At 35.3% G+C, this 72,089-nt stretch overlaps 3 protein-coding genes across 4 annotated transcripts; 2 read left to right on the top strand and 1 right to left on the bottom strand.

Moving 5' to 3' along the window:
• Positions 1-35,183: 35,183 nt before the first annotated feature.
• On the top strand, positions 35,184-36,551 carry LOC145068576 (Ubiquitin-like superfamily protein). 2 transcript variants are annotated; one of them, XM_079015557.1, is made up of 5 exons: positions 35,184-35,319; positions 35,547-35,790; positions 35,878-35,983; positions 36,060-36,159; positions 36,336-36,551. In XM_079015557.1, exons 2-5 carry the CDS (start codon positions 35,559-35,561, stop codon positions 36,429-36,431), a joined length of 534 nt encoding a protein of 177 aa, XP_078871683.1. In that variant the 5' UTR covers positions 35,184-35,319; positions 35,547-35,558; the 3' UTR covers positions 36,432-36,551. The 2 variants fall into 2 exon arrangements, with proteins under 2 accessions (XP_078871683.1, XP_078871684.1); XM_079015558.1 differs by having other exon boundaries at positions 35,235-35,352.
• Positions 36,552-38,181: 1,630 nt separating this feature from the next.
• On the bottom strand, positions 38,182-39,514 carry LOC145071335 (uncharacterized). The gene is made up of 3 exons (XM_079018231.1): positions 39,295-39,514; positions 38,921-39,162; positions 38,182-38,690 (listed from the first exon to the last, which is right to left on the bottom strand). The coding sequence occupies exons 1-3, from the start codon at positions 39,431-39,433 to the stop codon at positions 38,682-38,684; spliced, it is 390 nt and encodes a 129-aa protein (XP_078874357.1). The 5' UTR covers positions 39,434-39,514; the 3' UTR covers positions 38,182-38,681.
• A 25,265-nt stretch (positions 39,515-64,779) lies between these two features.
• On the top strand, positions 64,780-65,139 carry LOC145066812 (uncharacterized). Its single transcript, XM_079014078.1, has one exon. The coding sequence runs from the start codon at positions 64,780-64,782 to the stop codon at positions 65,137-65,139; it is 360 nt and encodes a 119-aa protein (XP_078870204.1).
• The last annotated feature ends 6,950 nt before the right edge of the window (positions 65,140-72,089 follow it).

A 72,089-nucleotide genomic window follows, 5' to 3' on the forward strand; every position in this document is an offset into this window, starting at 1 on the left:
CATCGAAGTGCTGTCCGAGTACTGAGTCACCACCTTTCAGGTGAGTGCATAGTTACTTTCATCTTACACATAGATTTGAAGTATTTTATATGAATTACTTGTTATGTGTGCATATTATCTGAATACTTGCTGTCTATGCTGGATGAATGATTTTATACATATTTTAAATGATTTAAACTATATATTTATTTTATATCTACAAATACTTTAGGATAAAATATGGATAGATGAAATAGTTGGTGCGTGATGAAATAAAATGATGAGAGATACGTGATGATAGGAAGGTGATGATAATTTGGTGACGATAGATAGGTGATGATGAATCGGTGATGTAGGATGAAAGATACTATAACCTTGTCCGGAAATTTGGAGATGTAGTCATCTACCAGAGTATAGATGGCGACCACGGACTATTATAGACAAACTCGTGGAAACACCACCAGGCTCATAACCTGTATGTGATGAATTATGAGTTCAGGCGATGTTGTAACTACGTATTCATGCGATGATACTCTAACCCCTTACTATGAATTACGAGTTCAGGTGATGTTGTAACTACGTATTCATGCGATGATATTCTAACCCCTTACTATGAATTATGAGTTCAGGTGATGTTGTAACTACGTATTCATGCGATGATACCCTAACCCTTGTTGGGCACGTATTGAGGGAGTAATCCCTGAATCAATATTGTCTATGCGATGTAGGCGATGATCCTTAGGGAGAGTCCTTAAGAACAAACATATAAGGAAATGCGATGTAAGGAGATGAGAGGTAAATATGATGTAGGAGACGACCCTTAGGATAAATCCTTAGGGAAGGTACTTAGGAATAAAGAAGATAATGGGGATGGGTAATTGGGTTAATTGTTTGATGATTAAACATTATAATTATATTATTGTGGGTGGAAAACCCTATGTACTCACCAGGTTTCCCAACCTGACCCACTCAGTTTAATTGTATCACAGGTGTCGATATAAAGCTACACTACACTAAGAGATTAAGGAGATGTAAATCACTAGTGATAATGAATGTAAGTTCTGTTTATGCATATGTTTATGTATTGACGATGACATCCCAAATGTTTTAAAATGAATAAAAATATTTTCTTCGGAAATGCTTTGATAGCGTATGTATCATGTTTTACTGGGAACAAATTCCGCAACATTTTTATTAAAAGAGGTACTCTGATTTTTATAAAGCATAAACAAAATCGGTCTTTTCTGGCCGAGAAAATGGGGATGTCACAGTTGGTATCAGAGCATTAGTTTAAGCGAAATAGGAATATGGATTTATTTCTAGACTTAAACTTAGAATGTTAAGCAATGATTGTGAGGAGTGTGTCTTAGGTAATACACTTGAATAGACACAAGCACTAGCTTATTTTAGGAATGTTGCCTAAATTGTTTTTACGTGCTAAATGATTTGTTATGCTTTATGCTATCGTTTGATCGGATCCATGGTCTGTTGCCGACCGGATCTGGAAATTTTATGTGTACAGATTTCTAAATGTTTTATTACGGTATTAGAACTGACATGTAACCTTTCGGAGTAATAAGGAGATTTACACGTTATTCGTAAATAAAATCTTTCCTATCTTAATTCTCGTCATTTCGCACCCAACATTTGATCTGGTGTATAGATCAAAATGGCAAGAACCCGAAGTGGAGTCGGGAACACGAATGGAGATAGGAATCAACAATCCCTAGTGGCTGAACAAATACCTGTTGTAGTAACCGCACCTGAGCCAATCACGATGGTCGGGGTACAAGCGATGATCCAAATGATGTTGGATCGTCAAATGGAGGAAACAAGGCGTTTACTTCAACAAAATCGAGAGCAACTTACATTGCCTATTGAACAGCCCGAGCTGAATGATGGGCAGTCAGAAGGAGGAAACTACAGTGGGACGGTTGACCAAGACAACCCACCGATAGTTAGACAAAACAATCAGGATGGAGGAAATGACGGACGCGGATGCAAGTACAAGGATTTCATGGCATCCAAACCACCGAGTCTATCTGGAAGCCCGACGTCGGTGGAAGTTATGGATTCGATCTCCGAGATGGAGACAATGTTTGAGAGTTGCGAGTGTAGCAACAGACAAAAGACCGCTCTCGCGGTTCCTCTATTGAAATCTGGAGTACTGAGCTGGTGGAAGCTACTAGCTGATTCAATGCCTAAGGGAGAAGCTAGTAAGATGTCTTGGGAGGATTTTCTGGTGCAGTTGATGATGCAATACTGCTCTGAGAGGATCTTCTGGAAATCAACAATGAGTTCCAGAATCTGAAGAAGGGAAGAATGAGCGTTACTGTGACAACCTGGAATTTATTCTGTCACCGTAACCCGTTTTCCGTTAATAAAACTCGTTCTTATTAAACTTTCCGTTAACATTTGGGTTAGGCAAACCAATTTATATTCTATTTTATTTTAGTGTTGTTATGAAATAAATGAAACACAAGTAATACCCTCAATTTTAATTGGGAAAAAATTTAGTTTACAACTAAGTCGGGTTACGACCATTTAATCGGGTAAAAATGTAAACCCCGTTTAACGTCGGTATCGTGTAGATTCCCACCTGGTCACAAAACTCGGACCCTATATAAGGGTGAGTAGACATCATTTGGACCTTTTACCACCTTAGTCACTCTCTCTCTCTTTACTCTCTCTCCTCAAGGCCCGATCCATCTAAAAACCGCAAGTTTCCACTTCCAAACTGTAAGTCTTCTTACCCTAGATTGTTCTAATGCTCATTACATGTCCATATAGCTCAAAAATCATCCAAATAGGGCAAGAACAAGGAGTTTACGGCCCAAGAACTCTCTTAGGCCGTAAACACGTAAAAATGTGCCAAAAATGCCCCAAAACCCTTCCTTAGGCTTAGAGGCTAACTTAGAACTTACCCTTGAAGTGTTTTATGCATTAAACATTATGTTTGGGGGCTTAAAAGAGGGTTTACGGCCCAAGAACATTCTTAGGCCGTAAACTCCCTCAAACTATGCAAATTAAGCCCTATACCCCATATCTAGCCTTGGACCTTCACTTAGAAACTTTTAGGAATGAGCTAAGGACCTCAAAATCGAAGTATGAGGGGTATCCAAGAGTTCACGACCGTAAACCATGGGTTTCACGACCGTAAACTCCCAAGGAGTGATCCTAGGACCGCAAACTCCAAGGGAGTGCCCTCTTTTAACCTTAAACACCCCTCAAGCCTTGGATTAAGCCCTAGAACTATCCCTATTGAATTAAGAAACCTTTAAGCACTCAAACCCACTCCTCCCATGAGTTTACGGACGTAAACTCATGGGGGAAATGGTCCCTCAGCCGTAAACTCACCTAAGGTGAGTATTAGAAGAATAAACTTCATGGTGAGGCCTTATACTCTTTCATTGCAACCTAATAGCCTCCTTGCACTTGACCAAAGAGTTTTTCTTCGCATTAGGATGTTTATATGTGTTTAATTAGTGTCTTAATCACTAATTACTTTTAAACCTATGTCTCCATATGTTACTAGGGTCATAGAGTGTGTTCAAGTCTTTACTTGACACCAAACGCTCATCCGACACTTCCACCCGATCTACTCGCTACAGGTGAGTTCATACCCCTTAATTAACCTTTTTAAATGTTTCTACATGTTTTAGGGGGGATACAAGCTAAATACAACAAGTTTCAGTATCAAATCATATGTGATTTATAACTTGTAACTAAGAAGGAATTTCTATACTTTTAGCTACTTATCAATAAAACTGTTTTAAATAATTATCAAATGCATTTTTTTCTAGGTTAAATTGTTGTTAAACTATTTTCAAACTGTGTTTAAACTACTTTTCTTTTAAACTATATCCACACCAATATATTTATATAAGTAAGACTTGAAGGACTTAGGACCGATAGCTCGCCTTATTTCTTATTCTTGTTTGATTATGGTCTTAGGGTATATTGTTATCCGTCCGACTGTCGTTGATTTCTTAGTTATATATTATATATATTTGTGTTAGATATGAAAGTCTTCATCTTACTCAGTACCTTTGTAAATCAAAGGCATGCAATTCCACACTCTATTAAACTATAATAGGTATAGTTAAGACTACTGCTCGTTACCTCTATCTCTACGATACTCACTACAATTACTACTATTACAAGTTAATGCATGTTAAAGAGAACACTCTATACACTATACTAAAAGTTACTATACTATAATACAAGAGAATACACTAATCCAGAATGTAACACACTATCCCTCTATACGGCACTCTACTGCGCAAATACCATGTAACCAGAGCTTCCCAGAGGGAAAGCAACACTACATGTATAGATCTATACAGGACGGACGCCATTACATCCCCACTGTTAACTACAGTCTGAGCTGACTAGGCCCATGGGTGGCACTACATCGCTACACTACGTATGACCGGGAAGGTCATCAGACCCTCTATTATCATTCAGTTTGGTTACATGAGAGATCACATCCATATCCAAGTTAACACACTAAGACTTGAAGTCTAAGCTAACTTCCCGAAGTAAATAAACATATATTTCTAATTGAAGTTGCAACACTACTACAGCCATCCGGCAATACTTATCCTCATTTACATTACTTGAATGAAATTCATTATCTTATATTTATAACTGAAAGCTTCAATAGAAATACTTTTACACACTCGAAGGATTTAACTTACAGATGCTCAATTCTGGAAAATATAGGATTTTCTAGAGGTTTCTACTATTTTCAAACAGTAATTACGACTTTTACATTACACGATTTTGAACACTTTTATACAAACAACGACACTAAATTCTTATGAACTCACTAGCTTTATGCTAATACTCGTTTTCAAAATGACTTGTATCCTCAGGTCAAAGATAGACAAGTACTGGTGCAGCTTTTGAGAAGATGGAGCGTATACAAGTCTCATCTTTATTTTTGTTTATACTTTTGGTGTCTATTAACTGTGCAGAACACGTTTGTATTTATAATCACTATATTAATGTAATGGTTGTTGTCGCTTGTTTTTACTATTATGCAATTGTTATGATACTGTACATGACGTCCTCCACCCCAGAACGTAGTTCGCCTTTCTCAGGTTTTGGGGTGTGACAGTTACAGAATACGCTGCAAGCTTTACGGAAAAGATGAAGCTGGTCCCTTACCTAGTCCCAACCGAACTCTCCAATTTTAACAAGTTTGCCCATGGATTACCAGCAAACTTTGGTCAAATGGTCAAGCAAGCAACACTTTGAAAGCCGCCATCTGGGCAGCCAAGAATGTTGAGACCCAGATTAGGGAAAGGGGTCTAGAGAGAGCTAAAGTTGGCGAGAAAAGGAAGCATAAAGGATCTTCAAGGTCCAACAAGGAGAGAAAATTCCCGAAGTCTGGAGGAGGAGGAGGTGAAGCAAGATGGTGTGAGAAGTGCAAGAAGATGCACTTCGGAAGATGCGATGGAAAAGTGACGTGCTATAAGTGTGGTAGGACCGGTAACTATTCCAGAGATTGTACATTCGACAACAAGAAGTGCTACGAATGTGGAAATGATGGGCATATTTCGAAGAACTGTCCAAAGAAGAACGAAGCTACAAGGAAAAATGCGCCGCTAAAGCCAAAAGCAAGAGCATTCCAAATGATCCTTGACGAAGTAGATGGCAATGCAAGGAATCAGGAGTGAAGATGGATATTCGAGGATCAAGTTATGAAGAAGTCATGCAGATAGTGCCAGGAGGTGTAGCCTATTAGAGGCATAGTATAGGTTGAACTTGAACACCTATGTAATCGTTTCAAGGAATAATATAAAACCTTCAATTTTTTATTTGATGTGTCAAATTGTTATGTGATTTTTTATGGTTAATTGGAAAACTGCGAGACTATACTTGGGACGAGTATGAGTAGGTGTGAAAGGTAGTAGATGCATATACTACCGGAAGCACATGACTCACGCTTGGATCAGGGAAAGTCACAAGGTTACCAAGAAGCTAGTAATTGATTTCGTTTTATTCAAGTATGTTGTTACCATCATTTCGGTAATGACTAAGAAAATGATTGTTATTCCGACCCTAGTATCATATCTAACTGAGTCCGACTACGATGAGTATGTTACGTGGTTCACAGAACCAAGTTTGATGTAGCATCTGACTTAAGTCGGAAGATTGAAATAAAAGATAATCAAAGCGATCGGTAGAGGTATCGCGATAGTTGCTTGTAGCTAGAAACACTACCTTTTAAGATATGATTAGAACATGAAGAAATGTATAGTCTGTTCTGGAAGACTTTAAGATACATGAGTCTAAGCGTGGGAACATACGATGATAAGTCATTAGCATATGACACATCGATCCATTTTAGTAATAAAATAACTTATCTTAAGTTTGTTAAGAAGAGGAAGCAGTCTCCAGTAAGGATCGAGATTGTCGCTTGAAGGTCATAATTTGGAGTCTAACGTGAGATAGGGAGCAAGTGCAAGATCAAGCACCGTCTGCAATCAGGAAGTCTTAGAGTTAGATATTCATTCGAAGAAACATCAAAGTTATGGTTATTACTTAGGATAAAGATATAACGTATGGAGTCATCATGTGAGCCCTGTTTCGCTGATGATTCTGGGACGTAATCATCCTAAGGGGGGATAATTGTAACATCCGTAGATCCGGGCTAGTCAATTTAGAGATAATGGGGGTCGAAAATGAATTTTCGACAAAAGATTATTTAGAATGAATAATCTTAACCAAGTTGTAGAATATGTCTCAAGGTTTCCGTACATATAAAGAATGTCGAAATCCGAGTTATAACGAATAAGTTATGACTCGTCGAAGCTTCGCGACGGAACCGGCACGACACCGGAAAGCATAAATAGTGAATTTACGATAGAGCGAGTTTTATCCTTAGTGACCTAAATGAAAGTCGTAGAATACGTTAAACCGACAGCGTCCATAAAAAGAACGCTCAAATCTGACTCCATATGAGGAAGTTATGATTTTTCGAAGTTTCGGCTTAGCAGTGTATAGTCCGAAATTCGAATATTAGATCGAGCGGTTTTTAGCCGACACAACCTAAATGAGACTCGAAGATCTCGTTAAAAGTAGCGTAACGATAAAAAGATGGACGAAAACGGGCGTCAGATGAAGGAGTTATGGATTTTTAATGGACCAATCATGTCCCAGCCTGTTAAATAATATAACTTTTAAAATAAAGTCAAAATTAGCCGACGGAGTCTAAATGAAAGTTGTAGAGTACGTTCTCTCCTTTGTGTGGATATAAAAAACGTCAAAAATGGAGCTCGTATGCGAAATATACGAATTTTAAAGTTTAGACTCGAATTTGCGAAACTTGTTCTCGATTGATGACGTGGCATGATCTGGATTGTTGCTTACTGATCACGCCTTGCTTCGGATGGGTGGCACCTGTCCTCGCATTACGCACCACGTACGAAGCTTGTAACGTGCCGCGTATGCCTCGCACTCCTCGGCCCAGCAAGCTCCACGTCGCACAACCCGGAGACTGACAACTCGCATCCTATCCGAAACTACGCCCAGCGTAGCCCTTCCGAACGCGCAGCGTAGTCCGAAGGCCCGCGCCTATAAATAGGCTATGAGGGCTACCAAAGAAATCACACCAAAATTCATTCTCTCTCTAAGATCTTTCTCTCTCTAGAGTTCCAACCCCCCCCCCCCCCTAAACCCTAGGTAAACCCCCTAGCACCTGAGGGAAGTCCCGAGAAAAAGGGTCTTTCGGTTTCGGAAACGCTGCTCCAACCAAAGCCCGGTTTTCTTTAAAATCCGTTGTAAGTCAGCTACGCTTACGCAATTTTTAATATAGCTTTCAAATAATTATAGTAATGTTATTAGGTCCTTAAAATAATTATTTGGGCTATTATTATGAGTTATATAAGTATCGTTTAACGCTTATATAATAGAAATAATAGTCAGACTATTAATTTGTCGCGGTTATTGTTAGACTAAACCCTAGTGGTATTAATACAAGGTTTTATCGAAGGAAAATTGTTTTGAGAGCATCGAAGTGTTGTCTGAGTGCTGAGTCACCACCTTTCAGGTGAGTGCATAGTTACTTTCATCTTACACATAGATATGAAGTATTTTATATGAATTACGTGTTATGTGTGCATATTATCTGAATACTTGTTGTCTATGCTAGATGAATGATTTTATACATGTTTTAAATGATTTAAACTATATATTTATTTTATATCTACAAATATTTTGGGATAAAATATGGATAGATAAAATAGTTGGTGTGTGATGAAATAAAATGATGAGAGATACGTGATGATAGGAAGGTGATGATAATTTGGTGAGGATAGATAGGTGATGATGAATCGGTGATGCAGGATGAAAGATACTATAACCTTGCCCGGCAATTTGGAGATGTAGTCATCTACCAGAGTATAGATGGCGACCACGGACTATTATAGACAACCCCGTGGAAACACCACCAGGCTCATAACTTGTAGGTGATGAATTACGAGTTCAGGAGATGTTGTAACTACATATTCATGTGATGATACTCTAACCCCTTACTATGAATTACGAGTTCAGACAATGTTGTAACTACGTATTCATGCGATAATATTCTAACCCCTTACTATGAATTACGAGTTCAGACGATGTTGTAACTACGTATTCATGCGATGATACCCTAACCCTTTTTGGGCACGTATTGAGGGAGTAATCCTTGAATCAATATTGTCTATGCGATGTAGGCGATGATCCTTAGGGAGAGTCCTTAGGAACAAACATATAAGGAAATACGATGTAAGGAGATGAGAGGTAAATATGATGTAGGAGACGACCCTTAGGATAAATCCTTAGGGAAGGTACTTAGGAATAAAGAAGATAATGGGGATGGGTATTTGGGTTAATTGTTTGATGATTAAACATAATAATTATATTATTGTGGGTTGAAAACCCTATGTACTCACCAGGTTTCCCAACCTGACTCACTCAGTTTAATTGTATCACAGGTGTCGATATAAAGCTACACTACACTGAAAGATTAAGGAGATGTAAATCACTTGTGATAATGAATGTAAGTTCTGTTTATGCATATGTTTATGTATTGACAATGACATCCCAAATGTTTTAAAATGAATAAAACTACTTTTCTTCGGAAATTCTTTGATAGCGTATTTATCATGTTTTACTGGGAACCTTCTTACCCTTGGTGTTTTTATCAATCCATCGACTCTCTTTACAAATGGGACAAATTTGCAATGACTTGTGTTCTTTCCAGAAGAGAAAACAATCGTTTTGCACACATGTATTGACTCATACCCCAAACCTAACTTCTTCAGTTTCTTTTTGGCTAGATAACATGAACGAGTAACCTTGTTGTCTTGTGGAAATGATGAATGCAACAACTCAAGGAGTTGATCAAATGAACTATCAAACCATTTTTTGTTGACCTTGATATGCATCAGCTTTGCTAGAAAATCAAGGAAATAAAACGTACAACCAGGATATAACTTGGTTTCGACTGCCTCTAACAACTGTTCAAAATCATTATCGACACCGCTACCCCTTGTATTCGAGGTTCCTTCATCGATGTTGGTATCTTTTTCTCTTGACTCCCACATAACATCGTCAATAACATCATCCCTCTCGTTACTTGGCGACACGACATCTACAACCGGAGGAATTAAAGGTTCACCATGATATATCCACGTTTCGTATGACCGACTGAAACCATATATACGAACATGACTTCTCATTGCTTTCAGATCCATGAAGTAACAATTATCACATTGCTCACATGGACATCTGGTTTCAACTTTACAATCTAAGTGTAGCATGGATCTCTGGACAAAAGAGTCGAGTCCTAGTTGGAACTCAGGAGATCGACGATGTGGATTAGTAGTCCAACTTTTGTCAATAGACATGATGCAACTGAAACATAGTTTAGTGTTTAAAGATTACTCTACGGGAAGCAAAAATCAATTAGAGTATTCTAAAGTCGATGATTCAAAAAGTATTCCAACACGGGAGTTATTTCTAGTATGATTTTTGTTAGTAGTCCAACTTTTATTAATATTTTCCTTTTATTGATTTTTGTTAATTATAACATCATAATTTTATTTTACAATTAATTTAATATTTTCTTTTTATTGATTTTTTTAAAATTAATTTAACTTTATTTTATAATTAATTTAAAATTACTAAAAGTATGTTGCTATTAATAACCTAATTAAGCTAAAGTTGTAATGACCAACATTAAGTCACTAACAAAATTAAGCACTTTGATTTTAAAATTAACTTAATTTTATTTTATAATTAATTTAATATTTTTTTTGTTACTAGTGTTTTTTTAACATTAATTTAATTTGATTTTATAATTAATTTATTTTATTTTCAAATTAATATTAATTTGATTTTATAATTAATTTAATTTTATTTTTTAATTAATTTAATTTGATTCTACAGGTAAGTTATTTTGATTTTCTAATTAATTTAATATTTTTTGTTATTAGTTTAATTTTTTTAAAATAATTTTATTTTATTTTAATATTAATATTAAATTGATTTTATAACTAATTTAATTTGATTTTACAATTAATTTATTATTATTTTAATGAGTTTTTTAAAATTAATTTGATTTTATTCTATAATTAAATTAAAATTACTAAAAGTATGTTGCTATTAATAACTTAATTAAGCTAAAGTTGTAATGACCAACATTAAGTCACTAACAAAATTAAGCACTTTGATTTTAAAATTAACTTAATTTTAATTTATAATTAATTTAATATTTTCTTTTTGTTATTAGTTTTTTTAACATTAATTTAATTTGATTTTATAATTAATTTATTTTATTTTAATATAATATTAATTTGATTTAAAAATTAATTTAATTTATTTTATAAGTAATTTTATTTGATTCTAAAGGTAACTTATTATGATTTTCTAACTAATTTAATATTTTCTTTTTTGTTATTAGTTTAATTTTTTAAATTTATTTTATTTTATTTTAATATTAATATAAACTTGATTTTAAAACTAATTTAATTTGAGTTTACAATTAATTTATTATTTTTTATTGATTTTTTAAAAATTAATTTAATTTTATTATATAAATAAATTAAAATTAGACAAAACTTCAAAAATGGTCCCTGTGGTTTCCGAAAATGTCAAGTTTAGTCCCTAAGTTCAAAAAACCTCACAGATGGTCCCTGTGGTTTCAAAACTTTTAACAAATGGTCCTTTTCGCTAACTCCGTTAGCTTTTGGCCGTTAAGTAAGGGGTATTTTTGTCCTTTCACTACCTAGGGACCATTTATGAGGTTTGTATTACTTTTCTTAAAATAAATAAATAAATAAAGTAATAAACCCATCGATGTGACTAACAGCTTCTGTAATTTGAGGATCATCAGGGCCAACTAGATAACCTTGAGAATCATGGTCCTCCAAATATAACGCCATGAAAGCAGGAATTTCTTCATTTGGCAAATCGAAATAATGGAGAAAAGTATCGACGCGTTCTTCAAACGGGACTGAAGCGTTATACGGTGGACAGAAATTCACAAGACAATCCCAAGAACCCTTTTTTACATTGGACCCAGGCCAGAAATATGTCGCCGCTTTCAGCCCTTGGTTCGCGATGGTCTCCCATATGGGTTCGCCTAACCACCATTTGGGTTCATAACTTCTCGTTGTGAAGTTATCGCCTGTAGTTGGATCAGTGAATCTGTATAATATGATTCCATGATAAGCAGGGTATAATCCGGTGATGATTGAGTAGTGATTTGGGAAAGTTAAGGTTGGGTAAACTGGAATCAATCCGGTTTCAGCTTCTGTTCCTTGCTATGAACAAACAAAACAAAGATCAAAAACCAAAAAACGAAGATCTGAAACCAAAGCGATGACTGTGTGCGAAACCTGCAACTCCGCTTCTCCTTCATCATTTCTGAAACCTGCAACTCAACCCCTCATCATTTTGGATTTCTGTATATGCGATTTCAAAGTCTCTACCACCGTTTCATCAGGCTTGTTTAGGATTTTTTTTTTTTCTTCGATTTTCGTTATAAATCAAGAACCATAAGTATATATTTGACTTTGGATTTGGTTTCCTTTTGATATGGTGCAATGGTGCAGGTGTTGGTGATTGTGGTTATAGGATCTGATTAGTGCTTCCTTTTCTAATTTGGATTTTGATAGATTTTGTGATTTATGGTAAGGGTAAATAATGAAGGAGATAGTAGGGCTGAAGATCGAGAGAGAGAGAGAGAGAGAGAGAGGGGGGTGGGACCCTTGCATATTAAATTTTATTTATTTATTTGTTTATTATAAAAAAAGTAATACAAAACCTCATAAATGGTCCCAGGGTAGTAAAATGAAAAAATACCCCTTACTTACCGGCCAAAAGCTAATGGAGTTAGCGAAAAGGACCATTTGTTAAAAGTTTTGAAACCACAGGGACCATATGTGAGGTTTTTTGAACTTAGGGATTAAACTTGATATTTTCGGAAACCACACGGACCATTTTTGAAGTTTTGTCTTAAAATTACTAGAAGTATGTTGCTATTAATAACCTAATTAAGCTAAGGGTTAATGTCATAAAAACCATCAAGTTTTCAGAGTTTTGTTGGTTTTGCCCAAAGTTGAAATTTATGTCCGTTTTTACCCAAACATTTTCGAAAAATGTTCGGTTTTACCCTTTTACCGGTGATAACAAGTTTTCCAGGTTACCATTTTACTAAATTCGCAAAAAGCCCTTAAGTTTACCATTTTTGTGCGCTTTTACCCTTAAGTTTATAATTTTTTCTTTTACACTTTTACCCTAAGATTTTTTTTCCTAATATACATAATAATGCAGAAAAATCATTTTTATATACGAAAAAATATTTAATTAAATATTATATTTATATATTTTTTTAATGTTATATATATATATATATATATATATATATATATATATATATATATTTGTGTGTGTGTGTTTTTGCATGGTTATACCATTTAAAAAGATAAATAATATTTTTAGAATTATGAATATGTGTTTTATAGATATAATTTTTAGAAGTATAAATACATACTTACACTTCTAAAAATATATGTATATACATATATAAACATATTAATGAATGAACAAGTTTTTTTTATTGATATGTATATTTTTAAATACATAAAAATACGTATTTGTAGTTCTAAAAACATATTAATTTGTTTTTTTACATCTTAAATCATTTATCCAAAAAAAACCTATACACACACACACACACACATATATATATATATATAAAGAAATAACATTAAAAAATGTAAATACAATATTTAATTAAATTTTTTTCGTATATAAATATGATTTTTTCTGCTTGAATACATATAATGTGAAAAAAAAACATAGGGTAAAAGTGTAATATAATGGTAATCTGTTATCACTGGTAAAAGGGTAAAACCGAACATTTTTTGGAAAATGTTAGGGTAAAAACGGATATAAAATTCAACTTTAGACAAAACCAACAAAACCCTGAAATCTTGAGGGTTTTTATGACATTAGCCCTTAAGCTAAAGTTGTAATGACCAACATTGAGTCACTAACAAAATTAAGCATTTTGAGTTTAAAATTAACTTAATTTTATTTTATAATTAATTTAACATTTTTTGTTTTGTTATTAGTTTTTTTTAACATTAACTTAATTTGATTTTATAATTAATTTAATTTGATTTAAAGGTAACTTATTTTTATTTTCTAATTAATTAAATATTTTCTTTTTTTATTAGTTTAATTTTTGGAACTAATTTTATTTTATTTTGATATTAATATTAACTTGATTTTAAAACTAATTTAATTTGATTTTACAATTAATTTATTATTATTTTATTGATTTTTTTTAAATAAAAACTGTTAATAACCTGATTAAGCTAAAGTTGTAATGACCAACATTAAGTCACTAACAAAAATAACCACTTTGAAACCATATACAATGCATTACTAGAAGTAAGTTGTTATTAATAACCTAATTAAGCCAAACTATTAATCCTAAATATCACATAATCATACATATATACAATATATTCAATTCTAATTTTCATTTCATTTAAACATACAATACAACTTGTATATTCCAATTTCATACAATGAAACATATAATTTCAATACATCCAATTTCAATTTCATACAAATGTATACATCTAAATACAAAATCAAACAAATTTATATATACATCCAATTTCAATTTCATATCAAATTTCATTTTTAAGCCAATGTGGTATAAACATAAATCAGAAAAACATATACAAAATGCATAAACATTTCCCACAAATCTAAAAAAACATATATAATCCCACAAAATGCATAAATACTTCCATATCCATCAATCCAAAGATAATCACACAACAAAATTGAATAATCACACAACGAAACTAAAGAATACTACCAATTTACCACCCAAATTAGCACCAAAAAAGAAAAATAATAGAAAATATGGAGGAATTCAACCTTCAATGTCAAAAATTCGGAATTGGAGCTATATGTCGTCGGTGATTACCTCTAGGTCGCCGGTAATGGAGGTGGTCGGTAGTGTGGCAGTGTTATGGCGGCAGGAGCGGCTGGTGGTCGGCGGTCGCTTGCGTCGTCGTTCATCTAAGTTCGTCGCCAGTTTTCAATGAGAGACCCAAACATAGAACGACACAGAATGAGAAAAGGAAGTTGATGAGGGATTATCTGTAAAGGCCTTTAGCGGCGACGGGCAATAGCGGTGACACCTTGGCATTAGCGGTGATAGAAGAGAATTAGCGACGACACCCTAGAGGGAAAAGACAGCGCGTTTTTTCGTTCCTCTACGACCCTTGAATTGAAAACAAATCGGACGGATGTGGCTCATTTAACGTGGATCGCTATTAGGTTGGCATTAGCGGCGACGCAAGGCATTAGCGACGACATGTAAAGCGTTAATTACATGTCACCGTTAATGTCATGCGTCGCCGCTAATGCCAACATTTCTTATTGTGTATTAATCAATAATCATATATATCAATTCCTATATATTAATTTGTAAGTTGTAAGAATACGTCATTTGTTTAAAATAATGTTTGTTAATTCATTGTGAGTTTTTTTTTTTTTTAAAAAAAATTAGACTTATACTTTATTATATTATTGCCATGTGACACTAACAGTCTCTCTTATCCTTAAATCATGGTTTCGTATTTATGTTATTACAAAAAATAACAAAATGCCTAAAGTTTACATGCTTGAGCTTTTGTAATATGTTGATCAATTACAATTTTTAACCAATCTCATAAGTCATAAAATTTATACGGACTTGAATGTTAGTGGTGTTTTACCTTAAACAATGAACAAATTTATTATATTAACTAAGTGTGAGACCTGTGTAATTACACGAGTTGATTTAAAAAAGGATTAAACATTGTAAATATAAAATATCTTTTAATGTACAATTTTAAAATAAGAAAGGAAGAAACGTATTTATTACAATTTAATATCATATATATGATATTTAATAATTTACATATATAATTATATGACTTTAATTTTAAAAATTGAAACAAACCAAAAATTGGCAAATGAATAATATTTATTTCAAAAATACCATAAAATGACAAGTGTCAAAATTCATAAAATATTAACATGTAACAAAAAAAAACTTTCATTTATTAAGGAGGATATGCTTGAGAAAATATGTTTCTTCTATTAAATATGATTTTACATGGCTTGAATTCATCACCAAATACATCCTATAAGGCAAGAATTTACTTTAGAAACTTCTAGAGATATATAGGATCTATCTAAAAAAATCTCCAAACTCTTGATATAATACATCCTATAAGGCAAGAATTTACTTTAGAAACTTCTAGAGATATATAGGATCTATCTAAAAAAATCTCCAAACTCTTGATATATATGGGCTCCATTAATTCAACGTTAGAAATAAAATATAGACAAAACTTCAAAAATAGTCTGTGTTTTTGAAAATATCAAGTTTAGTCTTTAAGTTCAAAAAACCTCACAAATGGCCCATGTGGTTTCAAAACTTTTAACAAATGATCCTTTTCGTTAACTCTGTTAACATTTATCCGTTAAGTGAAAGGCATTTCTGTCATTTCACAACCACATGGACCATTTATGAAGTTTTGCCTTAATTTTAAAATAAATAAATAAATAAATAAAATTATTTAATATTAAAGGGCTCTCTCTCTCTCTCTCTCTCTCTCTCTCTCTCTCTCTCTCGTGAAATCATCCTTCGTTGCCCCACTATCGCATCATTCCTCACCGTTTGTCACCACCAAATTCTACCACCGGTTCCTCTCGTAAACACTCTGATCCCCATCTCATCCTTCTCTTCCTCCCTCATCATAGCCTGAAGGTGGATCTTTAGTCTTAGACAATCTCCTTCCTTCTTTCGTCAACATGTCAAATCACGATTGAGCATCATAAAAGGGTCTCTCTCTCTGTCTCTCTCTCTCTCTCTCTCCACCACCTAAAAGTTCACCAAGAAATTGAGCCTGAGTAACATGAATGAAATCGATTAGTAACCCAAATGAAACCATTCACAAAATCAAGAAACGGGTTCTCCGTTTTACTTACCGGAGCAGCCAGATTGGTCGGAACCCATGTCAGCGTCACCTTGAAACGTCGTGGAGATGGCGTTTTATGTCCATAGCAACATCATTGGTTTCGTATCAACATCTGGGCCGAATCCAATAATGGTGCATCCTCTACCTTTTCAACCTGGCACTAGTTTTTGAACAACCACACATCCACCTCTACCTTCATCTGTACTTGTAGTAGTCACAGGATCAGCCTCTGGCACTAGTAGTTTTGGTTCTGGTTTACGTCCAAGGAATATTGATATTAGAATACGTACAGGTATATTACACTATTACTATTCTCACATTCTGATTTTAATGGATTTCCATTCCATTAACTTCTTATATGCCCTTTCTTTAGGTTCAGTGATGAGGGAAACAAATAGTGGTGGAGAGCGCTCAGCAACAGTAGCTCCTGCTAATGGTGGAGTTACAAATCACGAAAATGCCCTTAGGCAAAGCAGGGGATCGGAGGTGTTGGTAGTCCCCATTAGGATTTCAGTGCCGCCTTTTGAAGCTTCCTGAAGCAGCTCTATGGGTGTGTTATTGCCAATGGTCACTGAAGAAGGAGCTTTTTTGTGCAGCTCATTTCCGGAGTTAGGTTTGTACTTTTCTGAAAATTTCCACAATTTCTCTTTCCCTTGGTCCAGGAGTTGCAGTGGAATGCAATTTGGGGGAAGGAGATGAAGAGTTGGAAAGGAATGAGGGTCCGTTTTTTGAAGTGAATGGTTCAGAATCTTTGAATCCATCGATTCCATCTCGGTCTTCAGTATTCATGCTCTTGATTCTTGAATACCCTTGTCGATTTGTCTTGAAAAGTCTGGGTTTCTTCTTGAACATCGATTTTGTGTTCAGAAAGTACTACTTTGACATCAAGAAGCTTACCAGAGACGCCATGAGATACGAAATGACACGCCGACAACATTTAGTCGAGTAAAGTGGTTTTTGGGGATGTAAGTTGGTACGTTGTGGTGGTTCTCGATTGGCTTTGCTGGTGCTGGACGGAGAGGGACAAATTCAATTGGTTGTGGCGGTGATCAAATGGGAGGCGGCGACATTTCGCGATATATTCTTATACCTATGAGAGAGAGAGGGAGGGAGAGAGACAGAGAGAGAGAGAGGTGGAGCCCTTTAATATTAAATAATTATATATATATATATATATATATATATATATATATATATATATATATATATATATATATTTTTAAATTAAGGCAAAACTTCATAAATGGTCTCTGTGGTTGTGAAATGATATAAATGTTCTTCACTTAACGGCTAAATGTTAACGGAGTTAGCAAAAAGGATTATTTGTTAAAAGTTTTGAAACCACAGGGACCATCTGTGAGGTTTTTTGAACTTAAGGACTAAACTTGATATTTTCGAAAACCACAGGTACCACTTATGAAGTTTTGTCTAGAATATAATTAGTTTTAGTGTGGACCTGAAAACTCTTAAGTTTGATATATTTTGTTGGTTTTATATTTATAATAATTTTTTATTTGTTAGTGTCTACAATTTAGGAGGTGTTTATTTTATTTTATTTATCTTTTTTTAGTTTTCCCTTGGAGGTCTAGGTTTTCATTAAATAAAATTCGTAAAAAAAAAAAGTTTATAAATCTTTCATGTTTTTATCCTAATTATTTATGTTTTTTTAATATTATACGTATCCATACAGAAAAAATATATTTATACACAAATGTTTTTAAGTAAACATCAATAAATATGTTTTTTTAATATGTAAGGTAAAAACATAAAGTTTTGTAAATAAGAGTTTTTTTTTTTTGCGAACTTTAATTTAATGAAAAATCTGAAAACCTAAGAAAATAAATATGTTTTAAATCAAAAGCATGAGATATTAAAAAACTAATCAAATAAATATGTTTTAGACATTAACGAAATATATTTATGTGTAGAATATGTTTTAGACATTAAATTTAAAAATAAAAAATAAAAGAAATAAATTTTGTAATTTTTTAGCAAAAAAACTAAAAAAAATCATGCTAAATTTTAGACATTAACGAAACTTGTCAAATTTAAGAACTTTTATATCAAAAGCCCTAACTTTTATTATATATTATAGTTATGTGTAGCATAATATTTTTAGTAATAGAGATAGAGTAGTATTGTCATTACTTTTGTATATTTTAGGGTCACGTCCAGGAATGTTAGTATTAACGGTAACAAAAATCGTCGCAAAAGATAGGGAAAGGTGTCGCAATACATTTAAAGGCGACATGTCGCCGCTATTGCTCCATAGCTAATACTAAAAAAGTGCCTCTATTGGTGTCGTCGCTAAAGGCTAGCATCGCTAGTAGTCACTGTCGTCACAATTGCCAACATCGATATTGTTATTTTATTTTCGGTACACTGGTCAAAGTTCTCCGATAACCATTGCCAGAATTCACTGTTTTCGCTAAAATCTCAGGTCGATGTAATGGTGAGGTTAGGGTACAGCATTGACATTTTGGAGACCATGTACAATTTATAAATTATGGACCTTAAAATTTAAAAAACTCAAAATAAAAATGCATTTTATATTTTTATTTAATTTCAGAATAAATAACAAATGTTTTTATTCAAAATAAATTGTCAAAAAACTTATTTCTATTCAATGGTCATCCTTCTAGCTTTAGTATTCGTTGAGAAAGTTTTCCATTATGTCTTTATAAAAAAATTTTAAAAACTTTTTTTATGTGGATGTAGAGCTCACAAGAATAATTAATAAGGGCGTGTTCGGCACGGAACGTTTGAGAGTTTTCAGCTTTTAGTGTTTGACAAAACGTTCCGTTTTAAACAGAAAGTATTGTTTGGCACTACACGCTTCTAGCGTTTAGTTTAAACTAAACGCTTCAAATTCAAAAGTTACTTCATGTAGAGTTTAACAAAACACTACAAGCTACAAGCTATCCGCTAATAGCTAAGTTTGCCGAATACACCCTAATTTCTATAGGTTATGGATGCATTAGGAAAACAATCGTTTTTAAAATTTTCAAAATATTAACAACATACATATTTTGTTTAGGCAAGGAATTTTGGAATAACTTAACATTTGATTATTTCCATAAATATCTAATTGTTTATCTTTTTGAAGTAAAGTTAAGAAAACAACTAGACTTTATACATCCTCTAATGCATGTAATTTGTAAGAAGTAAATAAAAATTCAAACATATTATCATATTATTTATACTGTTCAAACCTCATATAGTAAATGAAATAATTATTTGATCGATAATATATACGAAATAGCTAACTCTAAACAATTCTTATGCACTGTGACATATGAAAGACATATCACTTGGATTTTCGTCGAAATACTTTTTTGTTCTAATTGCACATTTTAGAAGAAATATTAGATCAATGTCACTTATAAGTTATAAACTTTACATACTTGAGTTTTGGTAATATGTTCATGAATTAGGCTGGTGGGTGCGGGTTACATATTATTAGGTGTTATCACATCTAAAAGTTGTCACATCACCATCCTAGTCATTTTTGGTGTTATAACACCAAATGCCCAATAGGCAACACCAAATAACATAGGATAACACCTATCATTTTCTTTTTCTTTTTTTTTTGGATGTTTTTAATTTCTATTTTTCTAATTTGTTTTAATTTTTTTTATTTATGTCATATATCTATAAAAAAAACATATAAATTAATAAAACATAATTTCATTAAATACTAAACTAAACATACCATTAAAATTTAAAAAAAACATTACAAAGCAAAAAAAACATTGACTAAAAAACACACGATAGTCCTAAAAAATTTTAAAACTAAAAACCGAAAAACTATTCGTTGTCCAAATATTTGCTCTCGGTCTTTGTCTTCATTCTTCGAAGCATTTTGGCTCGTCTTGATGATATATTTTTCTCGCTGGTCGTTAGAATTGCCAAATTCTTTGATATACGATCTTACTCGACTTCTCGACGAAGGAAATCAAAATGTTCACGTTGCAGTTCGTATCTTTTATTTGCGATTGCGGTGTGGGCGTCAAATTTTTCTTTCATTTCCGAGTGCTCTCGAAGCCGACTTTCACTTTCCTCCACATGTCGGTGAGCACGCTTCGCTTTGTCACTCCCCACCGGTCGTCGTTGAGGCGGGGGAGATTTCTTCGATGTCATTGAGGTCATCTGGGAGCTCATCGATGTCTGTGTTGAGTTCGATGTTCGTGCGTCCGTCAAAAACGTCAACCGAACCCGAACCACGAGACCACTTTGATTGTTCCGAAAATGTTTTCGTTTTAAGCCATTTTGGGTCGTCCTTAACAATCTCTTAAATCTTTTCGTACTCGAAAACGTGACCCGTCTTGACATGATATTGCTTCTTCGCCGCTCTAAAAATATCAAAATCGTTCGCACCACTTTGTTTGTGCGAGGAAAGTTTGTTGTAGATGGAATTGAATTGGTGCACTTCTTGCTTATTTGAGTCCACTTGCTATTCAACATACCGTGATTGCGATGTGTGTTATCCTTATTCAAAATTTGTGCGGAATTTTTCGATCACAATTTTCCAAAAAGCGACTCATCTCATATTGTTTCCTTTAGTTGGGTGTTTTGATGTCCCGCACCACGACACCGCCAACGCATATTCTTCCTCCACGGTCCACCAAGCTGCAGGTTCTTCTATCGGTTGCTCCGCCGTGACCGCTTTCCTTTTCTTTTTTGCTCTCCTTTTGTTGGTCATTTTTTTGCTGCCCCCCCCTCCCCGCGCTTGCGTCTCGGGAACCGTCTGTTGCGTGGGTGGTGGTTATGTGGTATTTCATTGCATGGTAGTAATGTGTTGAATATTTTTTGTGGAAGGGTTGTACGAATTGTGGTGGGGTGAGGCAGAATTGAAAAAGTTGCCGGAAAATGGAAGTTGCGGAGAGCTTTACGAGTTAAGGATGTTCGCGTCCGCCTCATATTGTTCAAACCCGAGAGGAACGGATGTGTTTGTGTTGGGAGGAGGAGTGTTGGGGTTTTGATTCATATTGTATTTTGTGTATAAAAAATAAAATTTGAGAGAAAGATATGTAAATATGTAGGTAAAAATGAGAGTTAAATTGTGTATTTATATAGTAGAGTTAAAATGTAAAATTTAAATAAATAAATAAAAATAATAAATGAATTCATTTTTATGATCATTTTCTCCCAAATTCAAGCCACAAACGAGCAAATAACCATGTTTCGTCCCGTTGCCATAGTAACGTCGGCTACCATAACGCCTTCAAAAGCGCCCCTGGGATGGTGTTTCCGATGTTATGACGTCATTTTCCGTCGGCCACATCAGCATAACGCCCTAAGGCGTTGCCCACTCCGTATGGTCTTACAAATTTAAACTAATGTCATAACATTCACGATATGCGGACTTGAATGTTAGTGCCTTAGTGGTGACTTTATTTGAAGCATTGAACATATTTATTGTATGTTTATATGGGATGTTTGAGAAAATATGTTACTTGTATTAAATACGAATTCACATGGCTTGAATTCATCATCAAATACATTGTATAAGATGAGACGTATACTTTAGATGCTTCTAGAGAAGATTAATCTAAAAAATCACCAAACTCTTAATATCGTTAAAAGAAAATATGTCATTAAATGTAAATGTGATGTGAAGTCTATCTTAGAAATATAATATATATTTTTATTAGATGCTAGTTATAAGACTCATATATTATATGAGTTAATTTAAAAAAAAGTTATATATAAATATTTAAATATTTGAGAACTTTAAATTTATAAGAAAAAAAGAGAAATAATTAATTATTTAAAAAACATTTTTTATTTTCAAAATTTAAACAAATATTTAAATAAAAAAACTAATGAACTTTAATTTGAAAATTTTGAAATTATAAGGTACGTTCATTAATAAAATTGATATTCATTTATTATTATATTTATTGTAATTATTAACTTGAAATATTGTGTGAAATTTAATAAAATAGGAAAACTCATAAATGACGTGTGAAAAAAACTAATTGAAAATAACCACAAAAATGATATTTGACGAATTGAATAAAATTATAACATATTGCAAAAAAAAATTCATTTATTAAAATAGATTATGGTTATACGTGGAATATTATATTTAGTTATAGAAATTGAGTAGTGTTCTCGTTACTTTTGTATATTTTAGGGTGGACGTTGACACCATATACTTGTGGTATGGTGTGTGGTCTTGGTACAGTTTTGATATTTTGGAAACCAATTATAATTTATAAATTAAGGACTCTAAAAAAATAATAAAAATAAATAAATAAAATAAATAAACCTTCTATGTTTTTATTTGATTTCATAATAAAATAACAAACACTTTTATTCAAAATAAAATATCAAAAAACTTACTTATATTTAAATTTGTAATCATCTTAGCATTCAAAGAGACAAATTTTAAATACCTCTTGATAATATATTTTAAAATTGTTATTTTTTGGATGTAATGGTCACAAAATAGTTAATATATTTATATGAAAAACAATCGATACATTTTAAAATATTCAAATATCATAAGCATACATATTTTCTTTAGACAAGACATTTTAAAGTAAATTTAACTAATTAACATATAATCATTTTCATAAATATCTAATTGATCATCCTTTTTAAGTGAAGTTTTTTTATAAGTGAAGTCTCAAGAAAATGACAACAAAACTTTAAGATTACAGCGTCTAAGCCTCTAAGGAAAACCTCCAAAAAAGTCCTAAAGTTTTGGGTCAATTTATGATTTAATCCTAAATTAAGTTTCATTAATGAAAAAGAACAGGAAACCGACTATTGTAATCACTTTTTTTTAGCTTTTGAGTGACATGCCGCATGGACTGTTTAGCTGAGGTGGCAGCTGATGTGGCATGTCATTTCTTTATAATGTAAAAAAAAACTAATTTTTTAGAGAACAAATAGGAGGGGACTCGAACTCGTGACCTTCCACTCCCGAATCATACACCTTACCTTGTGAGCTAGAAGCATTTATTGCTATTACTTCTTCAAATGTATTTATAAAGTCTTTATAATTTACTCTTAATTACCATCTGAAAATTCACATCTTTCTCCCTCTAACCCTTCTTCTTCCTTATATCTTTCTTCTAACTTCGATTCTCTCATCTCATGTTGTTCTTTTAACAGTCAAAACCTCTCTCAAATGGGGTTTCCAAGAATCCTCATGATTTCACCAGAACAAAACGTACTCATCATTGATGTAGGTGATCAACTCTTTCAAACAACCATACAAATCCTAACCCTAGTTGGGTCCAATACCCTTTTCTCCAACCTTTTTAATTCTTTTGAACAACCGCACAATCCCTTTTATTGATAGAGACTCTGAATTTGTTTTCGATTCTTTTATCTCTATTAAGAACCAGGAGTCTTTCATTAAAAGCCAAAAGCTTTGAGATTCAAGATATTGTTTTTGAAGCGAAGTTTTATGGGGTTGAACATCTTCTTGTTCAAACTCAATCGGTGTCAGTTTGTTTTGGCGTACGTACCAACGAATTCGAGTTTCGACGGGGTTTTGGGGAAGGAAATAGAGGCAAGACTAAAGGTATATCGAATGGTCCTGTTGGGCTGATGTGGGGAGGAAGACGAATGTTATAAAACTTTATAAATAAAGTTAATGAAATAATAACAATAAGACTTTCTAGTTCACATGGTAAGATGTAAGGTTTGGGAGTGGGAGGTCACAGGTTCGAGTTTCCCTTTTTTTTCTCCAAAAAATCAGATTTTTTAAATTATAAAGAAAGGGCATGCCACATAAGCTGCCACCTCAGCCAAACAGTCCATTTTGCACAACACCTCAGCAGTAACTTGCTGCAAAAGGTAAAAAATGTTAAAGTGATTATAATAGTCGGTTTAGTGTTTTTTTTCATTAATGAAATTTAATTTAGAACTAGATCATAAATTGACCTAAAATTTTGGGACTTTTCTGGAGATTTCTCCATCATCCAATGTGTGTAATTTGTAAGTAATAAATAAAAATCCAAAACTGTTATCATATTGTTTAAACATCATCGTAATAAGTGAAATAATTGGTTGATTGTTATAAGAAATAATTAACTCTGAACTATTCGTATACAGATTGTGAAATAATGAAAGGCATATCACTTGAATTTTCTTCAAAATATTTTTTTATTCTAATTTCATGTCTTAACGGAAGCATTTTATCCATGTTCACTTCTAAAGGAATTTCTCATGCAAATTGTAAGACATTTAAAAAACATGTTTCCCTATTCCCCTAAAAACAACCCCTTTATTTGTTTTCCAATATCAACATCAATAAACATATCATCTGATTTTGATTTCAATTATCAGCTAACTAAATTAACAACATATAATACATCAATGATTATTGCCATTAAAAACTCAAAATCACTAACCTCATTTTTGCTAAAGATTTAGGTTCACTTCTTAATTTCACATGACCTCAGACTCTCTCTTTCATCCTCTATCCTTCTGATTTCTCGATTACACACAAAACATGTGTGTGCTTCTCCTATTTTCCCGACCAAGTAAAGTAGTAACCCACTCTTGGGTTTTTATTTATTTATTTATTTCTTTTTAAATATACCACAAATAATATAATCACCCCTTCAACTTTGTCTATTTTCCTCACTTGACCCAATACAATTTAAAAGGTGTAAATTCTTCTATTTTTTGTTTACAACTAATAACTAAATTACAATAGTTGTATTTTCCTTTATATTCTCGTGTTCCATTTAACATAAAATCACATCACCCCCAACTCTTTTATAGAGATTTAGCCTTGTGGGCTAAATCTCTTAAAGCCCAAACTTCTTTACATGAATTTGGAGATTACAAAACCCAAATTTTTTGCTTCCTTTTCTATTCAATATGAACCAATAGAGTTCGACTACCTTAACCTTAACTTGTGTATCTATATTTTTAGGGTCTTACATGGTAAAAAAATAAAAATACATAAATAAATAAAACTGGTTTAAATTTTGTTCAAATTCGGTTTTGAGCGGATTAGTTTCATATTTTAAGTTTAATTTTTTTTTAACCTTTGGACCTGGTTGGTACTATTAAGTTTAGTTTTAAAGATTAAGTTTTTTAGTAAAAGAAAGAAGGGAATTAGGTCTTCTTTGCGGCGGTCTCGACTTCCTCTCGGATCAATATCGGATCGGTCTCTGTCCGCTTTTTATCGGACTGGTCTCGGTCGGTCTTTTATTGGTATTGTGCTTATTTCGACCAATCTTTTTTCAATACATACTTGTTTTAGACCAGTTCGGCAGCGATCTACTTTTTGGACCGGTTCGAGACCCTCTTTTTAGCTCATGTTTACTTGAGTAGTTTGCATGCTTCATAGTCCATAGAGTAAAGTCATTGGACCAAACAAATAAAAGGGATTGAATGATTTGGGGTTAGGGTGAGCAATTCGCCTGTTCAAGCCGCACTCCGCACTGAACCATGATTGGTATAGTCCATAGAGTAAAGTCATTGGACCAAACAAATAAGAGGGATTAAATGATTTGGGGTTAGGTTGAGCAATTGGCTTATTCATACCGCACTGAACCATGATTGGTTTTCATTAAGCGGGCAGATTGTTGGTTCTTAAGATTGTCGTATCATCGGTTTCAGGTTTTTTCCTATCGATGCCACCCGTTCCGGGTAAAAGACTAGGCCCAACTCGAAAGGTGTTTTATGTTCAACATTATGCACAATCGTTTATCTTTTTAAAATTTCCCTAACTCCTTGTTTGAAGTCCATTTGACATGATTTATCTTCAAGATGTAGTTTATCTTTTAAACGTCATTTTATATTATATAAACACCTTTTTTTGGTTACATATTAACTATGTTACATGCCCCGTAACAAAAGGTATCAAAACAAAATTTATGTTGTTTTAAGATTGAGTTCCTGTTTTTACGTTATTCTAGATTATATTAACACCTTATTTTTTTTATGTATGAGGTTATTTTTTGTTGATTGATTTGATATTTGTTTTAACCATTTGGGTTCAAAGCACTAAATAGTTATATAAAACATGTACCTGTTCTAATTGAGTACGAAAAAATGGCATTGAAACCACTACAGTTTAATCGATCCGGTTAACGGTTCTTATTATTGGTCGAAACCAGGTCCAATTCCAAACAGGTCCGGACCAATTGCTCACCCAGGGAACGATTATGTCATTTTAAAATTAAAAATTCATGTAGAGAGGTCTCGGAGGACGATTTGTCATTTTAAATTTATGATTTTTCCGAAAATGACTATTGAGGGTAACTAACTGTTGTGTTTGTTCTCATTTGGTCCATTTCATTTTTTTGTACTCAATATATCATCGAACTTGTTGTTTGGGTCACCATAAACCTTTTGACCGAATTTTGACATGTGATAGCCGGTCAAAGGGTTATTGTCACACCCCTGAACCAGACGGCAGAAACGTCCGAGGGCTCGTGTGACTAACAATTGAAATATCATCATAATGAATATACATGAAACATAACACATTCATCACCAAACATTACATATTTTACAGCTGTTATTGTTCACTTCAAGTACATTGTTATAGATTACATAAATTCAAAGTATTAATAGTACGATGAGTGATGTTACACAAAATAAATTCAAACACACTTGAAAATCCTCCTGCTTAACGATTTCCTAAGAATACAAGTTATTTTAAAAACGGTCAACATATATAATGTTGGTGAGTTCATAAGTATGTTTGAATAAAAGTCTTTTCATCTTTTGTAAACCCAAAAAAATCCGATATTTTTTGTAAAATGTCTGAAAATGATGTGAATATCGATTAGAAATGTATATGTGAATTTCATAGCAGTAACATATAGGAATGCAGTTTAAATTTCTTTGTATCATAAGTAAGTGGTAATTGAATATTAGTATTTCCCCAGAAAATCCAATATTTTCTGATTTATAATAATGTCGTGGTTATTGTATCATCAAATAAGTTGTTTTGTGTTGACACGATCAAAGGGTTAATCTCTGAAATGTTAAATTGGTATGGGATCTCTATATGAGCCATTATAACCATGCATGATAATGACTAAATTGCATGTCTTGGCATTTTTCCAAACGTCGGTATTTGCTCAAGGTTTTTTCGCCCTAGACTGGCCTAGTCTAGCTGTAGCAAACATCTAAGGCGTGGGGGGTCACCCCGTATAGATCTATACACAAAATCCCATTCTCCCTCCAGGAAAACTCTGGTTATAACTACATGCTATGATTGTACACTCAAAGGTGCCAACAGACAAGTCTCACTAGATTCTCAACCTTTCATGTTTGTTATGTTTTTCACCATGTTTAATGTTTACGTGTATGTTGTAGGTTTTCAAATCCAAAGGTATGTATATAAGTATACGAAGTTTAATAATTATGTAAAGGTATAGTTACGACCTACTAAGCATGTGATTTTCAGTCCAAGCCCAATTAGCATGTAAATGATCCACAAAGATCTAATAACATGTAAGAGGGTAATTTAGGCCCAATAAGCATGTAAATAGACCACCAAGGCCCAACAAACATGTGACCCATAGCTCAGGCCCAAATTAACATGTAAATGGGTCGCAAGGCCCAATAAACATGTCATGGAAAATATTAGGCTCAATATACACTTGAATGGGCCCTTAAGGCCCATTGGCCATGTAACGTGACTATTAGGCCCAATAAAATTGTTATCGATGTATTTCGTTCATTCGTTATTATTTCGTTGTTTGTTTTAGCTCGAGGTTTACCAAATTGATTATAAAAAGTCATCTTTTGTAAAAACGACGTTCTTGGCCAATAAGCCTCAAATTTTCAATTAAGGCCCAAATTTTTATAAAAATAACACTTTAGTCTATAATTTATAAAAGTTTGTAATTTCGTCCCAAATGTTTAGAAATTTACGGATTCAGTCCAAAAATTCATATTTTGACATTTTTGGCCCAGTTTTGCAGAAAATTACATTTTCAGCCCCTTATTTGTAAAAATGACACTTTCAGCCCAATTCTTATAAAAGTTACATTTTTGGCCCAATTTAGAAATAATTGTTATTTTCACCCCTAAATTTGGTTTATTTACATTTATGACTCAAACTTTGATCAAATGACATTTTTAACCCCAAAATTCTTATTTTTCGCAAATTTGGGCCCAAAACCGTGAGGCCCAAATATTAAGCCCAATAGGCTAAAATTTACACTTTTGGCCCTTTGAAAAGTAGGGTTATCATGAAAACTCATTTTATATAAGTATGACCTTTTTGATCCTTATAAAACCGTAAATGTCACTTTTTGCCCTTATCTTTTGTTTTCTTGACAATTATGACCCTTAACAAGATTTTTGCTTTAAATTTTTATATCTTAAACATATAGCCACTTTTAATTTGATAATATGTTGTACAGGTTGTCTTAGTTCATGGATTTTTACTCAATGTTGCTTAAGATGTCGAGATGTGTTAAGATCTAACACATTTTTACAAAATAAACTAAGAAATCACACAAGACATGCATACAAAACATAGATCTACACATTTTACTTGTATTCTCCCCCAAAAATCATATGAAAACTGAAATCTTTGCTTTGATGTTTCAGTTTTTAGAGATGAAGTGAAGAGATTTTTGGTCCTAGCAACACCTTGAAGTAGTTTTCGAGCTTATGAAGTTTCTAAGAGTGTGATCACGGAATAAAGCTATGTAAGAAGGAGTTCTTGATGTTAAAATGAAAGGAGATGTTTGTGTTTGATAACACTTACCAAAGATTGAAAATACTTGATGAAGATCCTTGAAACACAAGCAAAAATTTTGAGATTCTTGAAGGAAGGAGGAGGATCTTTGAGAGTGTTTGGAGAGGATTTGAAAGAGTGTGTGTGTATGTGTGTTAGCTCTCGGCCGAGAGATAAAGCGAGAGTAGGAAAGAAAATGTGATGTTCACCTAGATGTATGAGATTGGTAGTTTACTTAATGGTTACTTTGCATGGAAGTCCATTATGCAAGTGTGATGTGTCTCATGCTCATTGGTTCTCTTCCTTTTCTCTTTTTTTAACACTTGGGCCGAAATGGGGAAATTATGGAAGAGTTTGGGTCTTATCTTGGTCCTCACTCAAAATTATAAAGCCCATAGGAAGGTTTTCGGCCTATTAGGCCCTTAAGTGTATTTACGACCCAAAATGGCATAATAGAATGGGTTTTATGGTTCGTTAGGGTTAATTGGAGTTGTTATGGCCCATTAAGGTTAGAATGAATCATTCTAGGCCCAAATGGTTCAAAATGTTATAGATTTATGAATTGGGTCCATTTAGAATCCAAATAGGGTTTCCAAGCCCAATATAGTTGAATTGAATGCTTATTGGTCCATTAGGCCCAATAAGGAAATCCTAGTCCATAATAAACTTAAACCAGGGTTCTTAGGGTTTCAGACTCTTTGTTGAACATGAGAGGTGCATTTAAATGAGCACTAAGTGATCTTTATTTAGAGTATATGTTTTACAATAGTTGAATGATTACATGAGAATAGAATTTCCTAGCTAAAATGCTAGTTGTAACAGTTATGGAGAACACAAACAACAAGTTTGATGGTATATTGAGTACAAAAAGAGAAAACAAACCAAATGAGAACAAACTCAACAGTTGGTTACCCTTCTGAGTCATTTTCCCCGAAAAGTTAAACGAAATTAAAGTTGCAAAATTATCAGACAGCAACCTTCTTTGGCTATAACGTATATGAAGAGCATTTCGGAGGGGTAACTTCGTTAAAACATTGTTTATGCTATGCTTACTGGGGTTAATTGTTAACACCTCTCTGCAAAAAGATATGACTGTGTATGAGAGGTATATTTATCAGCATTAACATTTACCTTAAGGTATGTTATGGTGATGTGTCTGCAAAAGCTGCATGATATTGTACATATTGATGTATCTTATCCCATGATTTCGATCTTAAAGTTAAGTAAACTAAAAAATCACAGCACTTGTGATTCCACTCATTTGTAGATTTGTCTAGAATCCATGATACGATAAATCATTTGATTGGAAATGTAAATGTAGTCATGAAATGTGTCTATTTAGTCAACAAATGTCACACCCCCGAACCAGACGGTGGAAACGTCCGGGGGCTTGTGCGTGACTTCATCTTGAAATATCATTACAGTGAATATAATTGAAACATAACATCACCATCATCACACATGTAATATTACAACATTCATTGTTTACATCGAGTATTGTATTTGAATATTACATGCCAAAATAGTAAGAGTATGATGAAACAAAATATAACACAATTTCCATTAGTTTGTTTTGTTCATCCTGCTTCAACGATTTCCTGAGAATACAAGTTATTTTGAAAACGGTCAACATAAAAATGTTGGTGAGTTCATAAGCATGTTTGTGAAAATGATTTGTATAACTTTGAAAACCACCAGAAAATCCGATATTTTCTGAAAACTGTTTAGTGTGTTTGTGTTAGATCTTGTATTAATGCATGTATGTTATTGTTATTTGACTAAAAAGGTAAATAGAATGTAGAGAGAATGTAAGAGCATGTAACGAGAATGTTCCCAGACAACCCGATGTTGCCTAAATAGAAAGGTCTTCCGTAAACTTCATAACGTTAATTCCTCTAACGAGCCGTCATAACCATACTAAATAATGACAATTTCGCATGTCTTGGCGTCGTTGGACGCCGGTTTTGACTTTGAGTATAAGGTTTTCGTCACCCTAGACTGAGTAAGTCTAACTGTAGCGAACAGTTGAGGTGTGGGGTGTCATCCCTGTATAGATCTATACACAAATCTCCGCTCTCCCTTCAAGAGACTCTGGTTATAACTACAGGCTACGATCATACACTTAATAAGTGCCAACCGATAAAAACTCGCTAGATCCTTAATCGAATTTACGCGAAGAAAAATGTATAAACTCATTCTAGGTCCAATGATCCATGTAAGTGAACCACTAAGGCATCACTAAACATGTAAATCATTTCAAGACCTAAAGGGAATGAGATTATATAACATGGGCCCAAAATATATGTGAAAGGACAACTAAGACCCATTTCACATGTAAGGTATTTATAGACCCAAATAGCATGCAAATAGTATCCACTAAAATAGCATAAAAAGAATAACGCATATAAAACTCATTCCTAGGCCCAATAAACATGTAAGTGGACCACTAAGGCCCACTATACGTGTCTATTATTTCCAGACTCAAAAGGAATGTGAATGTCTATTCTAAGCCCAATATACATGTAAAAGGACACTAAGGCCCACTAAACAAGTATATTATTTCCAGGCCCAATAAAGATATGAATACCTATCTCGAGCTCAATATACATGTAAAAGGACACTAAGGCCCACTAAACATGTATATTATTTCCAGGCCCAATAAGGATATGAATGTCGTTTTTAACCCGTTTGTTATTGTTTTGTTTATTTTAGCTTGATTATTTACATAATTGATATCTAAAGCCCAATTTTTGTAAAAATGACATTCTTGGCCCAATAAGCCAAAAATTTAGGATTTAGGGCCCAATTTTTGTAAGAATAACACTTTAGTCTCCATTTTGTTCAAAACTTGTTTTGATGACTATTTTGTAGTAAAAATAACATGTTAAAACCCATTTTTGTCAAAATTAACATTATTGGCTTGATTTTTGTGAAAATACACATTTTCTGGTTTTTGAGCTTTTTCGACCTAGTTGTTTGAAAATTTGTAGAAAAATCATCGTAAGTCGAAATTTGGATCCGTAAACTCTCAAAGTTTAGAAAATTTGTCTACTTTTTTCACAAATTTTCTCAAAATTTTTAATGGCTTCTAACAAGTGTTAAATTGCTCATCTTCACAGGTTGGTCCGAAATTATTTCAAATCTGATAGGCAGTTTTGTAAAATTCGCCAAAAATTGTAGAAAAATCGTATGAAAACGTGAGAGTATTAATTTTAAAGGTATAAATCTGAACTTTATCCATGTAAAACAGTTTTGAAAAATACTTCCATTTGGATGGTCAAAACAGTCCGAGATTGGACCAAAAGTTTTCTGTCAAGGGCTGTTTTGTGAGTTTAGTTTATAGATCTTTGAACACAACACTTATTTTTGCTATATCAAGTATACAAATCACAGATCTACATGTTTACATGTAATACTTGTGGTAAAACATACTTTTCTCAAGATTCATGTGAAGATCCTAGTAATAAACTTCAAGTTTCTTAACATATTTTTAGATTAGTGAAGAAATCAACACATAATCACCAAATAATTCATGGAAAACACACATAGACATGCATATACACATAGATCTACACAAAGCAACTTGTATTCTCCCCCAAAAATCATATAAAAACAGAAAACAAGGGGTATGAACTCACTTTGGGGTTTGGATTTCGGTTTTGATGAAGATAAGAAGAAGGTGGTGTAAGTTATGACTCTAGCTAGCTTCTTGAAGTGATCTTCAAATCTTGATGAGTTCTAGGGAGCATGGTCACGAATTTGAGGTGGTAAGAGGAGTGATTTAAGTTTAAATATGTAGTAAATCAACTTAGCTTGTGAGATCTTACCAATGATGATGATCTTTGATGAAAAATCTTGGTGAACACCCTAGTTCACGAATTTTTGGAAGGATAAATGGTGAAATTTTCCTTGGGTTCTTTGGGAGGTATGAGAGGAATGAGGAATGTATTTCTAAGCTTGAAATGAGAATTGGTGGTGGGGAAAGGCCTTATGGCCGAGAATTTAGAAGAAGAGGGAAAGAAGATATTTTTGCATGGAAACATGGGAAATACATAGATGCATGATGTGTATTAGACTTGGTTATCCTCCATACAATAATGAAGTGTCATGTTTAGATTAGTTTGGTCCTCATTGTTAAGATATTTATTTATTTTTACACACTTGGGCCGAAATGGAGTAATCATGGAGGAGTTTGGGCCTTATCTTGGTCCTTACTCGAAATTATGAAGCCCAAAAAAATAAATTTTCGGCCTATTGGGGCAAATGAAATCTTTTATGGCCCAACAAGGCTCATTAGAGATAAGATGGATTATTTTAGGCCCATATGGCCTAAAATGCTAAAGTTTTATGAATGTGGTCTATTTAGAGCCCAATTAGGGTTTCTAGGTCCAAGATGGTGAAGTTGGAGATTTATTGGTCAATTAGACCCAATAAGAGAATCTCAGTCCATAATGAACTTGATTCGGGATTTCTAGGGTTTCCAACCCTTATTTGAACATATGAGATATAAATGAATGAGAATAGAGTATAGTATTCACTTAGAGTATAGGCTTCTACAATGGATGATGTTTATGTGAGAATAGCTAAAAATGCTAATTGTGACAACAAAAGAGGGTTGAAGTTCAGTTGCTTGGTTGTGACCATTTTCTAGAGTCCTAAGTTCCAACAAGTACCGACGTTTTGCTAAATTCCCATTTTGATTTTTAAAAAGTGATTATGAAATCTGATTTCGTGATTATGAATTGTGTTTGTGGCAAGTTGACTAGTTTATGGATGATTCTTACGAACCCAATAAATATATGGACCTGTATGCTAATATATGGTTTGAGCCGATGTTTAAGAAAAAAGTTATTAGCTAATTTGCTTGAAGTCAAAGGTTTTTCCCCTGACGTTGATAGTTAATAGATACAATTTGGCTTTAATGCTCGTATATGTTAAATTTCAATTGTAAACTTAGGGGTGTTTGGTTAAGCTTATTAGGCTGGAGGGTGTGGTGCCATCGAAACCGCACTCCCTCCCCCGCCACATAAGCGTCATGTCATTTTTTACCACATAAGTGTGGTTTCTTGCCACACCAAGGGAGTGGTGCCACACTTCAATTTCTTTCTTTCTTTTTTAACTATTTTAATTTAATAAAACTTTTTTTTAACTATTTTAATTTAATAAAACTTCTATTTTAATAAAAAAAAACATAATTTTTCATTACTTGAAAATAAAAAAAAAAACATTACATTGCACTACAAAAAAAAAAAAAAAAAAAAAAAAAAAAAAAAAAACCGAAAACCACACACATGACATTTAAATAATTCTAGAAACTTAAAAAACACAAATAAAATAACTAAAGCAAACTACATAAAGTCGTTTTCCGAGAACTCGTCTTCGGGGTCATCCGGTGGATCCAAATTAAAGTTAATGTTTTGAACCCCGTTGAGCACACGCAATAGCGGTATAAAAAATTGTCTGAAATTCTTCAGAAGATGACATTTTTGAGAGAGTGATGATTTTTTTTTTTTAAAATTTTGAGAAAGAAAAAATGTTATATTGTGGTTAAAAACAAACGAATTGGATATATATATATATATATATATATATATATATATATATATATATATATATATATATATATATATATATATATATATATATATATATATAGGAAAGAAAGGGAAAAAGAAAAAAAAAATTAATTTGGACGCAAAGGACCGTTTCAACAGTCAAAGTGGAACAACCAATCAAAATGTGCGGTCTTCTCTAGCCACACGAAACCGCATCCTGGGGGCGGTGTTCGCGGTCCACGTGGACGCAGTGCGGTTCCAAACCGCATCCCACACCTTAAAACCTTAAGGACTTATTTTTCGAGCTTATTTTTTATAAGACCATCTTTTCTTATTTATTTTCCAACTTATTATTATGAGTTACACTAAAAAATAAACCTATCTCATGAAAAATAAGCTATAAAAAAATAAACTTATAAAAAATAAGCTCGATAAGCCCTTCACAAACACCCCCTTTCCTTATTTCAAGATTTTTGGATAACAAATGAAGGCGCAAAAGGAATTTAGGATTTCTGCATCATTATAGCTGTTGGTGAAAACCCTAGGATCAAAGGTGCGTTTTTACGAGAATGAACTTCGGAATCATGTAATTCTACTTAAAATCGCAACCTTTTTTTGTAATTGACCCTAAAGGATGCTGGTATCTTCTTCTGTATGAAATTTCCCTTATCGCTATCAAGTTCTAAATCTGTAACTTAAAATGATTGAATTCTCAATTTGGTTTCTTGCACATAAGGTGTTTGATGTATTGCCTCACTGAGTTTCTTGTATACCTTCCAGATAAATACAGACATGACTGAACCAACATCAAGTAGCATCGAGGATGACAATGTGGTTCTAGAGTACAACAACAACAATGTCAAGAAGGCAAAACTAAATTCAACACTAGCTGCACTCCTTGATGATCCTGTTCTTGCAGACGTACCAAAAAATCCAACTTTATCAGATGTTGATACCCTAATCAGCTTGGAACTCGGTAGTGCAATGCGTGTTTCTGTAATTAAAATGGACAACACATCTTTTGGTATACAATTATGCGAATTTCTCATCTTCCTATTTTCATCTTACCTCATCATTAATCATTAATCATTAACCATTGTTGGTTGATTAGATGTTGCAGTGATGAATTCGGCAAAAGTCAAGGATTTGAAACTTGCTGTTGAGAAAAAAGTCAACGAAATGGAGCAGTCAAAGATGGGTCATCGTCACATTTCTTGGTTTTTTCCCTAATCTTTGTTTTGATCTATTTCTTTCTTGATTTTGTTATGAGAAAATTGATTTTTGTGTTATTAGGAAGCATGTGTGGCGAAATTTCTGCCTCTCATATCACAATGAAAAGCTTCTTAATGATGATGGAATTCTTCAAGATCATGGCATACGTAATCACTCTCAGGTGCTCTTGAATCTCTACATAATCTTCTTCCAAGTTATCTAATCAACCATTTATGTAAAATTTTGAATTTCTTCGAAAAATCAAATTAAATTTTGTTGCATACGTGAGTTTCAAAATCATAAAAATGTTGTATTATTCTAGAGTTTGTTTGATAGTTTTGGATTTTTGGTCGATAGGTGCATTTTATGGCATATATCATGACAAGGGCTTCAAATCGACATTCACGAAGGAGAAAGCATCGATTTTTTCATGGGCTCAATCGAAGGGAATGAATTAATTAGTTGTAACTCCTTAAAAGGTTTAGTTTGTGTTTATAAGAATGATTTTGATATATGTAACCATAGATATTGTTTCTATCTATGATCTATGATTTATCTTAGGTTGATTTAAAATGTTGTTTATTTCTAATGAAGTTTGTGGTTCAACCTTGTGTGATTTTGAAGGAGAAAGCATCGATTTGGTTCTACTCCTGCGAATTTGGTAGCTAAACAAGTTTTTGTTGTGAGAAGTATAAAAGCAATAAGTATTAAAAATACAGAAACAAACGAAATTTATATTACTGAATCAACAAACAAAATCTTATACAAAACAAGAAAACATACTTAGAATCGGAAATTATAAACTCGGATTTTATAGAGATTGAGGCATGTGTTTTAGTAGTCTCCTAAGAATCGTTTTAGTTAGAATCGGAAATTACAAAACCACAATTCAAACCCAATCTCTTTAACTCGAGTATTATCCATTTTATTTAGGTATTAACATAAGGGCTTATACACATGCTGTATTTCCAAAGAACAAACTTCTAACATATTGGTAGTCATCGATTAAAATATTAATTTAATTTACTTTCATTGATCGTAGCAGTCATCATACCCTTGAACAGTTTTCTTTCTCATCGACTTAAATCAATAGACCATGAAACTTCTTCCATTAAATCGATTTAAATTCTCTTAATAATAGCAAGCACCTTGTTTTTAAATGTGCTATAATGTCTGGAATCAAGAAAATTTTGAACGATTTATATCGAGTTTTAGGAAATAGGGATTCTTTATCTTTCAAAATAGTATCCCTATGGTACATACGTGAATTGAATTGTTAATAGAGTCACAATTAGAGTGCGAATACTTTTTCTTGAATCCATACAATTTTATGAAATTTAGATATATAACAGTGTAATAATTGTTCTCACCATATGGATATGGATGTGTTGGATTTCGTGTGTATAAAACCCTATTTGGTTTGTATAATTGGTAAATCTTTGTGTACACGTGGCTTCAAGATTACGTTGTTACAACGGATAACCCGAAATAGACAAGTTGTTACTACATCCATTGTAGCAACATTTTATCCGATGTATGCCATGACACGGTGGATGATGTGTGGTTTTGTCATGAATCAATCACAAAAGCTACAATATAACACATTAAATATCTATGAGTTATCATATTAGACATGATAATATGACGATGATGTTTACAAAAGTGATTTTAAAAAGGTGGTTAACATAAAAATGTATAGATATGCATTTAAGAAACTTTGTGATATTCTTGAACGAATAAAGGGATATAACAATAGCTAAAACATACTAGTTGGCAAGTTGATTTGTTAATACACTTGCACATCAGTAAAAAATATGATTATAATCAATAGATTCCAAAGGTTGGATGAAACTATAAGTCAATATTTCAAGTTTTCATATCGATAACATAATGGTAACTACAAGAAATTGCCCAAGGAATAGAAAGGTTGATTGAGAAGGAATGCAATAATATAGAGCCGTTCCTGCCTTGGCCTATGCATAAGTAGTAGTTTATAAAAATAAATATAAATTTATCGATTTGAAAATAAGTATCTAAGTAAGTAGTTTTTATATTTATTATCATTATCAAAGAGAAATGCATGAGTAAACATCGTTAGGAGAGGAGAGTTCATACACCTCTCCAAAACAGAATGTTATCTAGAAGGTATATCAGATACAGATAATATTAATCAACTATAGCATGTAACATTTACTAAAAAGGATAAAAAGATATAAATCATACACTATCACTAAAAAAAGGAATTGTAACAATCTTGGTTTTATATTCTTACAAACACTTATATTCTTACAAACAAAGTCAATTTCAACGCATTTCAAGAGAACCAATATATTTGATTTGGTCAAATACAAAATTCATCTATTCAAAACAATAAGATATATCGTAGAGATACCTCACCATGTCATGTTTTGAAAAAAGCTAACATATAGAGTGGCATCATTCTTCGAATATCGTGAATAGACATTCTTAGTCACCATAGTCTTAACTATTTTGACATATGGTGATGAAAACTTCTCCAAGAATAAAGTTGATGAATAGCATTAAGAGATCACATCCGCTATACCCATTGCTAGGAAAGATACCCTCATTGTTTTGATTGTATCCACCTGGAATGTACCATAGAATCTTTGATCCACTTAAAATGCTACAAAGACTATGAGTGTCGCAACCACCATATAATCTTTCATCAACTTATACCATCATCTATGCTTCCTATAAAGGAGATGTTAAACATTAGATACAAATATGTATGAAAAACCTTAAAGGAACACTATAAAGATAATGTTTTCAGATGCATTGTTTGTTTAGGAGAAAAAAAAACATTATGTTTATGAATAGACAAAGTATGTAAAAAACACAGATTTCACATCAATCTAAACAGCTTCCATATATCATTTGTCGACTTAATTCATATTAGATAAAAATGAATGAATGATACTCACCGAGAAGAATAATTTAACGCATTTCAAGAGAACCCAAACTTGAATCTGACTAATCCAAGAATCAGTGTCTGATATTCGAGAAAAATCATATAGATAAAGAAAGTTCACTATGTCATGTTTGCCAAATATAGCAAACATATCCTGTACGATGTTGTATTGCCTTCCAATAATCTCAGACATTTTTGCACTTCCATCTACAGATGCTAAAAAGAGATCCCTTTTTGCACTTCCATCTACAGAGGCTAAAAAGGGGAATACTGTTGTAAGTCACTCGCAATTTGATTCACCAAATTTTGCACAAATATAAAGATAGATATTCAAACAGATATTGTTAAAAGTGGTACATAGAGAAAAGATTTGTTGGAACAAATTACCATGAAGTAGATCTGCAGATGATAGAGCTGGTCGTGATTTGGAGCTGCGATTTGAAGCACTGAGAATGTTAATCCGGCGTTCTTGCCTTCTGGTATTCAGGTCACCGCTGGAACTCATGTACGTAACGGCTACACTCATCTCGCCGGCTGCAAAGTGACGGTGTCAATCTGGATTGAATGCCATGAGGTGAAAATCGGCGGATCTGAAAGTACCTCTGCGATTAGGTCGAGCAAGTAGACACCAACTTATATAGAAGTGATAGACGTACGTCATCCTGAGCGTTGAAAAAATAGTACAGTAAATTACAAGAATTGTCCTAAAGTTTACTACTTGTATTAAATGTCCCACAACTTTGTATTAAATGTCCCACTCTTTGTTAACATGGGAAATGAAAATGTCCTTGTATTTAATTAATTATTTTTTTTTAATCTCATTTAACATTGAACTTGTTATAGGTGTTCACAGAAATCATTGAAACCGACTATTGAAGGTTTCCAGCAATTTCTTATCTCCGGCGAATTTCCGGTCGTCTTCTCTGGCGAGCCTCCGGCAAAAACGAGTTTTTTCGATAGACTTTTCTCGACTACCATCCAAGCGGCATCCACCGCTGGTGTTGCTGCTTAGCTTTCTCCACCCTCCCCTCTCTCCCTCTTGTCGATTTGCTGCCAGAAAAAGGAAGAAGGGACGCAGGCAGCAAGCCACCTGCCACCTCCTCCTGCCATCACCGGAACCCACCTGCTACCTCCCTTTTGCCGCCGGAAAACCACCATTACCACCTCTTGCTGCTTGTTGCTGCTATAAGTCATCAAACCGGGACCCAAGGATCCGTCAAAAATCTCATTTTTGTCGGAGGCTCGCTGGAGAAGACAACTGGAGAGTCGCCGGAGATAAGAAATTGTCGGAAACCTTCAATAGCCGGTTTCAATGGTTTCTGTGAACACCTACAACAAGTTCAATGGTAAATGAGATACAAAAAAAAAAAAAAGGAAAGTGACCAATTGAGTACAAGGGCAACAGTTAATTACCCTAATAAGTCATTTCCCCTCGTTAATATGAAACATTGAAAGTGTCGACTTCAACTTGGTCATTCTCTTGGGTTAAACATAGAGGTAATATAGGTGATTTAAAATGGTCAACTTGGTCTGTATCCCCCTTCTAGTTGGTTATGTATTGTACTTTGTTTCTTTTTGCCCGTATTAGTTTCTTACTAATTCGTGGTGCTTGTTAATATATTTGTCGTTTCCATAAAAACTTGGTCACGGTCCTTCACTTTTAATTGTATAGTAGTCGACCCTACATAATGTAGTTAGCTGGACCACACTACTCAACCATAACCTCCTAGGTTTGTGCGAGAACTAAGATATTGTTCGTTTGTTAGAGCATTAGGTGTGGGCAAGAAGGTGCAACACCAAGTTGTGCCATCTCACTTGCCACATAAGCAAATGGTGCTATAACACCAAGTGGGGAAATGAGCAACAAGATGCAACACCAACTTTTTGAAAATAAATATTTTTGTTTTTGTATTTTTTTTTACTATTTCGTTTTTTTTTTACTTTTTTTTTGGTTTTTGTTTTTTTTTTCTTTTTGCGTTTTTTTAATAACTAATATATTTTTTATAAAACATATAATTTTAAAAACAAAAAAAAGACATAATATTTAAAATCTAAAATTTCGATTACAATTAAAAAAACATAATTTTAAACCTAAATTAATAACTGAAATACCATTCAAATTACTACTAAAATCACACACCAATCCTAATTAACCCAAATATTTTTTTCTAATTTGTTCCTTCATCGTTTGTAGCACCGCTAGATCAGCAGGCGCCAAACCTTCTTTGCTAGTCCGAAGAATTGACAATTGTTGTGTCATTAATTCTCTATCTTTCTGCTCCTGCTTCTCTCGTGCCTGCCTTTCCATGAACTCCAAATGACGACGTTTGAACTCATTTTTTTTCTTTTATTAATAAATTGTGCTCGTCGAATTTCGCTCTCATTTCCGCCGCCTCTTTTGCTCTCGTCTCCACCTCCTCCGCATGTCTTGCAGCACGCCTTGCTTTGTCGCGTCCGGGTGGTTGTCGTGGAGGGGATATCTCTTGGATATCATCCGGAATTTCATCGTCATCGGCGTTAAGGTCGATGTGAGTCCGTGCGTCCAACACGTCGACTGAGCTAGAATTGCAAAACCTTTTGGATTGAACCTCCGACGATGTAGGCGTTTTATTCCACTTTGGTCCGCTCGTAACAACTCCCATGATTTTTCAAAGTCAAAAACATGACCCATTTCAACCAGATATTGTTCCGTAGCAGCTTTGAACAAATCGAAGTCGTTGGTTCCGCTTTGTTGTTGCGCCTCTAGCCGGTTGTAGATACCGTTAAATTTGCTGCACCGCTTAGTTATTTGACCCCATTTGCTGCTTAACATGTCATTGTTGCGATACAAATTTGTCTTTAAAATAGCGTGAAACTTATCGAGCACCGCCCCCCAATAAGCTCATTTTTTCATTCCATTTTCGCGAACTTCGTCTTTTAGGTAAAAAGGTAAAAAAAAATTGCTGTGAATTTGACCGTTTTCAAACGGTCTAAGTTTACGACTCAATTTTTGGCCATTTCATCTCGTTTCCGTGGCCACGAGAAATGAATGACGAGAAGCAACGAATTCCCGGGGGGGGGGGGGGGTGTTCCCCCCGTTACGACGCCATCGAGCTGCGCCACGTCACCGGCGTTTCATCTCGTTTGGACTCATACCGTGTGGTCTTATTTTAAAATTTAAACAAGCAAACGTGAGGAAATCGTATTTCTTTTGTTTTGTTTTGAGGCTTTACATTCTATTAAGCATCCACATGAGCCAACTGCATAGTTCCATTGCATAAGAAGTAGGTGGGTATGGGGGAATATGATGTAGGTAGGTCGTAGGTCACACACCGTTGTGATTCCATTATTTTATTTTTTTGTTGGTGTTATTTAAATTTTTTCAAAAACATAGGTTTTAAAGTAAAATTTAAAATAACGTAAAATATTTATATGTAAAAGATTTTAGTCGGTGGGGGCATGTGTCCCACTTTTTAAACCTGGTATCCACCATTAGGCTATACGGAGTAGCCGATCGCTAAGGAATCATCAAGCTCGTCAAGAAGAAGAGAACACCACCCCCTAGCGCTCGCTAGGGGGCTTGCTATTGAGTGCTCATTATGTGCTTGGCGCAAGGAAAGAGAAAAGATTGGAGACTTTTGATTGGTTGGAGCGTCTTTCCCTGTATTGCTATATAAAAGAGTAAATTATCCAAATGGTCCTCATGGTTTTGGGTAATTTGCGCGTTTGGTCCCTAACTTATTTTTTTTAATTCGGAAGGTCCCTACTATTTGTTTTGGTTACACGCTTGGTCTCTACTGTTTGTTTTTGTGACGTGCTTGGTCTCTGTCTTACCTAAAAAGACTATTATTTAAATAAAGAAAAATGTTGGGGTAGGTAAGGTAAGATGAGGGGTGGGGTTGGGGGTGTTTATTTAAATAAATTTAAAAAAAAATCAAGAGAAAAATAGCCTTTTTAGGTAAGACAGGGACCAACCGTGTAACAAAAACAAACAGTAGGGACCTTTCGAGTTAAAAAATAAATTAGAAACCAAACATACAAATTACCCTAAACCAATGGAATTTTACCTCAACCAATCTTAACCAACAACTCGTCTGATTGTGGATCTTGCTCCGTTTGAAACGGTTCAAGAAACTCAATTCTTTTCTCAACCCAACCGCAAACTAACTTTCAATCCCAATCACGCTGCCTACTCGACGAGCAACCGATTCTTCCGATGAAGGCCCCGTTGAAGATCCCATTCAAGAATCATTTCAAGAGTTGGAAGTCCAACCATGTCACAACTAGCATTTTAGCTAGGAAATCCTATTCCTATGTAACCATTCAACTATTGTAAATCTTATACTCAAAGTAGATCTCACTCAATGCTCATATAAATTCACCAATAATGTTCATCAAAGAGTCTGAAAACCCTAAGAATTCCGGTTTGAGTCTACATTGGACTAGGAGTTCCTTATTAGGCCTAATGGACCAATAAGCACCCAATTCAATCTTATGAGGCTTAGAAACCCTAATTGTATCCTAATTGGACCAAATTCATAAATCAAAACATTTTGGGCCATTTGGGTCTAGAATGATTCATTCTAACCCTAATGGGCCTTATTGGGCCATAACAAATCCAATTAACCATTAGTGAGCCATAAGCCCATTCTTTTATGCTAATTGGGTCGTGAATGCTTTCAAGAGCCCAATGGGCCGGAAAATTTTATGTTTAGGATCCAAGTATCCTGGCTAAAGTAATGGGCCCAATCTACTCTACCCTTTCTTCTTGGCCCAACAATATCGACCCGTGTTTAAAAAAAAGCGATTAAAAGGGGGGGGGGGGTAGACTTTGGAGTGCCAACTCCATTTTATACACCATATAACCATGCAAAGACCAACATGTATCCATACTAGTCACTTCATCTATCACACCCCCAAACCAAGGATGGCGGAAACGTCCGGGGGTGAAGGACTTCATGTATAGTATCACAACAACGAGTATAATAGTGCTCAAAGCAAATACAACCATCATAAATATAATTGAAAAAGTTACATCATAGTAAGTTTACATGTTTCAAAATCAATTACATTATGATGACAAAATGAACTATTTGACGATTTATCGTCCCATCCTCAAAATGCTGTTGGTTTTCCGGTTTCACTGATTTCCTGAGAATACAAGTAGTTTTGAAAAAGTGTCAACAATTAAGTTGGTGAGTTCATAAGAGTTTTGTTTGAGAAAGAAATCGTTTTCCTTGTAAAAGCGACAAAGTATGTTTCCAGAAAATCCAATATTTTCTTTATTAAGTGTGAAATGAATGCTTCTATGTTATGCGATAATGAACCCTAGAAAGACCCGTAGATTCCTTCAACAATCACCCAGTGTATATAAGTTATATAAGATTTAAATTAAATAAACTGTCGAATATAATGGGTCTGCCCTAGGTCCACAACCAAACAAGGAACAGGAAGAAACCAATTCTAAGTCGATTATGAATAGATTCTTATATAACTCTAACATATACACTTAGCAATTATAGTCGAAGCCTAACAATTCTAGATGAATGTAGTTTTAACAGAAATGTGTTTCCAAAGAAAATCCAATATTTTCCTTATAAGATTTAGGTAGTCCTAAATCCCAGAACCGAAAGTAAACAAGTATTTTCCATACCTAAAGATATAAAAGTGATTTTAAATCGGCATAAAACCCTTTTTGATATAAATGTATACAAGTATTTTTCCATACTTAAAGTAACTCCTGTGAGTTAAATCGACATAACTCGCTAATTTAAAAGTAGAACCCGTAAATCTTATGATTTGTTAATACCACACGTGAGCTATTATAACCATGCTAAGACTCAGACGACCTCGTAATACGACGTTCTTCAGGCGTCACACGTTAAATGACAATTGTCACCTCAGACCTGCCGGTCTAGTTGTAGCAAGCAACTCAGGTGTGGGCTTGTCAGACCCAATATAGATCTATACATAACTATCACACTCTCCTTACAAGAGACTCTGGTTACAATTTACAGGACTTTTGACTTTGTTACCATGAAGGTAACACAAAGGGAATGACTCACAAATTTATTCATTAACAGATTTACGTGAACTGAAGTGAAAACCTTTGGGAAATAAGTTTGAAATGTAAATGATACATAAACTATACCTATTATAGTTTATCCAAAACGTTTGTAATGTAAAAGAACTCTTTTATGAAAATACATTAGTGCTATGAATCCATAAACTATGCTTATTATAGCTTATTATATGTGTTCTAAATGAATGAAGAATCTTATCATGAATGACTAAATTTCAGTTTATGATGATAAACTAACAAGAAACACACATTCAATACTTAGTACTTATTGCTATACACTTTGCTCAACATAATACAAAGTGTTATGAAAGTTATAAGCTGTTAACTAGTTTTTAACCTTTCTGCACTGTTTTAGAGAAATCATACGAAGTCTAAAACTAAATCCGTAAATTCTGAGAGTTTATAAAATGTGTGTAGTTTGTCCATAATTTTTATTATGATTTTTGGAAGTCTTTAACTTGTGTTAAAATGTCCATATTCACAGACTGGTCCGGATTTGTTCTTGAAATGATAGGCTGGTTTGTAAAAATCACCATAAATCGTAGAAACATCGTATGGAGATGTGCACGTAGTCATTTTAAATGTGTAAACCTGAACTATTTGCATCTAATACAGTTTTGAAAACTAAAATGTATAAGTTGACCAAAACAGTCCGTGAATGGAGTTAAACTTTCCTGATGAAAGTTGTTGGAAAAGTTTAGTTGTGTTCTTGGCGTTTAACTTGTATCCCCCCCCCCCTTGAAACTTAAGAAAACATGAAAAGATACGGGTATGAACTCACCTTATGTGATTTTAGTGGATGGATGTTGAAGGAGAGAAGTGTTCAACTCAGGAACACTTGGAGGATGCCTTGAAGAATCGAGAACTTAACATGAAGGTGACGATGTTTGTGTAAGATTTCTATGATTTTGAGTAGAAGGATGTGTAATAATCATAAGAAAGATGATGATACTTACCAAATGAAGGAAAAAAGCCTTGGAGTATTCCTTGAAGTTCTCGAAATTGAGAGAGAAAGATGAGAGAGTTTGGAGGGTGATTCTTGGTGGAAAATGAGAGAATGAATGAAATGTGAGGAGAGAGGGTGGATGTTACAGCTCTAAGAATGTGGGAAATGTCTGGAAATGATGAGAAAGTACATTGACATGACCTAGGTATGGTGGAAGGAATGTGGTTGGTCATGGAGTGGGTGTGGGGGTGGTTGCTTGTGTTATAATCTAAAGGAAATTCAACACTCCACCTTTTGTACTTCACCCACTCTTCTTGGATTAGGTTTATCCCCAAAAACGTGATTAATTAATAAATATGGGGCCTTATATGTTAAAATAAAGTTTTGGGTGAAAATCCCGCGTTAAAATAATTAAAAACGGGCCTAAAATGCAAAACTAGTCGAAAACCGGGAATAAATGGCCTACCTGCGAGACCTCTCGGTTATGGACCGAGGTTCGGTCCTAAGGTTGTTGGGCCCAAAGGCGAAATGGAGTGAAATAGCCCGAAGGCGAAGGTAGGGTTTGGTGCTCAGGAAAGGTTCGGTCCGAAGGGACCTTCGGGTTCGGTCTATGCGAGACTTCGGGTTCGGTTCATGGCAGCTTCGATCCTTCAGCAGTTCGGTCCCTATAGGGACCTTCGGTTCCAAGAGGGTTTGGCCCTTTAAGAGGGGTTTCGGGTCCTTAAGCCTAATTTACCCGTATTTACCCCGTTTTAAGCGGTTTTTGACCCGGTTAAGGGTCGGAATGACCCGAAAGACTATAAAAAGTTAAAGGAACTTTTGAGAGAGATTTGGGAGAGATTTCACATACTTGGAGAGATTTCTCATACTTAGAGAGATTTGGGAGAGATTTCACATACTTGGAGAGATTTCTCATACTTAGAGAGATTTGGGAGAGATTTCACATACTTAGAGAGATTTGGGAGATATTACACATACTTAGAGAGATTTGGGAGAGATTTGACATACATAGAGAGATTTGGGAGAGATTTCAGAGAGATTCTAAATAAAGAGAGATAGAGTGAAAGAGATTGGGAGAGGCTTCTTTTGTGACCTTTTTTAGTGTTTGGCTTCGCAACGCGAGGTTCGTAAACCTCGTTAAGCCGTGTTTAAGGATCCTACACCCTCTTAATGAGTATGCAACATTGTTTTATCGGTTTGGTTCGTTACTTACCATAGTTTTAAGTTAATGAAATCTAGATATACGAACTTTTCAATTGATAATTTCTCATTAGCATAGCGAGTTGTATAGTAATTACCTAACGTAAGCCCTAGTACACAAGAGTTAATTGAGTCGACCGATTTGACTTGTTGACTTTAGCTGACTTTGACTTGACCGGAAATTGACGGTTGTCACATCATCCCCTCGCTAGAGGGAATTTCGTCCCGAAATTAGCACTGTGACCGGGACTTCAAGAATTTGGAGAAAAGATGGGGGAAACTTTTCGTAGTATAACAAATTGATATAGCGGGGACCAATCTGTCTGATGTTAAATGACGACCTTGGAATTTCTTATTGTAAAAGGATTTTATTGTTTTGGAATGATAGAGTATTCTATGTGCGCCTTTATGCTCTCCGCTTTATACTTGGTATTGCTACTATGAATATTTCAGGTTGTAGTTAGTGAGTATTAGCACAAAAAGGTTTTCGACAATTAATGACAAATTTGGTATTATAAGCCCTACCAGTTCTTTTATAATCGCTTGGTGTAAACTAGTCGTATATCATTAAGGTTGCAAGGGCAGTTGAATGAGTGACTCCGCCTCAAGCCCACAACCAAACAAGGAACATGAAATGAGGCAGAATTATACATTCTAAGTCCTTAGAATCTTAATGATATATGACCATAATGTTTACACTAGACATCATAGATTCGCTAGTAAAAACCCTATGTTTTTTTATATACATGATAAGACTTACTTGGATTTGTCATGCTCTCTAGATCTATGATCAATAATCCCTAAGTTGACACTACTCTTAGCAAATATTTAAAACCTACATGTGGCAGTTAGAAGCACGTACCGCTATTCACGGGTGGTTCCGGGGGAGTTTCTCCTGCAGTGATCATAAGCACCCTTCCATCGTCACCAGCATTCCTTGTCTTTGGACAGTCTCTCTTAAAGTGTCCTGCTTCACCGCACTCGTAACAAGTTGGGTTGGCTCCAATACCGGGGACCTGGTTGATGGGTTGTGTCGGTGCTCTACAGAAACGGATAGTGTGCCCCTTCCTGTTGCAATTCTTGCAATGCATCTCCCGGCAACCCCCAGTATGATGGAAGTTACACTTGTTGCATCTCGGAAGAGTTCCAGCGTATCAATTTATGGGTGCTGGAGTAGCAGGAGTTGTGGCAGCATGAACAGCAATAGTCTATTGCTTCTTGGTGGAGTCCTAGGCTGGTTGGTCCTTCTTGTTGTTCCAGAACTTCCTTTTGTTGCTTCTCCCTCCATCTTGCTCAGGGGTGGTTGTTACAGTGTCATGGTTGGCCCTATGGTCGATGAGTTGTTGTGCCAACTCCTTGACACTATCAAAGGTAGCCGGTCTTGAGGCCAACACGCTATTTTGAATTTGGGGAGACAATCCCCAGAGGTATCGTTCCACCTTCCTTTCCTCAGGAGTGACCATTGCGGGACAAAGGAGTGCTAGATCATAGAATCGGTCGGTGTAAGTTGCAAGGTCATAGTTTGTCATCTTGAGGTTCCACAGTTCTTGCTCCAGTTTTTGCAATTCGCCCCTTGGGCAGTACTCTTTCAGCATCATCAACTTTAAGTCTTCCCAACTTAACGAGATAGCCACTGCAAGCGTCAGTGACTTAACGTGGCTGTTCCACCATGTAAGGGCTCGGCCTGAGAAAGTGCAAGCTGCAAATTTGACCTTTCTTGCTTCGGGGCATGCACAAATTTCGAAGACCGATTCGGTCTTCTCGAACCACTGCATCAGTGTGATGACTCCCCCACTTCCATTGAAAGAATCGGGTTTTCCATTGGTGAAGTCCTTAAAGAAACACTCTCTCGAGCGCCCTTGGCTTTCTCCTTGAGTGGAGTTATTAATACCACTCCTTGTCCTTCTGGTACCGTCAGTGCTGATTTGGGACATAGCAGCTACCACCGCGGCTGTGACTGCAGCTTGGAGCATGACAGGATCATATTGGGGAGGTGGTGGTGGCAGATTTGTTTGCGTTTCGCCAGTGCGTCTAGCAGACCTACGAGGCGACATCTTTATGTTATAGAATTTCAGACACGAAATGGGTATAAGTCTTTTAGTAACGGTTATTAGTCGTGTGTCGTATGACTAGGTTATCAGTTTTTAAGTATAGCATTTTCCATGTTGTTTGAAAGTGGCAATCAATTCGTAGTAGAGATCTATATAAATAAACTTATGAATTTAGTAGTAATGACACGAATGAAATCTTGTAATTTTGTTCCACGCCTGATCCACTCCCAAGATGACTTGGCATATATCAGTTGTGTATAATTAAGGTCCAATAGGCCATTGAACTTAATGAGTCTGCTCTAGGTCCACAACCAAACAAGGAACATGACCCAAGGCGGACTCACCATTTTTATGTTGATCGTCTCTTAATTATACCTAACCTGGGGGTATACATTAAGCAATCTTAGAGGCACCATAAACGAATCGTCTGTAATACCCGGTTATGAAATATTTGGTAAACTCCCAATGAAATAAAATGTATGCTAATTTCATTTTATATAGTTTAGTACATAAAGTTTTGGAAAGTTTGACCTTATAGAAGGTCCACATTACACTATGGTACAGAAAATTTCGACACTAACACGACTCTCTTGAACAGTGTAGTCTCTATATTTGAAGGGTCGAATTCATGCATGTGAGGGGTAGTGTTTAAAAATATTCTAGTAGTTTGAGTCTTTATCGATTCGTCAGTAGTGTACACACTACTCATGGTGGGTGGGGTTTCGTGGGCCATAGAATGAAGGCATGAAAGCCTGCATCGACCTAAATCCTGCCCTGGCTTCTATCATTTGATGTTCTGCTGTGATCATGCTCTTTCTCTAACGTTGTTTGACGTTCCGGGTACTCTCTAATCTCGACTTGAGTTGCGGTCACTTCCTTCTGAAGGTTTTGATGCAGTTTCTGATCTGTTCATGGCTTCCATCCAAGCGACCAAGGCGAGTTGTAGTGATCTTGGTGGTAGCTCCAACCTCCACGATTTGGTTGACTGATGCTCGCATTTGCACCCTCTAATGAGTGATGTGGCATACCATGACAATGAGAGCCCTGTCTACAAATCCTCCTCTATTGAGGTCGTAGGAGCCCCATCCATGCCATACGGAGGGTGTTGACCTTGTTCCTAACTCCGTCTCTGTAAATCCACGGCTCATTAAGGTATCGGACCATGGAAGTCTCGTCGGGGTCTTCCTCTATTATTTCTTCAGTATCCTCTTCGAAGTTCTCTCCGTTTCCAACCACCATTTTCCTGGTTAAGAAGAATAGGGCCTCCTGGTAGTTTAGCTTCCGCCATGTTGTTTGTGCAAGAATAGGGGTAGAAGAGATAATTAATAGACGTCTAATCCTATAATTACTTATAGGGGTGATCCTTATCAGTCACGCCTATAATCGCATAGTGCATACCAGTTATACATAATCTGAGATAGAATAGAACTTCGAATAAATGACTCTACTCTAAGTCCACAACCAAACAAGGAACAGGAAGTAGAGCAATAGTCATAGATTATGAGTCTATACTATCTTCAATTATGTATAGCCTTAGCGTATGCACTCAGTCATTATAGACCTACTAATAGGGGTCTTTAGTTTTCACATAAGTTGGTTATAGTATCACCAAATACTCCTATAGTATTTTTAATGTTTGTCTTATGTTTTCAGCGTTTGATTGTAGAGAGAATTGGTAAGTTTTTTTGTGACAACCCTATATTTTTCCAAAAGCAGTGTAATGCTCGAATGTCAAATACAACGAAAACTATTTGGAATCAACTAAATTAACCTCAAAAAATAAAGTGTTCAAATATCTAAGTTGGGATGCATCAAGTTTTAGATATCGTGCGAAGGTTTCCAAAAACATAAAGAACGTTCAAAACCGGATTATATTAAAGAAATTATAACCACCCGTATATTTACGACACACCGTTAAAACGCTATTTAACGTAAAAAGTGAAATTTCAATAAAATGCATTTTTGCCTTAAGTATCTAAACAAAAGATGTAGAGTTCATTAATCTGTAAACATACATAAAAAGATCGCCCAAATTGGACTTCGTATGAAGAAGTTACGAATTTCCTAAGTTTCGTAACAGTTGTAGAGGGCTAAAAACTCAAATTGAAGATTGAGTGTTATTTAGCTATCGCCACCTAAACAGAAGTTGAAGATCTCCACAATAGTAATAAAACGATAAAAAGACAAACGAAAACCGACGTCGAATAAAGAAAATATGAATTTTTAACGGACTTTAGGAGCCCCGGCCAATTAAAATTATATCATTAAAAATAAAGTCAAAACTAGCCGACGGAGTCTAAATGAAAGTTGTAGAGCATAATCTCACCTACGTGTGGATATAAAGAACACGAAAAACGGAGCCCGTACGCGAAAGTTACGGAATTTAGAAGACGGGAGCCGGGATTACGCCCCGCGTAATATGGGAGTACGCCCCGCGTATTAGACCCAGAGTCGAGTCCCATCGGCTGCACCTCTATGCTTAACTAGACCGGAGTCATAAGCCATGACGCATTTCTACGCCCCGCGTACTGCGTACGCCCAGCGTACTCCGGAGGTACGCCCCGCGTACGCCATCCTCCAGTACTATAAATAGAAGGTTTGAGCCTCGGGTTTTTGCACACATTCTCAAATCCTCAGTCACTCTCCCATACTTCTAAGCCCCAGAGATCATCCCGACGCCCTCGGTTTCCGTACTCGAGCCCCGACGAAAGATCTACGCTACAGAGCTCCCCGAAGAGCCCGAAGACGCAACTTTCCGCGGTCGAAGTTCTGCTCAACTCTAGCCTCTCTCTCTTCAAACCAAACGAGTGAGTTCATACCCCTACCTTTCAATTCTTTTCATGTTTTAGGGGGGGAATACAAGTACATTACAAGTCAAAGTATCGTTTTATAAACATAATTATAATATCTATCTTATAGGGTATTGATACAAACATCTTTATGTTTAAAAGACTATTATATCACTAAGTTATTCTTACTAAATGGAAACATACTTTTTGAGAAACTATAATGAGTATAGTTAACAAGTTATTCATATATTTTACATATACATCTTGACAAATGAAATAATTTCAAATGAAGTAAAGTCTTTATTATCGTAAATATGTTTATACCAAGTAATGTGAGATATTCAAACTTCAACGTACTCGTATGTATGCATTTCAAGTCCTGTATTATATACCATAATCTCTTGGAGAGAGAACGTGATACTTGTGTATAGATCTATACGGGATTGACAACCCCACACCTAAACTATTAGCTATAGTTAGACCGGCAGGTCTGGGGTGACAAATGTCATAACACTACAACACCTGAAGAATGTTGTTACAGGCTATCAGTGTCAATAGTATGGTTATAAAACTCACATAAAAGTATAAAAACAAGTTTGATTTACGAGATTCATATATGCATTCAGTTTTCCACATCATTTTTAGCACAAAGTTTATCATTATTATTCAAGTATGGAACACACTAACGCACACCAACTCTGGAAACTTTTCAAACCATTTATAGAAAATATTGGATTTTCTGAAAACCTCGTTCATTGATTTACTACTAAAAGGACATACTTTCCAATGCGAAACACTTATGAACTCACCAACTTAATTGTTGACACTTTTTCAAAACCACTTGTATTTCTCAGGGAATCAGTAAGACAGGTAACTACCAGCTTTTGGAGAAGGAACGCTAAGGACGTTTTATTATTGAACATTTATCATCATATTGTAATATTCTTTTGCTAATATGTATAACGCAACAATATACGTTTTCATTATATATATGATGGTTGTGTTACTTTCTTTACAATATTCAATTGTTGTGATACTACGTGAAGTCATCCACCCCCGAATGTTTCCGCCATTCTGGTTTGGGGGTGTGACATTTTTAGACTTGTTGCAACGCCACAACCATTCCCGGGTATATGCTAATCACTTCTGGGTCAGACATAGTTGATCAGGCTATGTCATCCCCAGACCTGACTATACATCCCCAAGCCTACTTGTGCCATTCAACAATCATTACTTTTGTTTTGTTCTAGAATTATGCTGACCTTAGTATGTATGCATGCATGTATACTTTTAACAAGAAACTATTTATTTCTAAAAGTATAGTTATTTGAAAATGTTAAATCAGAGACCTTAGTCCCAATGCATTTATAGTTTGTATATCTTATGTGGTTCGATATACTTATTTCACTATAAACAATGCTCTGATACCAATCTGTCACACCCCCAAACCAAGGATGGCGAAAACGTCCGGAGGTGGAGGACTTCATATATAGTATCACAACAATGAGTATAATAGTGCTCAAAGCAAATACAACCATCATAAATATAATTGAAAAAGTTACATCATAGTAAGTTTACATGTTTCAAAATCAATTACATTATGATGACAAAATGAACTATTTGAAGATTTATCGTTCCATCCTCAAAATGATGTTGGTTTTCCTGTTTCACTGATTTCCTGAGAATACAAGTAGTTTTGAAAATTTGTCAACAATTAAGTTGGTGAGTTCATAAGAGTTTTGTTTGAGAAAGAAACCGTTTTCCTTGTAAAATCCACAATATATGTTTCCAGAAAATCCAATATTTTCTTTATTAAGTGTGAAATGAATGCTTCTATGTTATGCGATAATGAACCCTAGAAAGACCCGTAGATTCCTTCGACAATCACCCAGTGTATATAAGTTATATAAGATTTAAATTAAATAAATTGTCGAATATAATGGGTCTGCCCTAGGTCCACAACCAAACAAGGAACAGGAAGAAACCAATTCTAAGTCGATTATGAATAGATTCTTATATAACTCTAACATATACACTTAGCAATTATAGCCGAAGCCTAACAATTCTAGATGAATGTAGTTTTAACAGAAATATGTTTCCAAAGAAAATCCAATATTTTCCTTATAAGAGTTCGGTAGTCCTAAATCCCAGGACCGAAAGTAAACAAGTATTTTCCATACTTAAAGATATAAAAGTGATTTTAAATCGGCTTAAAACCCTTTTTGATATATAAATGTGGACAAGTATTTTTCCATACTTAAAGTAACTCATGTGAGTTAAATTGACATAACTCGCTAATTTAAAAGTAGAACCCGTAAATCTTATGATTTGTTAATACCACACGTGAGCTATTATAACCATGCTAAGACTCAGACGGCCTAGTAATACGACGTTCTTCAGGCGTCGCACGTTAAATGACAATTGTCACCTCAGACCTGCCGGTCTAGCTGTTGCAAGCAACTTAGGTGTGGGCTTGTCAGACCCAATATAGATCTATACACAACTATCACGCTCTCCCTACAAGAGACTCTGGTTACAATTTACAGGACTTTTGACTTTGTTACCATGAAGGTAACACGAAGGGAATGACTCACAAATTTATTCATTAACAGATTTACGTGAACTGAAGTGAAAACCTTTGGGAAATAAGTTTGAAATGTAAATGATACATAAACTATACCTATTATAGTTTATCCAAAACGTTTGTAATGTAAAAGAACTCTTTTATGAAAATACATTAGTGCTATGAATCCATAAACTATGCTTATTATAGCTTATTATATGTGTTCTAAATGAATGAAGAATCTTATCATGAATGACTAAATTTCAGTTTATGATGATAAACTAACAAGAAACACACATTCAATACTTAGTACTTATTGCTATACACTTTGCTCAACATAATACAAAGTGTTATGAAAGTTATAAGCTGTTAACTAGTTTTTAACCTTTCTGCACTGTTTTAGAGAAATCATACGAAGTCTAAAACTAAATCCGTAAATTCTGAGAGTTTATAAAATGTGTGTAGTTTGTCCATAATTTTTATTATGATTTTTGGAAGTCTTTAACTTGTGTTAAAATGTCCATATTCACAGACTGGTCCGGATTTGTTCTTGAAATGATAGGCTGTTTTGTAAAAATCACCATAAATCGTAGAAACATCGTATGGAGATGTGCAAGTAGTCATTTTAAATGTGTAAACCTGAACTATTTGCATCTAATACAGTTTTGAAAACTAAAATGTATAAGTTGACCAAAACAGTCCGTGAATGGAGTTAAACTTTCCTGATGAAAGCTGTTGGAAAAGTTTAGTTGTGTTCTTGGCGTTTAACTTGTATCCCCCCCCTTGAAACTTAAGAAAACATGAAAAGATACGGGTATGAACTCACCTTATGTGATTTCAGTGGATGGATGTTGAAGGAGAGAAGTGTTCAACTCAGGAACACTTGGAGGATGCCTTGAAGAATCGAGAACTTAACATGAAGGTGACGATGTTTGTGTAAGATTTCTATGATTTTGAGTAGAAGGATGTGTAATAATCATAAGAAAGATGATGATACTTGCCAAATGAAGGAAAAAAGCCTTGGAGTATGCCTTGAAGTTCTCGAAATTGAGAGAGAAAGATGAGAGAGTTTGGAGGGTGATTCTTGGTGGAAAATGAGAGAATGAATGAAGTGTAAGGAGTGAGGGTAGATGTTACAGCTCTAAGAATGTGGGAAATGGTTGGAAATGATGAGAAAGTACATTGACATGACCTAGGTATGGTGGAAGGAATGTGGCTGGTCATGGAGTGGGTGTGGGGGTGGTTGCTTGTGTTATAATCTAAAGAAAATTCAACACTCCACCTTTTGTACTTCACCCACTCTTCTTGGATTAGGTTTATCCCCAAAAACGTGATTAATTAATAAATATGGGGCCTTATATGTTAAAATAAAGTTTTGGGTGAAAATCTCGCGTTAAAATAATTAAAAACGGGCCTAAAATGCTAAACTAGTCAAAAACCGGGAAGAAATGGCCTACCAGCGAGACCTCTCGGTTCTGGGCCGAGGTTCGGTCCTAAGGTTGCTGGGCCCGAAGGCGAAGGTAGGGTTTGGTGCTCAGGAGAGGTTCGGTCCGAAGGGACCTTCGGGTTCGGTCTATGCGAGACTCCGAGTTCGGTTCATGGCAGCTTCGGTCCTTCAGCAGTTCGGTCCCTATAGGGACCTTCGGTTCCAAAAGGGTTCGACCCTTTAAGAGGGGTTTCGGGTCCTTAAGCCTAATTTACTCGTATTTACCCCGTTTTAAGCGGTTTTTGACCTGGTTAAGAGTCGGAATGGCCCGAAAGACTATAAAAAGTTAAAGGAACTTTTGAGAGAGATTTGGGAGAGATTTCACATACTTGGAGAGATTTCTCATACTTAGAGAGATTTGGGAGAGATTTCATATACTTGGAGAGATTTCTCATACTTAGAGAGATCTGGGAGAGATTTCACATACTTAGAGAGATTTGGGAGATATTACACATACTTAGAGAGATTTTGGAGAGATTTCACATACATAGAGAGATTTGAGAGAGATTCTAAATAAAGAGAGATAGATTGAAAGAGATTGGGAGAGGCTTCTTTTGTGACCTTTTTGAGTGTTTGGCTTCGCAACGCGAGGTTCGTAAACCTCATTAAGCCGTGTTTAAGGATCCTACACCCTCTCGATGAGTATGCAACATTGTTTTATCGGTTTGGTTCGTTACTTACCATAGTTTTAAGTTAATGAAATCTAGATATATGAACTTTTCAATTGATAATTTCTCATTAGCATAGCGAGTTGTATAGTAATTACCTAATGTAAGCCCTAGTACACCAGAGTTAATTGAGTCGACCGATTTGACTTGTTGACTTTGACTTGACCGGAAATTGACGGTTGTCACATCATCTCTCTCTCTCCTATCTTCTTCTTCTCGGCCGAATGCAACACACACACACTCCACCAAATTCTCTCCATTCTCTCTAAGATTATCCATCTTCTTCCTCCAAAATTCTAAAATTTTGCTTGTGTTTCAAGAAGGTTTTCACAAGACAATCATCACTTCTTGGTAAGTCTTTATACATCCAAGTTCATAATTCTATTCTCATGATTGGATCACTCTTTTAAGCAAGTTTTTGGTGATCTTGCTTCCTATAACTTCTTAAGTTCGAAATCCACTCAAGAAAGCTTGCTAGGACCAAAATCTTCTTCATTTCTTCTTCAAAACCGAAACATTAAAGCAAAGGTGAGTTCATACCCCCTTGTTTTCGGTTTCCATATGATTTTTGGGGGAGAATACAAGTAAAATGTGTAGATCTATGTGTTATATGCATGATTTGTGTGAATTCTTAGTTTATTTGTTAAAAACTTGTTAGATCTTAGCAAATCTCGAAAATTTCAAGTATTATATAGCAAAGATCTATGAACTATTACAATATATATATATATATATATCCAACTCTCAAGTTAAAAGTGTTAAATGTTTATGATACAAAGATTTCAAGAAAAACCTTGTTAAAGGTCAAAATGGTCAAGAAAACAAAAGATAAGGGTAAAAAGTGAAAATTATGTTTTTAAAGGGGCCAAATAGGTGCTACAAGTATGAAAATGTGTTTTTATGCTAAACCTACTCTTAAAAGGGCCAAAAATGCAAATTTTAGTGTAGTGGGCCAAAACTTTGGGCCTCACGGTTATGGGCCAGATTTTGCAAAAAAAAAATGAGTTTTGGGGTTTAAAAATGTCATTTTTCCAATGTTTGAGTCATAAATGTAAATAAAACAAATCTAGAGGTGAAAATATCATTTATTTGCAAATTGGACCAAAAATGTAAAGTTTTCCAAAAATGGGGCCGAAAGTGTAACTTTTACAAATAAGGGGATGAAAATGAATTTTTCTGCAAAACAGGGTTCCAAATGTAAAAATATAACATTTTGGGTTAAAACCGTAAATTTATAGACATTTGGGATAAAATTGCAAACTTGTATAAATTATGGACTAAACTATTATTTGTACAAAACTCTGGGCCTAATTTAAAAACTTGAGAATTGTTAGCCAAAAACGTCGTTTTTACAAAAAGAGGATTTCTATCACCAATTTATCGAACTTCAAGTCAAAACAAACTACTAAATAAAAGAAAACTAACGAAATATATCGATAACCAATTTTTGGGCTTAATATTCATGATACTTGGTCGTTGGGCCCTAAGAACCCAACTAAGTGTAATTTGAGACCAATGTGTTCCATGACATGTTTATTGGGTCTCACGAGCCACTTTCATGTTAATTTGGGCCTGATTTATGGACTACATGTTTATTGGGCCTTTGTGGCCCATTTTCATGCATATTGGATCTAAATTACCCTTTTATTATGTTATTGGACCTTGTGGCCCATTTACATGTTAATCGGGTTTGGAATGAAGATCCACGTACTTCTAAATCGTAAATATACCTCTACATAGTTTATGAATTTGTATACTTACTTTGGAATGGGAAAAATCTATAACTTACGCGTAAAACATTAAACATGGGAAAATCTTATCAAACGGGAAAAGTTGAGAGTCTAGTGAGACTTGTCGGTTGGCACCATTGAGTGTAAAATCATAGCCTGTAGTTATAATCAGAGTTTCCTGGATGGAAAGCGGGAGTTTGTGTATAGATCTATACGGGGTGACCCACACGCCTTAGATGTTCGCTATAGCTAGACTAGGCCAGTCTAGGGCGACAACATCCTTAGCAAGACCGGCATTTGGAAAAATACCAAGACAGGCGACCTAGTCATTATCATGCATGGTTATAACGACTCATATATGGATTCGATCCCAAAAAGATAACCATTTGAAGATAAATTCTTTAACTGTGTCAATGCAAAACGACTTTTCTAACGATACAAAAATCTAAACGATGTATTAAAACAGAAAATATCGGATTTTCTGGGGAGATTATTCATATACAATTATCATTTATTCAAAATACAATGAACCTAAACTACACTTATACAAGTTTTTTAACTACTAAATTCACACATGCATTTATACTCGATTTTCACATCATTTTCAAAACATTTTACAGAAAATATCGGATTTTCTGGGCTTTTATGAAAGATGCAAAGACTTTTACTCAAACATACTTATGAACTCACCAACAATATATATTTTGACCATTTTCAAAATAACTTGTATTCTCAGGTAATCGTTAAGCCGGAAGATTTGCAAGTGTGTATGGATTCGTTTATGTAATAGCAATTATCCTACTTTGAACAATTAGAACTTATGTATTTTAACAATGTACTTGATGTGAAGAATGTTGGTTGTATTATGTAATGTTGGTGATGAATGTGTTATGTTTCATGTATATTCATTGTGATGATTATTCAATTGTTAGTCACACGAGCCCCCGAACGTTTCTGATGTTTGGTTCGGGGGTGTGACAGGTTGGTATCAGAGCAATGTTTATAGTGAACTAGCATATCTAACCATACATGATATGCAACTATAAACACAATGGGACTAAATAACTTTGAACAAACAAAAATTTCACACTTGTGTTCACATATTAGGATAATAACCTAACCATATTTAATAAAAGCTTCTGGAGGAAATTGAACACCATGATTAAATTTGGGTAGTTATGTAGTCATATTAGGGATAAATATAGCATGATCAACTATATTTATTCAGAATATGACCAACATGTGTTGGGGAGTAATCATAGCGGGAAATGAATCCAAAAGCCTATCCCACTCTCCAATAACTCTAGGGAATCCAAACACAAATAATTAAGTGTACTATAGGGATTATCAAACCATGACCTATTCATACACCCTCATGCAGTCACCATGGACGACGCTCAGCAAGGAGTCCATTTTTATCAAGCCCTAGTGGCTCATGCGGTGCTAGAAGAGAATCTCGAAGAAGGACAAGGGGGAGCCCCTAACATTGGGCCCGACGAGTACACTGGTACATACTATGAGTTTGAGGGGTCTGACGAAGACATGGAGGAAGATAGGAATGCGAATGAGGCCCCTGTCGAACCACCTACCGGTGAGGCACCCCAGGACCACCCTGCTCCACCAGCGGATCCCGTTGGTGAGGATCGTTCTTTGGAAACAGAGGTTGCCACGCTTCGACAACATCTATTTGCTATGGAGGCACGAGTCGTGCAAGTGGAGGAGTAACGGGATGAGGTCATCGGAGAGATGACCGAGATGGCTCAGTTGTTGGCACAACATTTTGGGATATGATATCGTTACCACCATTAGGAATTTCACGACTTGATCAGGATCAATAGTATAACTATTAGTATTAGGTTTCTCTTATGTGATCTATGCTATGTAGTATCGACTCTATGTTTAAGTGATTACACTACTCATAGGGTCGTCATGTTGCCGAATTTTATATTTCCATGTACTGTATGCCTTCTGGCAAATTTTCATGTATCAAAACCATTAGTATTAATGAGAATGCTTTATGTTTTATCATGACATTGTTATCTGCTATGTGTTTTACTCCCTTGTTTTATGTCAAAGTGTGAAATTACTTAAGTACATGCTATACCCCTAGTCTATAGGACCACAAACTCGCAAAAACCATAGGCACTCAACATCTTTCCGTTCCTTGACAGAAAGATGCCTCAAAGACCCAACCGTGGAAACAGTGCAACACCAACCCTGTCGAAAATAAACTCGGTTGCATTCCAGGCAGCAGTGTCCGTTGCGGTCACTACAGCACTTGCGCAGATTCGCAATGGAAACAACGGAGAAGGCAACGGGCAGGGAACTGGAAGCACAAATCAAAGGACAAACAACAGAGCCGCACGACCATGCACCTACAAGGACTTCACCAATACCAAACCTCGAACCTTTAATGGGACACCTGAAGAGATGGATTGAGAAAGTAGAGTCTGTTTTTGAAATATGCAGGTGTCCGGATGAGTGTAAGGTCAAGTTCGCAGCATGCACGTTCATGGACCAAGCTCTCTCCTGGTGGAATGGTCACATAGAGGTCATGACACTCCTGGTGGCGAACGCGGTGCCTTGGGAAGAGCTAAAGGAGATGATGCTAGCAGAATACTGTCCTAGAGGTGAGATTCGGAAGATGGAGCAAGAGTTGTGGAACCTCACGGTCCAAAACTCCAATATTGACGCATACATATCCAGGTTTAGCGAGCTATCTCTTCTGTGTCCCGGAATGATCACCTCAGAAGAGAAAAAGATTGAAAGGTTTATCTGGCGACTGACTGGGCCTATTCAAGGGAATGTCATTGCAGCAAACCCTAAGACATTTGATAGTGCTAAGAGACTGGCCAAGAAACCGTACGACCATGGCAATAAGAAGGGTGCCAAGACAATGGTAGCGGAGGCTAAGAAGGAGGAAGAGAAAAAGAAGGGGAAAAATGACAAGCGAAAAGGAAAACAAAACTCGGAATCGTCTAAGAAGCAACAAACAGTGTCTGTCCATGCTGCAACACAAGCTACTACCACACCACATGCTCCAGCCTCATCCACACCAAATGCTTCCAAGCAGTACTCGGGAAATCTCCCCAAGTGTAACAAATGCAACTTCCACCATCACAGGGAGTGCCGAGAGATGAGTTGCACAAGGTGCAATCGAAAAGGCCATACAACAAAGTATTGTAGGACTCAACTTCAACAGAACCAGATGACAAACAACAAACAACAACAAAAACAACAACAACAACAACAGTAACAACAACAACGCCAATACTGGAGCTAGCTATACCTGTTACGGAGGTGGGAAAATGGGTCATATCAGGCGAAACTACCCCAACACGAACAATTAAGGGACAGGAACAACAGGAAGAGTTCTGACAATGGGTCAGGGTGAAGCAATGCATGACCCAGCCGTTGTCACCGGTACGTTCCTACTTAACGACTCGTATGCATGCATCTTATTTGATAGCGGAGCGGAGCGAAGTTTTGTGAGTAATAAGTTCGAATACTTACTAAGACAACAACCCCAAAAGCTTAATGAAGCCTTCACGGTATAAATGGCTAATGGGAAGACTGAATCAACTAAGGATATCTATGTAGGGTGTACACTAACTCTAAACAATCATACCTTCCAAATAAACTTAATGCCTGTAAATATTAGGAGTTTTGATGTGATCATCGACATGGATTGGTTAAGCCCCCATCATGCCGATATTATGTGTCACTAGAAGGCCGTTCTCCTTCATCTTCCTAACCATGAAACCCTAATAATCTACGGAGATAAACCCAACACAAATCTTCGCCTTATCTCGAGTATTAAGGCACAAAAGTGTCTACAAAAGAAGAACTACGCATTCCTTGCTCATGTGGTGGATAAAACCAAAGAGGAAGCGAGCATTCACAACATCCCAGTGGCGTGCGATTTCCTAGATGTGTTTCAAGAAGATCTTCCGGGAATACCCCCAGAACGACAAATCGAATTTCGAATCGACCTAGTGCCTGGAGCCACTCCAATCGCCAAATCACCCTATAGGTTGGCTCCTGCAGAAATGCAAGAATTATCAAGCCAATTAAGCGAACTCCTGAATAAAGGATTCATCAGACCCAGTTTCTCACCATGGGGAGCTCCGATTCTTTTCGTTAAAAAGAAAGACCGATACTTCAGGATGTGCATCGACTATAGGGAATTAAATAAACTCACCATCAAAAACCGGTATCCACTTCCACGAATCGATGATCTATTTGACCAGCTCCAAGGAGCTAGTTACTTTTCTAAGATAGAACTGAGATCCGGTTATCATCAACTCAAAGTTCGAGAAGAGGACATTCCTAAGACTACTTTACGAACTCGTTACGGTCATTACGAATTCGTCGTGATGCCCTTCGGTCTAACGAATCCCCCCCGTTGCATTTATGGACGTCATGAATCGAGTATGTCGCCCATTCCTTGATAAATTCGTAATCATTTTCATCGATGATATTCTCGTATACTCTCAAAGTGAAGAAGATCATAGCCAACACCTCCGAAAGATTTTAGAAACCCTACGGGCTGAAAAGTTGTATGCGAAACTCTCCAAATGCAAATTCTGGCTCCGCATTGTAAACTTTCTAGGCCATGTAGTCAGTCAAGAAGGAACACACGTGGACCCCTCCAAGATCAAAGCAATCGAAAGCTGGGCACCTTCGGCAACGCCAACAAAAATTTATCAATTCTTAGGCCTCGCAGGCTACTACCGAAGATTCATTCAAAACTTCTCCAAGATAGTCAAACCCCTCACCACATTGACTCGGAAAGGCGTACCCTTCAACTGGACTGAGAAGCAAGAAATTTCCTTCCAATCCTTTAAGCAAGCCCTCTGTAGTGCTCCCGTGTTATCTTTACCGGAAGGAACCGAAGACTTCATAGTTTACTGTGATGCTTCGAATCAGGGTTTAGGTTATGTCCTTATGCAACGCGGGAATGTAATTGCTTATGCATCCAGAGAACTGAAAACTTATGAAGTAAATTATACCATGCATGATATCGAACTGGGGTCGGTGGTCTTCGCCTTAAAAATTTGAAGGCACTACCTATATGGTACCAAGTGCACCATCTTTACAGACCACAAGAGCCTCCAACACATTCTAAATCAAAAGGAACTAAACATGAGGCAATGGAGATGGGTTGAACTGTTAAATGATTATGAGTGTGAAATCAAATTCCATCCTGACAAGGCTAACGTAGTAGCCAATGCCCTGAGCCGAAAGGAGTATTCAAGTTTTCGTGTGAAGACTCTGTCAATCACCATATAGTCTCATTTAGCCTCACAGATCAAGAAAGCCCAATTGGACGCATTGAATCCAGTGAATGTCGCCAGTGAATCGCTACGAGGAATGGAGAAGGAGCTCGAAGTCAAAGACGACTGAACCTACTACTTCATGAATAGAATTTGGATTCCCAAAATTAGGGGATTTAGAGAGATAGTCATGCAGGAAGCCCACAAGACGCGATATTCTATTCATCCGGGGTCAAACAAAATTTATTTGGATATCAAGCAGCATTATTGGTGGCCTAATATGAAGGCAGAGATAGCCACTTTCGTGAGCAAGTGTCTTACTTGTGCCAAGGTGAAAGTAGAATACCAAAATCCCTTGGGACTACTGCAACAACCAGTGATACCCGAGCGGAAATGGGAGAGGATTACCATGGAATTCATAATGAAATTACCCAAGACAGCTGGGGAATTGGATGCAATATGGGTAATTGTAGATCGGCTAACACAATCCGCTCATTTCCTGCCAATAAAAGAATCCTACAAGATGGAGAAGTTGACCCGAATCTATCTCAAGGAGGTTGTAAGACTCCATGGAGTGCCAATATCTATTATCTCAGATCGAGATAGCAGAATCACTTCAAGATTCTGGTAATCTCTTCAGAATGCAATGGGACCGAAGCTAGATATGAGCACCGCCTACCACCCACAGACGAATGGTCAGAGTGAGCGTATCATTCAGACACTCAAGGATATGCTCCGAGCCTGCGTAATTGATTTCGGCAAATCATGGGATGCCCACTTGCCTCTGATCGAATTCTCTTATAACAACAGTTACCATACAAGCATCAAGTTTGCTCCCTTCGAGGCTCTCTATGGTCGTAAATGTAGATCTCCCCTATGCTGGGCCGAGGTGGGTGACATGCAACTAGCAAGAAGGCAATCACCATCTAATGCTCTTACAAGACCCAAAATCATTCGTGAAACAACCGAGAAGATATTCCAAATCAAAGCTCGACTTTAGGCATCGTGAGACCGATAGAAGAGCTATGCTAACAAGCGGCGAAAGCCAATAGAATTTCAAGTCGGAGATCGTGTGCTATTAAAGGTCTCTCCATGGAAGGGAATGACTCTATTTGGGAAAATACGAAAACTGAACCCGAGGTACATTGGACCATTTGAGATTCTTGAACGGATTGGTCTAGTGGCATACAAGCTGCAGCTACCCGCCGAGCTCAGCAACGTGCACCCGGTGTTCCACATTTCAAATATAAAGATGTGCCTATCAGATGAAACGCTTGTCGTCCCATTGGAAGAGATTGAGTTAAATGAGAATCTCCTATTCGTCGAAGAACCGGTCGAAATTATGGATAAGGAGGTGAAGCGTACAAAGCAAAGTCGCATCCCAATCGTGAAAGTTCGATGGAGCGCAAAACGTGGACCGGAGTTCACATGGGAACGTGAAGACCAAATGAAGCAGAACTAACCTCACTTATTCCTTCCTTCACAAACTTAGTTTCCAAGAATTTCGGGACGAAATTCCCTCTAACGGGGGGATGATGTCACAACTAGCATTTTAGCAAGGAAATCCTATTCCTGTGTAACCATTGAACTATTGTAAATCTTATAATCAAAGTAGATCTCATCAATGCTCATATATATTCATCAATAATGTTCATCAAAGATTCTGAAAACCCTAAGAATCCCGGTTTGAGTCCATATTGGACTAGGAGTTCCTTATTGGGCCTAATGGACCAATAAGCACCAAATTCAACCTTATGGGGATTAGAAACCCTAATTGGACCAAATTCATAAATCAAAACATTTTGGGCCATTTGGGTCTAGAATGATTCACTCTAACCCTAATGGGCCTTAGTGGGCCATAACAAATCCAATTAACCATTAGTGAGCCATAAGCCCATTCTTTTATGCTAATTGGGCCATGAATGCTTCCAAGAGCCCAATGGGCTAAAAAATTTATGGTTAGGATGCAAGTATCCTTACTAAAGTAACGGGCCCAATCTACTCTACCCTTTCTTCTTGGCCCAACAACATCGACCCATGTTTATAAAAAACGATTAAGAGGGGGGGGGTAGACTTTGGAGTGCCACCTCCATTTTATACACCATATAACCATTCAAAGACCAACATGTATCCATACTAGTCACTTCATCTCTCTCTCTCTCTCTCTCTCTCTCTCTCCTTTCTTATTCTTCTCGGCGAATGCAACACACACACACACCACCAAATTCTCTCCATTCTCTCTAAGATCATCCATCTTCTTCCTCCAAAATTCTAAAAATTTGATTGTGTTCCAAGAAGGTTTTCACAAGACAATCATCACTTCTTGGTAACTCTTTATACATCCAAGTTCATAATTCTATTCTCATGATTGGATCACTCTTTTAAGCAAGTTTTTGGTGATTTTGCTTCCTAGAACTTCTTAAGTTCGAAATCCACTCAAGAAAGCTTGTTGGGACCAAAATCTTCTTCATTTCTACTTCAAAGCCGAAACATCAAAGCAAAGGTGAGTTCATACCCTTTTTTTTTTTTTTCAGTTTTCATATGATTTTTGGGGGAGAATACAAGTAAAATGTGTAGATCTATGTGTTATATGCATGATTTGTGTGAATTCTTAGTTTATTTGGTAAAAACTTGTTAGATCTTAGCAAATCTCGAAAATTTCAAGTATTATATAACAAAGATCTATGAACTATGACACTATATACATCCAACTATCAAGTTCAAAGTGTTAAATGTTTAAGATACAAAGATTTCAACAAAAACCTTGTTAAAGGTCAAAATGGTCAAGAAAATAAAAGATAACGGTAAAAAGTCGAAATTATGTTTTTAAAGGTGCCAAAAAGGTCCTACGAGTATGAAAATGTGTTTTTATGCTAAACCTACTCTTAAAAGGGCCAAAAATGCAAATTTTAGTGTAATGGGCCAAAACATTGGGCCTCAGGGTTATGGGCCAGATTTTGCGAAAAAAATGAGTTTTGGGGTTTAAAAATGTCATTTTGCCAAAGTTTGAGTCATAATTGCAAATAAAACAAATCTAGAGGTGAAAATATCATTTATTTGCAAATTGGACCAAAAATGCAAAGTTTTCCAAAAATGGGGCCGAAAGTGTAACATTTACAAATAAGGGGATGAAAATGAATTTTTCTGCAAAACAGGGTTCTAAATGTAAAAATATAACATTTTGGGTTAAAACCGTAAATTTATAGACATTTGGGATAAAATTGCAAACTTGTATAAATTATGGACTAAACTGTCATTTTTACAAAACTATGGGCCTAATTTAAAAACTTGAGAATTGTTGGCCAAAAACGTCGTTTTTACAAAAAGAGGATTTCTATCACCAATATATCGAACTTCAAGTCAAAACGAACAACGAAATAAAACAAAACGAACAAAATATATTGATAACCAATTTTTGGGTTTAATATTCATGATACTTGGCCGTTGGGCCCTAAGGGTACAATGTGTTCCATGACATGTTTATTGGGTCTCACGACCCACTTGCATGTTACTTTGGGCCTGATTTATGGACTACGTGTTTATTGGGCCTTTGTGGCCCATTTTCATGCCTATTGGGCCTAAATTACCCTTTTATTATATTATTGGACCTTGTGGCCCAGTTACATGTTAATCAGGCTTGGAATGAAGATTCACATACTTGTAAATCGTAAATATACCTCTAAATAGTTTATGAATTTGTATACTTACTTTGGAATGGGAAAAATCTATAACTTACGGATAAAACGTTAAACATGGGAAAATCTTATCAAACGGGAAAAGTTGAGAATCTAGTGAGACTTGTCGGTTGGCACCATTGAGTGTAAAATCGTACCCTATAGTTATAATCAGAGTTTCCTGGATGGAAAGCGGGAGTTTGTGTATAGATCTATACGAGGTGACCCCCCACGCCTTAGCTGTTCGCTACATCTAGACTAGGCCAGTCTAGGGCGACAACATCCTTAGCAAGACCGGTATTTGGAAAAATAGCAAGACAGGCGACCTAGTCATTATCATGCATGGTTATAACGACTCATATAGGGATTTGATACCAAAAAGATAACCTTTTGAAGATAAATTCTTTAATTGTGTCAATGCAAAACGACTTTTCTAACGATACAAAAATCTAAACGATGTATTAAAACAGAAAATATCGGATTTTCTGGGGAGATTATTCATATACAATTATCATTTATTCAAAATACAATGAACCTAAACTACACTCATACAAGTTTTTAACTACTAAATTCACACATGCATTTATACTCAATTTTCACATCATTTTCAAAACATTTTACAGAAAATATCGGATTTTATGGGCTTTTATGAAAGATACAAAGACTTTTACTCAAACATACTTATGAACTCACCAACATTATATATGTTGACCGTTTTCAAAATAACTTGTATTCTCAGGTAATCGTTAAGCCGGAAGATTTGCAAGTGTGTATGGTTTCGTTTATGTAATAGCAATTATCGTACTTTGAACAATTAGAACTTATGTATTTTAAAAATGTACTTGATGTGAAGAATGTTGGTTGTATTATGTAATGTTGGTGATGAATGTGTTATGTTTCATGTATATATGCGGGTTGTATTATGTAATGTTGGTGATGAATGTGTTATGTTTCATGTATATTCATTGTGATGATTATTCAATTGTTAGTCACACGAGCCCCCGGACGTTTCCGCCGTCTGGTTCGATGGTGTGACAAACCACAAGCACAAAAAAAGGAAAAAGGGAGGGATCCATGTCAAGGGTGGACAGATGATGAAGAGAGGGCACTAGCTCAATCATCGCTAGATGTGTCGGAGGACCCGATCCTTGGCAACGACCAAAACTCAAAAAATTTCAAAGAAAAAGTTTGGCGTAACTTTTTTCAACACATGAAAAAAAGACCCGCAAACCCAAATCACTTTACTCTAAGTGGAGGACTGCCAATCGAGCCACAATAGAGTTCAACGGCATCTATATAAATGCCATAAAAACCCCCAAAGTGGTGCAATTGAATTGGATGTCATGGCTCAAGTTCGAAATATTTACAAGGCAAAAGTCAGAAAGTCTTTTGCCAATGAGTCGTTTTAGGAAGTTGTGAAGGGGAACCGAAAATGGCTAGGGTTAAAAACTCTCGACGATTACGCGGGGATGTCCAAACGAAGCAAAACTTCAGAGATCATGAACAGTCAATCTTCCGATGCGTGTATCGGAGGGATTGACATCAACGAAGATCCTTATTAAGTTCCAACTTAAGCGGTTTTTCAATATATAGCAGAACGAATAAGAAGAATCAAGTTAGGCAGAAAGATAAAAGTTTCCACAGTCTGAAAATAAGGGAGAGTACTTGAGTATCGTGTTTTATGATTATCTTAGTGATTATGAAACCATATCACAATTGATCCTCTAATGACATCTTAGTGCATTTCTATGGCTAAGAAGAGGAATTGTGAATTGTTGAAATGGTTAAGTCAAAAGGTGAATCATACTTCCAAAATCAAATCTTAGAGTCACACTCCAAGATTGTATATTAAATGACATGATCTTAAGGAAGGTTTATAACACTTATTAAATGTAGAGTAAAATGTTTTATACTCTTGTACATTTGAAATTGGTAAGTTGTGATGTTTTGGATAAAACAAAGACCAACTAAGGCCAATTGTGTGAAGTGTTTTTCTTGATAAGAAACCACACTAGCTCTTGAATATTTGTTTGTCAATGAATGTTTCTTGACAAGAGAATCTTATATGTCAAGAGGATAGTGGGAGTCTTAATGATTTTGAATAGTTTCAAGAACTAATCAAGAGTAAACCTATTGTTAATCACTAGCACACAACTTGAGGTTTATAACCTATCGTGTTGACATATTCTTGTTTCTGTGCCCATTCCAGTTAAAGTTGACTATATATGCATGTGAGTTCTATGAGTTCTCAGTTGTTTGCATAACAACTTGGAAGCAATGGTAGGCCTTTGAGCTGCCAGGTGACAAGAAATTAAGATTGAACAAGTTCAGTCGATATGAGTTTGGATTTGTCATTAACCTTGTCTTGTGATTATGGTTATGACAAATTCACATGGATAGGAACACATATACCATAAAAATCTCAGTGTCATAAGGTTTTTCTCCAATTCATGAATATGATTGTGAGGAAACGCTTTCACTAATTATATTTTAAGGAGATAACAATTGTGTTATTTGCATTCTCAAATTCGATTATGGTTACGACATCCCTCTTAATAATTCGAATTGTGAGAAATGGAAAAAGGTCTAAACATTTCAGACTTATGGCTGTAAGTTCTAAAAATTTTTAGACACACATGTGAGCTATCTAAGGAAAGGTGTATGAATTTGAGAAGTCTAGATAAAGTCTTATCGAAGCATCTCGTATCAGAAATCTGAACTTTGGTAAGAAAGTCAATAAGTATCGATTTTTAGAAGTTCAACTGATTTCTGGGTACATGTCAAAGCTAGTGGGAGCATAAGTGTTATGCTAATAAGAATGTTCTTATTATGCTAGTGGGATCACAATTATTACGTTAAGTGTTGCGACTTAGCAATGTTAATTATAGAAAACAAAAGTTTCAATTCATAAAGTTGCAGGGTTTGAAAAGTTGTTTTGCTATAATTAAGGGAAATGAATTCATACTTCATTTAAAATATAAATTCTTAGATTGAGATTTTAATCAAATTTAGTCAAGGATATATATGAATGTTATGTTGAAAAGATTCGACATAAGGGAATTCTATATATGGAAATGTTATGGCAAGAGACTGATAAAGTATCACGTCTTTATGTAATACATTATGTATCGTATCTCATATGCTTCAGGTATAGGATCGATCACATATGCTATAACATTAATATGTTCTAATTTTCCAAATACCTAGGGCATTAAGAGGGAAAAAGGACTAGAATGAGATATGACTAAAATGGTTAAGCAGTTGTCGAGGATAATTTGAGGTTTACCAAAGATTGGTTGCTTATGTACAGTTGGAAGTATATTGTAAATTTTGGAAGGACCATGTTGACATACTCTAAGAAGAGGTAACTCTTATTCAGTAGTGATAGTCAAAATGGGAATATGGAAATGTTTCAATAAGTGGAAGGTATTCTTTAAATCTGTATAAGATTAGAAAACTTAATGCAAGAAGGATGTTCAAAGGAATGTACTTTGAATATGAGACTTCGTTTCCATGGAATTGTTCTCCATTGGAATACTTTGTAATGTCTGTTGCCAAGTCTCTGTGACTTTTGTGCATAGTCATTACAAGAGGATCATTACATATAAGTTTCAAATCTAACAGATTATAGTAAATGGCAAAATTTTGGTATTATTACACTTACTATAAGGATTTGGATTGAAAAATAATTATCATTGGAAATGGTTACGATGTATCTATTTCACAAAGAAAGGACCATAGGCAAACATAGTGTGCATGCTTGGAGCATGGGATAACTATTGGTTTAATTCAAGTATTAAGTTGATTAATCGAAACATTATACAATGAATAATGTGTAATCAATATGGTGATTAAATAATAAGTGTTTTATTTATATTCATAAGTTCGGAGACCATATTGGATTCGATTATTCTTGTGTTTCACTTTGCATGTTTTGACTTCCCGAATAACTAGGTTATTCAAACTATCCACAGTCGTTCATACTTTGGAAGTAGGTAGTGAGGAAAGACTATCATGAATCTGACTGTAGATTGTCTAGGTGTTTTAGACATAGCACAAGTTTGCTGCAGTGTTCATGAGTACTCCTGGAATAATATTCGAGCATTGGATTAAACCCAAGCTCATCTAAATCACTTCATGAATTTTATCATGAGTGATTGTGAGACGATAATATCCTATATTCGTAAAACAAAGATGTGTTTGTTGTAGTTTACAAGTCGGTTACACATTGACATATGTAAACGCACCGGTAACTTGGTGTTTTAAAACATATCGTTGTGTGTGATTTGATGAATAAGTACAAGCAAGCATTTGAGTCGAAGTTTATCCATTCCTTTTACCCTTAGAGGGATAAAAGTGATATATGTGGGCCCCTCGATGATTTAGGAGTTGTTTGTTTTTTTTAAAACCACTTCAGACCACTTATTGATGCACCGCGCAACACACATGCAACACTTGGCCCTTCGTAGCTGTTTATTTTTTAGAAGACTTCTGACTTAAAAATTGTTGCGCGTGTGCTGCGTGGCGCAACACTAAACCAACTGCTTCAAACCTCTCCACGCCTTAGTTTAACTTACTGCAATAGTCTGCAAGCGTTAAAAAACAAACATACTTTTTATTACATGTTGCAGCCGTTTGTTCCACCTCTTTTGATATAGAGTATTGTAGAGGTGGTCCACAGACTTCATGCATTTTCTCTTCGAAAAAACAAACACCACCTTAGTGATGACAAACCTAA

Source organism: Lactuca serriola, chromosome 8 (assembly GCF_051521515.1).
Source record: "Lactuca serriola cultivar US96UC23 chromosome 8, Lser_US96UC23_V15, whole genome shotgun sequence".
Classification (NCBI taxonomy): domain Eukaryota; kingdom Viridiplantae; phylum Streptophyta; class Magnoliopsida; order Asterales; family Asteraceae; genus Lactuca; species Lactuca serriola.

Coding starts and splice junctions, on each gene's coding strand:
- LOC145071335 (XM_079018231.1), bottom strand. CDS start 39,433: ATGAGTGTAGCCGTTACGTACATGAGTTCCAGCGGTGACCTGAATACC. Junction 39,163..39,294: donor ATCTGCAGATCTACTTCATG/GTAATTTGTTCC, acceptor TCCCCTTTTTAG/CCTCTGTAGATGGAAGTGCA.
- LOC145066812 (XM_079014078.1), top strand. CDS start 64,780: ATGACTCTATTTGGGAAAATACGAAAACTGAACCCGAGGTACATTGGA.
- LOC145068576 (XM_079015557.1), top strand. CDS start 35,559: ATGACTGAACCAACATCAAGTAGCATCGAGGATGACAATGTGGTTCTA. Junction 35,791..35,877: donor AATGGACAACACATCTTTTG/GTATACAATTAT, acceptor TTGGTTGATTAG/ATGTTGCAGTGATGAATTCG. Junction 36,160..36,335: donor GCATACGTAATCACTCTCAG/GTGCTCTTGAAT, acceptor TTTGGTCGATAG/GTGCATTTTATGGCATATAT.